Genomic DNA, 60,948 nt, shown 5'->3' with positions numbered 1-60,948 from the left:
CCAAGTGGCCTCTTTCGGTCCTGCCCTTCCCTGTGTCCTTCTGGTCTCCATGGAAACCCCAAATGGATGCAGCATATGTTGATTCATGTTTATACTGTTACTAGGAAGCGATAAAGTGGAAATTGCTCTTAAAATATTTGTGGAAGAGCTTTAATATGCAGACCGGAATTCAAATCTAATATCCAAATGACTGTTTTATTAAATGCTTTTAATGTGACACTATCTTAGGTAGTACTGTTGATTAAATAAAAACACAAGGGGCATTTGACAATAAACATCCTCTGTTATCATGGCTTTTAAAAATATTATATTGTAGATCTTAATTTTCTTTATCCTCCATTTAATTACATTTATGGTGGCCTGTGTGACAATGCCAGGTGCTCCTTTTGCTCTATTAATTCGACCTTGCCCTGACAGGGCTGTTGGGACAGATAATTTGCACGTGCTTTTTGTGCCTGTGCTGAGCCCCTGAGCACCATTAGTGTTACGTTCACTTTTCAGTCTTGACTTGGAGACTGCACAAGTCTCAAGTGCTCTGCTATAAAGGATCCTCCGTGATTATTTTTCAGATATTTTTTCATGAACCCAAAATCAAATTCCACCAGAATTTACCACAAAGCTGCTATGTACGGGGCAATGCGAATTGATAGTAAGGGAAGTAAGTCACAAAGTCTGTCTTTTTGGAGCACACAATCCGTTGGGATGATCAGAAAACATAAATCTTGAGGATAGACTACAGGCTGAGATGAGGGCTGTCAGAGCACCATGCAGCAAGGTGCTGGCATTGGGATGGATGGGTCCCTTCTGATTGAAAGAGTGCTGAGAAAGCTTTGGAAAGGAGGCTTTTGTTTTGTTTTGTTTTGTTTTGTTTCAGTTTGGAGGTGTTGTGCTTAGAGAAGGAGCTGGGAGTTTACAAGCAGATCCAGGGTGAGGACATTCTGGGCAGAGGGAACAGCCTGAGGAATGAGGCCTGTGTGTGTGTGCGTGTGCGCGTGCATGCGTGTGTGTGTGTGTGCATGGGTGCATGCATGCAAGGGGATATAAGACTGGACAGGTAAATGGGACCAATTTATGGATGGCTTGGAGTATCTGGCAGGACAAGGGGCTGCAGTGGGGCTCACTAAGGTTCTCACACAGATGAATCACTTAACGGTATCTGTCACTTGAAGGTGTCAGCCTTGTAACTTTGTTGTGAGAATTAAATACAAATGCAACTGCTTTGTTTAGCATAGTTCCAGTCACATAGTAAGTGTTCATTAAACATTAGCTTTGTGCCTGCGTCCTAAGGAGGATTATTCCCCTGACAGTGGGTGACTATGGCTGTAGTGTACTGTCTGAGAAGGTTTGTGGGGGCTGGGGGGAGACCGAAGGTGGGAAGATCATTTATTTAGGAGGAAGTGGGGAGGGCATGCACTGTGCCGAGCACTGAATAACCTCTGACGCTGCAGTGTCGATGGATGTTCAAGAGTGAAGTTGAGAAATATTTTGGAAATGTAATGGCAAGAGCTGGAAACCGATTCAGCAAGGGGAATGGAGAAAAAGAAGCCAAAACTAAACTGCAGTGTTTAGCCAGAGGCATTAGGACACAAGGATGTCATGAACACAGATGAGCTGGGAGGCTGGAGGATTTGAGGGGAAAGGCGGTGGTTTCAGATTCATTAGAACCGCAGGTTTGGAGGCGTAGGGAGCTGTCCAGCAGACCTTTGCAAAAGCAGAATGGGGCTTAAGAGAGGCAGGATCAAAGCACTGATTCTGGAATGCAGCAGTGTATAGAACGGGAGCCTGTAGAGCAGCAAGTGCAAAGGTGAAGGGCAACCTGAGAAGCAAGAGTGGGGCTTGAAATCATTGTTTTCTGCGGGAAAAATGTGAGTCGTGGCCAATTGATATGGCATGTTCCCAGACTTCAACCAACAACTGAGGGCCAGTACCCTGATAAGAATCCAGAACTCTACATCCCTGGGCCCAGGGAATTCAGAGTCTGAGTAGGTGAGTTCATTTCTGATAAACATGCCAACCTACCTCCCTTTTCCTGATTGAAGGAGTCCCAGCTCTCCTCGCCTCTCTTACTGGTCCCTCCAGAAGGAAGCCAGTGCTACCATGCTCAATTTAGGTTTAGCTTGATAACCAACCCCCTTCCCCCTTGTTCCCAGAGTTCTTTCTGCACCTGCCTCTACGGGCAGGTTCAGTTAGAGACCTCCGACGAGAAGGGGCTGGACTGGGTTTGTGCCTTCCAAATTGGGGCACCTTGTGGTTACTCCTTGGCAGTTAAAAGTGTTTTGGTTAAAAGGTTTGAACTAGTTTTAATTTTCTCTTTTTTTGCCCATGCTGTATGTGTGTCAATACACTCTTGTCCTTCCCCTCTTTTTTCCCACTCACTTCCTTTAAACTTCACTAATTACCATATCTTTCCTTAAACATTTTGGGTGGGTTTATTACCTTTCTGGGACGACATTATTTCTCTAAAGGCTAATTCAGATTCCGATGACTGGAAATATTTGTCAGCTTCCCCTAGAGCCCGTCTGCTGCTCTCCCCTATCCCCTCAGTGGCTTTGATTCCTGGATATCAGACTTGAGGAAAACTTTATTCAATCACTTTAGCACTGATAGAGAAAAGTCCCACAAAGACACTATCTTTGTGTTAAAGTGGTTCAGTGGCTGGAGGCACCAGGTTTGGTATCAGACATCAGATCTGCCGCTAATTTATGACTTGTTTCTGGTTTTTCTCATCTGTAAAACGGGGATGATAAAGGTATCAGCCCTTGCAAGTTTGTGATGAGAATTAAATAAGACAACATGAGCACAATGCTTAGGACAGTGCTAGCACATAGTAGGTGCTCATTAAACATTATGTGTGTGGGTGCAGGAGTGGAGTCTCCTTATGGTCTAAAAATAGCTTGGGTTAGGTAAGTACTTGTCAAAGGGCTTTTATTCACCAGTTGACCTGTGTACTCATTTCTTATGGTACAGTGTGTCAGGAAAATGTCCAGAAGTGAAAGATCCTTTTTCTGCTTAAGTTCTAAACCCCAGCTAGCATTACAGTTCAACGGGTTTCCATGAGGAATGGAAAACTCTCATTTTATAACACCAAGCCTCCTTTGCCTAATAGAGGGGCACCGTGGACATTGTCAGAGAGAGACAGCGAGTCACTGTGGAGGCAGCATCAGAATTTTTATTTCATCCTATTAGCAGGCAATGAGTAGTCGTGGCAGAATCATTTCACTGCACAAATACAGATTATGCACCACTAGATCTGACAGGAAAAGCTGCGTCCTAGCATGGCGTAGTAGAAAAAGCTCTGCTGTAGGAATCATAAGACACAAGTTCTGGTCCTTGTGCTGTCTCTAACTTGTTGTGTTACTTGGAAAAAAGTACTTGACCTTTTCTAGCCTCAAGTTTCTCTTCTGTAGCACAGGGATAATAATACCGTCTTCCACTGTGGTATGGGATTGCCACAGGAATGTCTTTTACATTGTAAAAGGTTCAACAGATGTAAGCTATTATCTTTATTATAAAGCCATCACTTTCTGTAAAAATTTCTGCTGCCTCTAGAAAATACTGCCTTCTGGGTTTCAAAATGACTTGCAACAAGGCGAGGCATATTTGGAGCTAGTATCTGAGTGGGAGCAGGAGATTCAGCCTTAGAGGCCAAGAGAGTAATGACGAGAAGGTAAGCTTTATTCTAGGGCAGTGGTTCTCAAACTTTCACATGCCTCAGAATCGTGTGATGGTTCTGGAGGGCTGGACCCCATACCCAGAGTTTCTGAATCTGTAGGTCTGGAGTGGGGCGTGGAAATTTGCATTTCTAGCATCTTCCCAGGTGATGTTGATGTTTTTGGTCCAGGGACTACATTTGCAAAATCAGTGAACTAGGGCAAACGAAACAAAGATTCTTCTTTCTGGGACTGAAATAGTCAGTCTGAAGGTCTATGTGAATAAGGAAGATGGGAGGGAAAAAACAAAAGCCAGAAAAATAGGAGTACCATGCAGATTGGGCAGAACAAAGGAAAAAGTCTCACTCTGTAACAAATGCAAGTAGGGGGAGTTGCTAGGTGATGGATGAGAGAGAGGTGAATTTCCACTGTAGGAAAAGCCAGGTTAGAGGCAAGAGCTCAGAATTGGAAATATGCATGTTTGGGGAGGCTGAGGTGGAAATGTCTCATTAAGAAATGGGGAGGGGTGTAGTTGGCGCTGGGGTGGGGTGGGGGGAAGAAGTGGGAATGGGCAGGGAGAGAAATGCCTTTGTAGAGTATGGGGGACAGCTGAGATGTGGCAGAGGGGGTAATTTCAGGGCTGTGCAGTTTGGCTTGGTAGAGCGGCGTGATAGAAATTGGGAGAAAGGGGGTGGAATTTAGATGTGTGACCTGCCCCGTAGCTTTCTTGCTCTCTGCATTTATCACATCACATCACACCCAGCAAGACAGCCCCCACCCCCCCCCCCACCCCCTTCCTGGCTCATTAGGAGATTTGATTCGGCTTGGCTCCTGCCGTCAGCAGCTGTCTGGGGCAAGATCTTTATGCTCCCTGCTCCCCGAGCACCAACCAGCCTTCAGCTAGCAGCAGCAGAGCTCATTAGGAGAGCACCCTGGACACTTGATTTTCAGCCCATTGGTGGCCAGAAGGAGTTAACACCTCCAGCCTCGCTGCCCTCTGCACAGCCTCTGGGTGTAGAGGAAGGCGGCTTTGGGTAGTGGTGACTTCTGCCTGAGCTGCAGCCAAAGGAGCAGGGAAGCGGGTTGGTGAGGCTGAGGAGGAAGGTGCGGGAGCAGTGCCAGGCGAGCTCTGCTGGGGGCACCTCCTGCATCCCGCCAATGAGGACGGGCGGGTAGACTGTGCCTGGAAGCCGAGCCGCCCGCTGGGTGTAGGCTGCTTCAGGATTTACTGGATGTGAGGAGCGGAGAGAAGAGCTTTCAGCGGAGCTGCTGGCTGCCTGGCTCAAGCGGTGGGAGGTGGGTTGTGCATGTGCGTGTGCCTCTGCATGTGCCTCGGCGTGCATGCACACAGGCCCTTCACCGCCAAGGATTTGACTGCTAAAAGAAAAATCTGCTCTTTCCCCAGAGCTCCTTAACTCGCAGCCTCTCTGATCATCCAGTTGGCAGGGACCCGCAGGCCATGAGGACTGGTCAAAGACAGTGAGTATTGCTTTTGCTTTTCCTCTTTCCTCTCCAGGGTGTCTGTGTGGGCTGATTGCATTATCCATATTTAATTAACCTGCCTCTCCATGCATACTGATTGCTTTCTCCCCTCTGAGGCTCTCAGTTTCTCTTCCCCTCTTTATACATCTTTGCGCTTAGCTTTTAACCTTTGTTTTTTCTTTAAGTATCCTCTTTTCTATTATGTCCTATCCTTTCCACCCCAGAGTCACCTATAACTTGATACCCACCCACAAGAGCATATGGGCTGTGTGTGCAATCATGTCCTTGGCCTTCTGGATTTTGGGTAATCTCAAACTGTGTGCCCCATGAGTCTAGGGCCACATGGGAGAACCGCCCGAGACACTGGGATGGACAAGGAAGCTGGGGTCACAGTGTACTGCTGATTCTTATTTAAAGGAGTCCAAAGCTGAGCTCATCAAAGAGATGGTGGGGGGTCTGAGGGGCAGCGATGGACAGGGCTAGATCCGGAAGAGAGAGAAGCAGGCAACCAGTGCAGGCTGATGGTGGGGATGGGAGGAGAGTGAGGACGCGGGGATCCCCGGCTCCAAATGACCTTGTCTGCTCTGCTCAGTCTGTGAGTAGCAGTCCCTGGGTCTGCTTAGCTCCCAGGAACTGAAGGACCCGGGTGTGGTAGTCCCTCTTCCTTAGGGGGGGCTATATCCCACAAGCCAGAGAGAGTGATGCTTGGGTGCCCCAAACATGATTTCTGAGGATCCCCGTAGAAGTAAAGGGTTTTGATTCCCTAACTACTGGGCAAGCAGGGCGTGGGCCTGGTTAGGACAAAGATTTTAGGAGGCACCCCTGCTGTTAGGCAACACCATCCGTGCTCAGTCTCCTGAGGAGGAACCTTTGCAAAAAAGTCTGATTTGGGGGAGGGTTTGACAAAGCCACCTCTTCATTTTATTAATTATAGCATTATCAAAGAAGTAATTTTTAAAAGTATTTGTGAAATGTTCAGGGTAATATCAAAATAACTTAAATGGCATAGCTCCAACAGGAGGAGCCTTCTCTATCTAAATTAGGTTTCCTTTAAAGCGATTCTGTGTTTGGTGTGCAGTTCCCCAGGGATCCCCTTTATGGATAGGCTGATCTCTTCACGGGTTTCTCCCCATCGCTTACCTTCTGTGGGAACAAAGGGTTTGAAGCACAGAGAATGGGACCCTCAGGAGAGAGAGATTGTAAGTCAATCAGCCTTCAACCTCGTGTCCCCTTTCCTGATGTCCCTCCCTGCTCTGGGTCAAGAACGGGCCTGTCCCCGGGCTCAGGAAGGTCCGGTGGCCTCCAATGAGCAAGAAAGAGAGGCTTGCATATTCATCTCTTCAGCCTGCACATGTGCTCCTTGCACAGGAACAAGCCTGTGGGGTGACAGGGCCCGGCAAGCCTCCGTTGGAGTTTCCCCATCCTTCCTCCCTCTCCCGCCTCCCCAAAGCTTCACACACTCTCACCTTCTGGAACAGTCGGAGGGAGGCAAAATCAGAACTGCACCCAATCAGATCATTTCAGAGCAAGCGCTCGCCGCCCAGCCCCCTTTCTCCCTTTGCTGGCTGGTCATTTGGGCCCCCTCTCTAGTAAGAGAGAGGCGTGGTAATTTTTGGTGTGCCAGACTCATCCTTTCCCTGGGGCACATGTCCCATTTTACCGTTGATGTCTGGGGTTGGAGAAATGACAGCTCCTGTGAAGCTACTTAACAATTTGTTCTTATCAGTCCTTGGTTGGTCTCTCACCGACCAGAACCCCCTGCTGAGGTGCAGTAGACCTTTTTAGGGAATGGGATGTGTATGTGTGCGCTGGTGGTGGTGGTGGGGGTTCCTATGGTGGAAAGCCATTTGAGAGGGTCTATCTAGTGCAGTCAGATAAGAGAGGGTCCCCCCCCCCTTACAGCAGATTCTTTGATTTTAGGTGAGAGGACGTGAAAGGGCAAGCCCTCTGCCCTGCAGTCTTATCTCCTGTCCTGACGCCCCTGCAAGCCAGCTAAAGGGTTAACCATAAGTGGATGCCTGTATGGCTGCCTTACTGATGCCACGGAGGTAACTGATCAATAAGCTGTTTCCTTGCCCTGCCCTTTCCTCTTTTCTCCAACTTCCCACCTCCCCTGCTGCTTGAGCCTGGCCCAAGCGTTCGAATTCCATGGGTGATCCACCTGCGTCCCTTCCCCTAGGCTTCCTCTTGTGCTGTCTTCTTACTTGGTGTGTTTCTTGCAAAGTTGTGGCCTTGCAAGAAGGAACTGCCTTCGTTCCAAGCCTCCCACTGACTGGTGCGATGCCTTGGCAATGACTTATGGGTTGGGATGAAGGACTGTGCATGAGCTCGTCTTGAACCATTTAGGCACCTCTATGAGTTTACTGGGACAGGAGCTGCGGGGAGAAGAAAAATGAGGACAAGCCAGCCTCGTTTTCTAAAAAAAAAAAAATGTAATTTTGACCTTTGGCTCTTGCATTTGCTTTGGTTATTTCAGACCTAACATATTTATAACTGAGAGCTCAGCTAGATAAGATGGAAAATGAAAAATCATTTTGTCCCAAAGAATATCTCGTTGAAAATTTCGACAAACTATGCGGGAGAATCACAATTGTTCTGGTGACAAGGAACTCCCTTTACACTGGCCCCTCTAAACCTTGTTAAATAGCAGGCAGGAATTTGCCACTTTTTGAAAGTCCTTTTAATTGCTTCTTGGGGGCAGTGACCTGACTGTTTTATGATTGATGATTCTGAGACACAGAAAAATGAACCAACTTGCTGAGAGTTGAGTTCTGGCCTATGGTGCAGCCTGAGCAGGACCCTTGCTTGAGTTCACGGGCTGTGTCATCGCATCCTGTGATTTGTAAGAGAGAGCAGATGCATTAGATGTTCCCCGCCTCCAGAGCGAGACTGGCCACAGCTGATGCTTTGAAATAGATGGCTTCACAGTGCGGCTTGGCTGAGATGAGAGGCAGGAGCACAGAACATGCAGGCCCAGTTTTCTGCAGAAGAGCCATTACTGGGAGCTCAAATGTTCTGGCCCTAAAAGACTCTTTGGAGATGGGCTGTGGAATACAAAAAGCAAAACAAAAACACCCGTTGTCCATCCATGCCAATGTGGCATCATCCCAGCGGACATTCAGGGAAGAAGGACAATCACTTAGGGTCAGGGATGAAAACCCAGTTGAAATAAAAGAATGGGATTGAATTGGATCTCATCTAAGTTCCCTGCCCGCCCCTTCTAGGATTTGTGAAAAAGGAAGGGAAAGCCAGGCTGGAAGGACTTCCTTTCAACATGGAGAATAAGGGCAGCTTCTAGTACTATCTCCATGCGCAAATCGTCAGCAATGGGTGCATGGATGGGGGGGTCCCCTTCTATAAATCACCACTAAGTCCTGATCTGATTACACCAAATGCCTCCCTGTTGCCTTAGCCCTTCCCAGGAGGTATTGCCATGGTTAAAGTTCAGAGGTCCGCAAACTCATTCTGTGAAGAGCCAGAGGGTAAATCATTTTGGCTTTGCGGGGCCGTATGGTCTCTCAGGCTCAGACTGTCAACTGCTCTGCTCTGCCCTTGTAGTTGAAAGCAGCCTTAGACAATATGTAAGCAAATGGGTGTGGCTGTGTCCCCATAATACATTATTTGCAGTAATTTACACAAACAGGCAGGGGCTCGGGGCAGGATTTGGCCCACGGGTTGCAGTTTGCTGGCTGGTGGTTAAAGGAATATGGGGACTGGAATCAGAAAGAGACCTTAGTATAATCCCTTCATTGGGTCCTCTACAACAGGTGTGTGTCTGGTATCCTGATTATAAGTGTCTTCTATGGCCCTTAGGAAAATTTAAAAATGGAAGAAATTTAAACATGCATGTTAAAATTTTAAATATGCTAAAATATGATTAGGAATCCTAGGGCACGGTTAAGGAAGTGTAAGAACTGACGAAACTGCACACCGGTTCTTAATTGCAGAGTGTACTGATTGCTCTTCTCTGCATCTGCAGGCACCGATTCTTGCTGGTCTGTAGCCATTCCCATGTATAATCAGGTTTGTTGGCTCAATGGGGAGAAGCTGACGCAGAATTGATCTGCCTTGAAACCCCATATTTAGTGCTCTGAAACTCTATGACATGTGCCCCTGTATTATGCAAACATTCCTCAGCTCTTCATGTGGGTACTTCTTTGGCAATTCTGCAATCAGAAGCTGCTGCTGCTGCTGTTGCTGCTACTTTGCCCTCCTCGGGGAGGGCGAAATGCAAATTGTTATTTTGTCATCACTGTATTTCCTTTTCCAACAAAGAATCTTAATTCAGGAATTCTTCCAAGCTAATGACCTTCACTGACTTCCCATCAACTTGCCCGTGTCAGCTTTAAAAAGCACTAAGCCTCTAGGAGTAGGGTACTTATTACTATTCCTATAGTCCAAGATATGAAGTGAGTATACCCTTCGATCTTCTAGTTTTTTCTCCTCTTGTTCGTGAAATCCTCAGGGCAGGGGCCACCTGGGAGAAGGAGTTGGGGGTGCAGGCAGGCTGCTCCAGCCGCAGCTGTTCCAGGAGCCCTGTAGAGAGCTGACAGCTGTTTTCATGACAGTTTCCCCTTCCTTCTACCCCTGTGCTTGGTTTCAGGAACAAAGGGATGAGGACTCGACTGGGATGCCTGTCTCATAAATCAGATTCATGTAGCGATTTCACAGCCATTCTTCCTGACAAACCCAATCGAGCTCTCAAGTGAGTAGTAAGGCTACACGGCATTCCCGGGGTGCCCCCAAGGGACTCGATAACTCTGTCCTCCCATGAGTTACTGACCAGATGGGCCAGGTGACAATGAATTCCTACCTCATGGCAGCTCATTTTGTGTCCCTGAATGTGCGTGAAAGGAATGTTTATTTTCTTTTCCAAAACTTGTGGTTTAACAACCTCAGAATGGGGACCCTCCTTTTCATTTCAAGAAAGCCTTATCATCCATTACTCTTCAGAGCTGCAGGTAGTGAAGAATATTTCTTGGTTCTATTTAGTTGCCAATCTGAACTCTCAGTTTAAAAACAAACATTCAAACCTACTCTAAAAATCTGTTTCAGGCTTGGATAATTTGGATTTAGCACCTATTCTGTGCAGGTGCTGTCTTAAATGATTTTACAAATATCCCTTCAGTTAACCCTCACACAGCTCTGCAATGGATGTTCTTGTTCCGATTTCAGAGGTGAAGAAATTAAGGTGACAGCAAGAGATAGAGTCAGGAACAGAACCTAATTCTTCTGACTGCCTGACCAGCTTCTTTCCATTGCTGTCTTGACATCTTTAAATCATGCACTGAGCTTTGTTCTTTAGACTGAAAACCAATCTACTCAATTCCCTGGGATTTCCTGAGGTTATCCCATTATTTATTTAAGGATGTGCAAATTAGAAGTGACTGAATAGTAGGAATCTGGGAATAACCTCCATCTGCCCTCTATGGATCCCAGTTCTTCTTCTGTGCGAATCTTGGTGGTGACTGGGGGAGAGGAGATCATCTGAGAAATAATAAAGAGAGACATTTCTTCTTTCCTAGGAGACTATCCACAGAAGAAGCTACGAGGTGGGCAGATTCCTTTGATGTGCTTCTCTCCCATAAGTGTAAGTAGAATTCAGGTCACGTCATGTCATGGGGAATCATCCATTTAGTAAAAGATTCACCAAATGCCTGCCGTGAGGCTGATGCTTGCTAGGTGACCCAGACACACAGGGCATAGAGGGTCATTCAGACAACCTTAAATGCAGCCTCATTTAAATGCAGGGAGATGGGGGGCCTTCTTTTTTGGTTTCAGGGTTCCAAGTACAGTCTCACAAAGCCTTCGTGTTGTCAGCAGTTTAAACAAGAGAGAGTTCAGCTTGAGGCTTGGAAATGATGGACTCAGTGGATGAGAGACAGTCCAGGTTTATGACTCCAAAGGGCTCCCCTCAAGTCACTGGAGGGCCTTGGGTCACTCATCAAGCAAATGAATATTCTGTGCATCTTATCATTCATAGCTGATGCTGAACAGAAAGCCTGGGTTGGGAGTTGTGTTGCTGCTTTTTATTTTGAGGGTTTATGGTTCCCTAGTTGCATTACACCTTCCAATTTCTGAGTGGGCATAAATTTTGCTAGAGCCCAACTTCTGCCATCCCCTGCTCTTTCATTTTTTCCCTTCCTCATTTCTTATGCACTTTATTTTCCACGAAGGCAGAAGCAGTTGTCCCGCGTATTATAGTGTGGGGAGCTTACTTTGACAATGGTCAAACCTTTCAGCTCTTGTTTTTTCCTGGCAATGAACAAGTCCAATCTCTTTGGGCTTTGAAATCCTAGAGGCACAAATTATGTGAGGGTGGGAGAGTAAAGGCAAGGAAGAAAGAGGGGTATTCTGAAGAGAAAAGCTTTTAAATAGGCATTTGGTGCTCCTCTTAAATTCCATCTTGTATATATTAAAAGTCCTAGCTGATCTGGGAGCAGAAGGGCTGCTTTTAGCGGAGAGTACTGTTTGCGCTTAATAGGAGTGCATGCTTTTATACAATTAAGTTAAGAGCATTGGATGGGAGTCAGACTTGTGTTCTTGATTTTGGCCCAGCTCTGCTACAAAAGGGCTGGGTGGCCTTGACAGAGTCTGTGAAGATATCTTTAGAAGTGATTTTGCTTTCAATTTGATGAGCAGTTCCCCGATCATTCCCCTGATCCTAATAAACTATTGAACAAATGCTTTCGAGTAGATTTCAAAGTGAAAATGCAATATCTAAGAATAAGCGCATATTGCAGCGAGTAATTTTGTGAGACAAATAGTCATTTTAGTGTTCTATAGATTATACTTAGGAAGGAAAATAAACCATGTAGATACAGCATATATAACATATGGCTGTACACCAAACAGTAAGCTCATGTAGTGAATTTGTCAGAGTAATGGCAGACATACAAGAATATTAAGGATTTGAAAGAAATGCTTTTTTCTTTCTTTTTTAATGAGGCTATTTTGACATTAATTCAGAGTCTCAGGAGGCTAAACAAATGTCACTACCAATGCACACCTTCTTTCCTGGCTGGATCGGATTCAAGGTCATCTTGAAGTTTGGTTTCTATTTCAGCCTCACAACTGACTCACTTAGTTCAAATCCCTGAGGCTGTTTCCTCATTCTAAAATGGGGATAGAAATACTTGCTTGTTGCCTGTCACTGGAGATGAGAAACTTAATATGAGGACACTTTCAGATAATTTGGGGTCCTCGACTCACAGGTGTTTTGTAAGGATATTGCGGCATTTAAAAAAAGATGATGTTTTTATTAATCAAATGCAAAATAAATGTGCATTGAAAATAAGGTGACAAATTTCTCTGCCAATTATGGATATTAAGCCACTGTGGATAGAGTTCATGGTGGTGAAATTAGTGGTTGGAAGCTTGGGGTATAATTGGTTTGCTGCAGTGGCAAGACCTGGAGACTTAAGAGGTTTAATTTCATTTGTTTGATTCAATGACTTTCAGCTCTAAAGACGCTCAGTTCTGCTTCTGTGAGGGCTGCCTTTGGTTTCTAGGACCGCAAGAAGGCTTTTCGGAAACGGGGATTCTGCAAACCTGACACCAGGCTGCTTCTTTGTAAAACCACTACAGAAATGGGTTTTTTGAACTTTGAAGTTCTGTGATCCTGCTTGGAGTCTGATGCTTTGTTTTTGCTTCTTTTTAGTAAGGAAATAAAAAGCCAAGGGAGTAAAAATCTCTTAAGAAGAAAGGGGTCTTTATTCAGGTGTCACTGGCAGCATTTCCAGCTTTTAGAACTTGTGAAGGCTATGAAGGAGTCAGAGCCGGGTTGCCTTGAAGGCTGCTGACAACTTCCTAACAGTCTAATTAATTTGGGTTCGTATTGTGACTCCATTAGGGTTGATTAAGCTTTTCCAAAGAGATTGTGCATATGCAAGTCCCCTGGGAAGGACAGCCGTTGATCAGAGGTGTGTGGGTCGTTCAATTAAGACAACAAAGTGTCCTAAAAATTAGAGAAGAATCACTGAATGACTGGGCTCTAGAAGAATGAGTCTAGCGTTCTAGTCTCCACATCTCAGCAGCTGTCCTCCCTAAGTTTTCTAGTTTCAGGATACCCAGGTACTTATATTTCTTCCTATTCTCAATCTATAGAGCATCTCTGCCATCCTTGCGCTGCGTGAGTGTTTTGGGCACTCACTTAAAAAAGAAAAAAGTACTGAGTGTTTATTATGTACAAAATCTGTGAGTCTGTGCTCGGCAGTTGGAAAAGGGGAGCACAGAGATGAACAGGACACCACCACTGGAGGAAAGTGTAGCCTTTGGAGAAGATGCACACACACACACACACACACGCACGCACACATGCACACACACAAATAATCCAAGAAACAATACAGTGGACTGACTGCAGAGCTAGTTGGGCACAAGCTTTCGGATAGAATTCTGGCGTTCGGAGCACCTCTTAAAATTCTATCTTGTGTACACTGGACGTGCTTACAGATCTAAGAGGAGAAGGAGTGCTTCTAGTTCAGAGCATAGTTTCCATCTAATTGGAGAGCACCGTTTTGCACAAAGAAGAGCAGTGGATGAGAGTCAGACCTGGGTTCTCAATTGTGACCCAGCTCCACTGTTAGATAGCTGGGTGGCCTTGATTGAGTCCCTCGGTCTCTGGAAAAATCTGCTTCCTCATCTGTCTAACGAAGCATCTGGAGCAGGACCTCTCAGAGGCTGGATCCAGCTGTACCCCTTGTTCTAGGATGTTGTCTGCCACAAACGCCCCGGCGAGGCACGACAATCACATCTGGGAGGTGGTTTTACTCAGTGCCGCCTGCCAGGTTATGTAAACCCCCTTCAAAGCGGAACCGGTTCGCGCTACCAGAAGAGGGGTAAGATGCCTGCCTGTGTTATATAAACCGCTCCCCTTTCTTGGCAGGTCCCACTGTGCAGAACAGATAATGGGTTCAAATCTCAAGAAAAGAGAAAGCAACTTTGCTATTTTTTAAACCTTAGAATAAAAATATCTGGCAGGCAAATCTTTGCAGCAGTTTTATTCCCAATCACATTTGTTGACAAACGTGGTACAAAGCTGAAGAGCACCCACGGAGCTCTGGGAAATAATCACTTCCTCAGTGTGATTTTTTTTTTTAACTTACAAATAGAAAATGAAATTGCCAGAGGCTTTACTCGATGGAGGAAAGATTTCTAATGTGTGTTCTTTTGGCATCTTTTCCTCTGCTTGCTCCAATGACAATTAGATTTGGTGGCTGTGAGTTGCATGTGTCTTCTGCTCCCAAGGATGGGATGTTTCGTTCCCAGAAGCCTTTCTGCCTTTGTGTCTCCATCCTGGAGAGACAAGCCTCCCGGTATATGGGAGATCTTTCCTGACAGGACATCAGAAGGCAGTCACCAAATTGTGTGCCGTCTGCCTATATTTCTCATGAGGTTTGGGCACATACTTGGTATTTATCCAGCTTTTATTTATCAGTCCTTAACTCAGACTCAAGTCTCCCTCCCTCTTTCTTTTCCTTCCCTCCCTTCTTCCTCCTTCCTTCATTCTTTCTTGGGCATACATAAATGGATAGAGATTCATCCCACTTTTAAGGTGAAGGTGTAAGACAGGGTTCCTTCTCCCTTTCTCTCATTTCTTATATCCTGGCCCGCAGCTGGACAACAGAGTCCTTCACTCTGGGCAACTGTTTGTCCTGGGCTGTATTTTGTTGTTTGCACCTTATTTTGTTGTTGCATGGAGGGGCTATGCTGACCTGTCTTGGGTGGGCCCAGTGAGTGCTACCTTAGTGGAAGAGTACTAATTGAAAAGCTATTTTGCTTTTGTAGAGTTAGTGTCCATCTCAGAGAAAAGGAGACTGTAATTAGTTTCCTAGGGCTGCCTTGACAAAGTAGCATGAACTTCGTGGCTTAAAACAATAGAGTTTTATTCTCTCTCAATTCTGGGGGCCGGAATGTGACATCAAAGGTGTGAGCAGGACCGTGTCTCTGACGGCTCGAGGAGAGCTTCTTCCTTGCCTCTTCCTCGTTTCCGGTGGTGGCCGGCAATCCTTGGTGTCCCTTGATTTGCAGACACCTCACTCCAATCTCTGCCTCCATCTTCACGTGGACTTCTCACCTGTGTGTCTTTGTCTATGCCTGTCACTTCTCCTCTTAGAAAGACATCTGTCGTTAGATCCACTGCCTACCCTAGGACAGTATGACCTTACCTTAACTAATTACATTTGTAAAGACTCTTATTTTCAAGTAAGATCATAGTCACAGGTAATGGGGGTTAAGATGTCAACATATCTGTTTCAGGGGCAAAATCCAACCCTTAACAGAGACCCATAAAGAAGGCTTATGTTTTAGAAATTAACCCCCTCTGGCATAATGGTGGAGATACAGAAAAACATAATAATTTGACCTGGACTCACAGCAACCCAGTGGAAAACCCAAAACCAACAAACAAACACTAATCTTATCCGTGTATTAAATTGCCTAAATAACTCATCTAAATGGATTTCAGCTCTAGAATATATAGTTCAACAATTAGGCTTCCATTTACTACATCCCTCTTCAAGGCAAAAGGTCCTAGAACAGTGCTACTCAAAGTGTGACCCCAAGAAGGCAGCACCAGCAGCTTCTGGGAGTTTGTGAGTAATGCAGATTCTTGGGTCTTGTCTTGACCTATTGAATCTGAATCTGTGGAGGTGGGGCCCAGGAATCTGCATTTTTACAAGCCTTCTAGCAATTTTTATGCATGCCAAAGTTTGAGAAGAACTGCTGTAAAACACAAGTAAGTAAACTCATAACTCTAGAAAATCCTGGTGGGGCAGATGGTTTGTTGCTTTCCTTGGGAGCACGCTAAAGACTGTTGCAGCTTTCTAAAGGTCTCAGGCAGCATGTCCCTTTTATGGCTCATCACCTGTGTAATTCCACATGTGTAGCAGGTATGGTGGCAGGTGTCCGCAGTTGACAATACCAAAAATGAACCAATGCGCCAAGTATGCTTTTTGGGTAAATTGAGGATGAGGGTTAGAAAGAGTTACGTAAATTAGAGATGGATGTAAAAGAAACGTTTTCTCCTTGCAATTATCTCCATGTTGTTATCATTTTTACTTGCAACCTGGAATGTGGGTGCAGTCAGCCTTTATAGAAGGTGTGACTGTAAATATATTAGGCAACTGTTAAAAGCTTGTTGAAAAGGGTTTGAATGAAAGCAATTGAACAGGCTTCTAAAACCCATTCGGTCACCAGTGATGGGACCTTAGGCAAATGACCTTCCTTTATACATCTCACTTTCCTTATCTATAAAAGAAGAATGATAAGACTTACTTTAGAGCGTTGTGGTGAGGAGTAAATGTGATTATGGATGTGAGATGTTAGATTATGGATATTACAATGACTTGTACATGGGGAGTCAGTTAAGGACAGCTATTTTTATTTTTATTTTTGATTAAACACAACAGTAAATTCATTAAGAAAACATGCATTTCACACCTCCCATATGCTGGCAGTGGCATCAGAAGGCTCTCCTGTCCCCCAGGCAGTTTGAGGTTGAAGAATGGGGATAGGTAATGGGTTGTATTAGAATCACCAGTGAGGCATTTTCAAATTATTTAGTACTTTATTTCTTTAATATCTTGAGGTTTTTGGCATCCCCTCCTCATCCCCTCCTTACTTTCCACCCTGTGTATGCAAAGGACTCCCTCCGGGGTTTTAGTTTTTAAGAGCCCAGTAAGTGAATCTGGTGTATTCCCTCTTTGAGACGTCCCTGTGGTACTCCTATATCAAGCCAATGAGACAAATATTCCCTGATACTTAATTTTTGAAATCTTATGGGATATGGACTGATGGGTGAGGTTTTATAATATTTCCTTCCTTTTTGGAGTCACTTGTGAGTACTAAACTTTTGCCTTATCAGGGGCACATTCCTTTTGTCTTCCCTTTAATGGAAAACGTCTAGTGAATTTTTTATGATAGCTGCACATCCAGGCTCTACTTTTTCGTGCTGATTACTTGACTCAACTTCTGCAGGAAAGAAGACTGGAATAGAACTCAGAAGACCCAGTTCTCCTGAGGCATCTGCGACCACGTCCTGGCAGTGGTAGCAACCTCAGATCCTCTCCATTTTCTCTTGTCCAATGTGGGGACTTGATCAGAGGGTCTTTCATGTTCTTTCTAGCTCAAAGCCCCTAACAGCCGCCAAGCCATACTACTATTATATCTTTTTGCTATTTATACACTAACAAAATAGAAGGTATTGATGAAAATTACTTTAATCACAAGACTGAGTGTATTTAGCATATCAATTGATTGTCCACAAATGACAGTAACCGGAAATAGTTTGTTCTCTACCTAACCATGCTTAGCCCCAGTTATTTGTTTAAATGCCTTTATTTTATTGCTAACACAAAAGGACAACTTTCATCCCAACTCTGTTCTCATCACAAATTTAAAATTAGTGTCTTGGTTCTGAATCAAAGAGTCTTGATTTCCCTATTAGTATATATGTATCCTCAATTTTATAAATGCATTTCCCTCTCCTCTCCCCTGTCTGACCTTGGAACACATTCAGTAGCTTGTTTTCTCCAGTTTTGTAGGGATATACGAGGATGCTGTTCTTTGGGACAGCATTCTGGTAAATAGAGATTTTTTTTTAAATAATAATACATCTTTCTGTAATCTTGTGTTTTTTGAAGCCCTGGAACCGAGCTAGGCTCAAGCCCACCTGTAATGCCAGTTGAATCAGGGCTTCGTGGACGTTGAACTGTTCCCTCAGGCTCCCCTCACCGTACCAGCTGCACTGCTCATTCATAGTGACCCAGTTTCCTTCCTTATGTAAGCACCGTGCATCAAAGAGCGGGAGGGAGGACTCCGGCAGCAGGCAGCATGTGCGGCCACGCGTGTGTTCTTGGAGATCCTGTGATGCTTAGGATGCCAGCATTCTGCTCCAGGAACTCTGGACCCGAGCCTTTCCCTCCCTACCACTACGTTGACTCCAATCTCAAAATGTCTGTAATGATCCAGTGTTTTGACTTTCTATAGGGGCACACAAAGGAAACCCAATGGAAAAGTAAGAAGGAAATGGAATGAAGAAAGGGCATGCCTTCCTGCTTCTCTTCCACTTTCCTGAACATTCATCACCCACAGGGTGGTTTTTGACATTAGACATGTGATGTTCTGCATGATGACTCCTGTTGTCACTCTAGTACAAGGATAATGGTCCCAAACGCTACTTGTGCTCTCACTGCCTGTGTGCCAGCGCCCCCATCCCCACAGCCATGGGGTAGGCACTGTTAGCAGCTACATCTCACAAATGAGAGAACTGAAGCACAGAAAGGTCAAGCATCTTGCCCAAGGTCACACTTAGCTAGGGTATGTCAGAGCCAGGACCCCACGATCCCAGGTGGACTAGCTCGGATTAGGGTCGGGGGACTCCTGTCCTCTGGGTTGAAGAGAGCGTCCTGGGTCTGGGGTAACCACAAATGCAAAGCAGCTCACGTTGAGAGCAGTTTTCAGAAATAAATGCTCATCCTACATTTGGAACAGTTTATGGATAAGCAAAAGGGAAGGAGAGGGTCCTGGGAATGGGAAAGGGAAAGATGGAGGGAGCAGGGAGAAAAGGGACAGAGACCAGAAACCAAAAGAGAGGAAGGGCAGGGAAAGACGCTGAGGAGTCAGAGAGCATGCCGTAAGTCAGCTGGGAAGAAGTGGGAGGTGAGTAGGAAGGGGGAGGAAAGGATCTGGTTGGGAAGAAAAAGATCATGGCTGCCTTTAGTCACATCCTTTTGCTAGGTCACACATGCAGGAAAGGTGGGCCAAGGGGGAGGGGGCAAGTGGTCTGCACACAAAACAGCTGCCCCCATCCGCCCTGGGGAAGAGGAGGGGCTCCTGTAGGGTCAGAGCCTTCCACATCCCTTTCTCATTTCCTTTGCTGCAGGTGAAGTTTCTCTTTGTACGGTGACCCTTCACTACCTTCCTTGCTCAGTGCCTGCCCTGGAAACCTGAAAAGTGGTGGCCAGGCGGGGGCAGAGAGATTGGGGCTAAGTGGCGATAGACGGAGCAGGGAGAAGGTGGGAGAGCAGAAGAGGAGGGCTGAGGCGTGGGGCAGCTGTGCGGGGGTTTGGGGATCTTCTTGGGGGCATCTTTGCTGCCATCTGCTCCCTGGACACTGCTGCCTCTCAAGTCCAGGCCCTCCCACGGAAAGACCAGTGAGGACAGGGCCCTTCTCCCCTCCTTCTTCATCTCTCAAACTCTTCTCTTGAAATCCCCTTCGATTTTCCAGTGCCATATTTTACTTTGGCTCCTTTCCTTACCCTCACCCCAGCAAATGGAGGTCACTACATTTTTGGGCAGAGGCTGGCTAAAAGGACAAGATATTTTTACAAGGCCACTCGGCAATGCTCTGTTATACTGTTGCGGGCCACTTGGAAAATATGCCCACGTGCACTGTGGGGCTCACACAGCATCTTGGGTAGGATGCTCTACCTCTTTCCAAAAAGTGAAAGAGCACAGATAGGGTGGGTCTCACTGGTGTCTTAGAGAAAGAGTTTAGGCAGATCTCAGATTTCAGGTGGTACCTAATTCGTTTTCTAATGACTTCAATTCTCACGCCAGAGAAGGTGATGGCCGTTGTCTTTCTGCTTGAGAATCTCCAGATTTGTGGGCAATACAGGGTCTTTGCCATGCAATGGGACACTTTCAGCAGGTCTGTCTGGTTTGGGGCTGTCCTTCATCCCTTCTTCTGGAGGAAGTGATAATATGAGGCCCCCACCCCCACCCAGTGACCTCTGGAGGCTCTCAGGTCATGCAGATGTGCGTGCAAATCCTGTTTCCACCTTGTTATTGCCCAAGTGACCACAGACAACTTAAACGATCCAAGTCTCACTTTCCTGAACTGTCTATACAAGCTAACATTTATAGCTTGCTTATAATAAGCTACTGGACCCTTTTAAGTGGATTAGCTCATTTAATATTCCTAGTATCCCAATGCAGTAAATCCTAGGACTATTCCCATTTTACAGACAAGAAGACTTGGGTGTTGAAATGTTAAGGCACTTTTCTAAGGTCACACAGGATTCAAGCCCAGGTTTCCTGACTCCAGAACCTTTGTCTTCATCTTAGTGTTGATGTAAAGATTAAGGAGTTGGCACATATAAATTGGACAGTATAGAACTTGGCCTAGGTTGCAATGGTGATGGTGTTGATGAGGATGAAGACACAGTGGAAAACAGTGGGCTGTAGCTGATGCAGGCCTGTCTAAGTTGTTATGAGAGCACCTAGCAGAAGCACTAACTCTACCTGGGAGGGTTCATCAGACCTACTCCCTCACTTTACAGATGAGGATGCTGAGACCCAACAAATTTGAATGTGTTGTTCGAGGTCATTGAACTAATTATTGGCCTAACTCTGATCAGAACTGATGCTCCCGAGTGAGACCTGTGGTGCTCCCACCCCAGGTGGGTCTGGCAAGGTGCAGCAGCCACCTCTCGGAAGCTTCCAGACAATGATGAGGCAGGTATGAGTTCACCGCATTTCACTCCCAATGCCCATCCCCATTGAGTCAATCTCAGTTGCTTTTCCTGTAATTCAGTCGCACTCTGCTGCCTTCCCCCCATCCTTTGCTCTAGGTTGTTCTACTCTCAGACCTTCTTCCATCTTTCTCAGTGACCTTTTCCTGTCTCCTCCACCCCACCTGCTGCCATTGTTCCTGGAAATGCCTCATCTGGGGTATGGCCTCCTTGTCTAGCCGAGCAATGGGCCTCTTCCCCATGGTATAGGTAGGCCTGGGATCCCACCGCTAGGCTCCATCTCTAGCACTCATAAGAGTGTAGGCTTTGCAATTTGCCATTCCTTGGCACTCATTAGCCGTGTGAACTTGGGCAAGTTATTTAACTTCTCGAAGTCTCATTTTTTATCATCTGTCAAATGGGGAAAATATCAGGACCTGTTCTGTGGATTTGCTATGAGAAGTAATGTTATGAGGTTCATAAAGCATTTGGCACAGTCCCTGGCCCAAAGTTAGCGTTCACTAAATGCTTGCTGTGGTTTAAATGCCTTCACTGGCTTCACTGTTTTTTGTTTGTTTGTTTGTTTTTTAAATCTCCTACTTAACGTGTTCCCCTTCTTTCATGTCCTGATTGACAGTTCCTACTTTTTGCTGTTCTCCAGGTTTCAGTTTCATTTGCCAGCCTGGAACTGATGGGCCTATCTTTGAATGATAGGTTCACCACAACACTAAAAGTCATTGCTCCCTTTCTGGTGTGCTATGAGCCTCTCCAGGAACTGGAGTCTCAGCCTTCACCATTGTGGCTGGTTTTCCTGTTGCATTCCTATTCATTTATTCAAAGTAGCTGTTCCAAACCTCCTCCTTTCTTTTTGGTGTCCCCTCCATAGCACACCCTGTACTTGAAATTATACAATTAAGTATTTTAAAGTATTGTTTAATTTCTTTTACATTAGACTACTGCAAGTTCTGTGAGTTAGTGACTTTGTCCCCAAAACTTAGCACATGCATGCAGACCACCTTGTTTCTCTCTGACCTTATCCCAAATTAATTCAGATTAAAGCTTGACTTTCCTCATCTGTGTCCCTTCCCTGAACATTTCACTCTGTTTTCATGCACCCCTATTTCTTTACTTTTGACTCTAAGGAAGAAGACAAGTCCTTCTAATTTGTCTTGGTCTCTCTTTTTCTAAAGTTTGTCTTCACCAGATACTATTCTTTTGCCTCTGTAATTTCTCTCTTCTCTGGCTCTTTCCCTTCTACCTGCAAACACATCTACAAAGATATTGCTTTGTAGTTCTGTGGATCTGGCTGGGAATCTCGGCTCTAATTTTGCCAGCTGAGTAACTCTGGGCTACATATAGTCTGAAAAGTGGCCACTATAATCATCAACAGGCTTCAACAACCACTGGTGTCTTTGCAGGAACCGTTTTGGTAGCGTGATGTGGGCTCTAGCCTTACTGTGATAAGTAAGTATAGGGGTGAATGAGAAGGGAGGAAATGGAAACGTTTAATTCAGACAGCTCTTGAAAGAAATAAAATGAATTAAAATGAAAAAACCCTGCCTTCCCTAGGTCCTTTCACCTTCTCCAGCTAATATCTGAGAGGAATGTCTTCAATTTCCTGTGCCGAAATTAGAAACTTCCCTGCCTCCATCCCCAGCCTGTCCTCTTCCACTCCATTATAATTCTGCTCTCAAGCCTATTTCTTCTACCTTCCTAGGGACCGCATTATATCAGTTTAAGTCTTTCTTTCTTGAACTTCAACTCCTACTCAAGAAGTGTTTTCTGATCAGATCAACCTTTACTCGTACTCAAGACTGTCTCAGAAAAAAAATCTCTTTTCCTCACTTCATGTTTCCGTCCAGACTTGCTGTTGTGATTCCTCTGTTTACCTTCTCTGACAGATTTTTTGCAAAGGCTAGCTGAATGAAGTATTTCCAGTTCCTCCCTTCTCATCCGCCCTCATTCCTACTTATCACAGTAAGGCTAGAGCTGCCTTCATGCTACTAAACCTGTCCCTTCCACGGCTGCCGATGGCTGTGGATCCTTGTGGCTGAATATAGTGGCCGCTTCTCAGGCTGTATCCCGCTTGACCTCTGGGTAGCGTTGAACACTCTGCACTCTGGCCACGTCTTTGTTCTTGAAACGTCCTCTTCAGGCCTTTTGTAGCACTCTTATCTTTCTCTCCCTCAAGCTGTCTCATAGGTCTCCTGGTGTATGACCATCTTATCAGTAGATGGCTCAATAAATTTTAGCTCTGTTACTATTACCACCACTGCTACTATTATGATTATTGCACACCAGTCCTACCAAACGAGTTGCAACTACTCAGATTAACTTTCTTAATTCTCAGATAAACCTTCACTCATGTGGTTCCCTCTTCCTGAAATTCTCATCTCCTTCTTCTACTTCCTTCTTTCTCTCAGCTTCTTTCTCCTGAACTTCACATCTCAGTTTGAAAGAGCCTTCTCCTGCAACTCTTCCTTTTCCTCCTCATATCTGGCTCAAGCATATTGATTTACTTCTTCCCATTTCATAGATGAGAAGGTAGATGGTTAGAGAAGTAAAGTGACTTGACTAAGACCACACAACTAATAATTTAGTAGCACCAAATCATTGAATATAAGGTATACTAACTTTCTACCCAATGCAGCCGTTGGCCTGTGGTCCTTGAGTCCTTTTCCTGTCCACTGCTAGTTTCTCTTGTAACTGATACTAGGTCCCCTTGCTAAGCCTGTCCCTCCTTGGTTCTGGGCACACTGAGTCTCCACAGCGCCAGCTCTTTCTCCACTCAGCCTCCACCTGTAGCCTCTGCCACAGGGTCCCCCTTTCAGAAGCAGCGGCAATCTCTTGCCAGGCATGCTGCGTCTCAACTCTGAGTTCCCTCTGGGACCTGTGGAAACTTCTAGATCTCTTCCATGGGGAACTAGGAGAGGGCACAGTATGGACAGGTGGCAAGAGGAGCATTCATGGGGTGGGAGGTTTATAATTTGTTCTCTGATGTATCCCAAGACCTAGAATAGTGCTTTACACATTAGTAGTTATTCTACAAAAAAACACTGTTGGGCTGAGAGAATGATTCTCAGACCATTGCTGCCTAAATATCATCATGAAACAGTTCTAGGCTGACTTTGATTCCTGGGGTTTCTGGTGTTTCTGCTCCCTCCTCCTGGAGTTTTGAAATCAAAGTGGGGGTGAAGGTTGAGGGTGCCATGAGCAGATCACTCATTTAAGACTAATCTTCCGTCCCTGGCACAGGAACAATTTATTTCCATCCTGCCTGATGGGAAGCAACCTTATATAAATTCCTACTTTCTGCATACTCCATGGCTTAGAATTAAGGTAACTCACCTATGGCTGCCATAGTTTATGCCGTTGTCCCCAGGTAATTAACAGTAGTTCCCCTTTCACTCTTGAAAATAATCTGGCTTGAACGGTAGAGTACATGGCCACCCTATTTTTACTAAACACTTTAAGTTCAGGCCTCCAGACTTAAATTCCTTTGTGATTTGAAGCTCAGCTTTGGGAATGCCATGAAAACTTGTTACTCTCTCAAGTTCTTGGCTCTTGCATTAAAAGTTCTTAGCTTTTATGACTGTTATTCTAGTGTGGGCATTAAAAAGTCAAATTTGAAAATCAGAGATGCACAATGACTTTTTTATTAGGAGAAATAAAAATGTTTCAGGAAAGTAAAGCTAAATATTTTAATACATCAGCATAGCATCTCCAGTTCAAAAGAACAATCCCTGGCCAGGGCACTGCCCTCGTGCAAATTGCCTGGACGTCAGACATCCAGGCCATCTATTTCATCCTTTTAGAGAATTTTAGAAAAAAGAAAAATATATAACCAGAGTTCTTTTCAACCAAAGGAATAACTTTTTAAATCTCACTTAAATCTGCCCTTCCTTGGAGGACAGTTTGTAAAAAGCTTTGACTATTATTCAATTAGCGGAGAGTAAGCTAATGGCTTGAAAAGTTATTTTAAAATGAAATCATTAAACAGATACATAAGCTCTCAATAAACATTATCCCCTTTTCCAACTCTATGTGCTTATCTCATATTGGTTGAAAACTCTGTTTGGCATGATGCATGACTTTGATTAATAAAAAGAAAAGGGTGTGTTAATCATTAAATCATTTGGTAGAAAAATTATGATTAATCTTAATTAGCACATACAATTTAATAGGCCGGATCTTTTCAAATAAAGGTTACAAGGAGTCAAACATTAAAATACAAGCCCTCCAAATTTCTTCAAAGAAGCTGGGAATGACTCTACCTGTAACAGGATGGCCCTACTGACTGAATTTTGGTAGAATCTTTGCTTTCAGACATTTTCCTGGTAGTGGTGAAGGACTTGCCCTGAGACATTGGCAGATTCATGTAGTTGGTCTTCCTATAGACTGTGTGTGTTTTCAGGGTGGTAAATTTGAGTTAGGAGAAGGAAGGGCTTGCATGCCTTGCCTGTGGCTTAATTAGCAACACAGGCCCACCAGTAGACCCAGGGGATACCCGACTCTGCATTAAGGACAGCCAGTGTCCACTGAAGCCTGATTAGAAGTGACCAGGCTTTCCCATAGTTGCTATTGCTATAGAATCTTAAACCTTTCTCTGCAATATCACTAAGCTTCTTGAATAAGAAGCTTGGCTTGCCTCAGAGGGTCTCTGAATGTCTAAGAAAATTGTCTTCAAAAGAGTGTGGAGGAGCAGTGGAGGTTGGGCAATTAGGGCCACCTTACGTTACTTCTTTTCTCTCGTTTCTTTCTATAGTTCTTGAGCTCAAGGTTCTTTCTGTCTCTGCTCCTGTTTGCCTTTCTCTGCATGAACAGATGGGGTGGCCGCGTTCCGCGCCTTCTTGAAGACGGAGTTCAGCGAGGAGAACCTGGAGTTCTGGTTGGCCTGTGAGGAGTTCAAGAAGACCAGATCAACCACCAAACTGGTCTCCAAGGCCCATAGGATCTTTGAGGAGTTTGTGGACGTGCAGGCTCCGCGGGAGGTGGGTTGGCGGTGGCGACCATTCTGTCGGAACTGCAGCCGTGGCTTCTGGCTCACGTGTCTCTCCTCTGTGGGGGTCTGAGCCAGGTCTGATGAGGACTTTCTCACACCTCACCCGATTCTGAGGGTTGTATTCAATGAAAAATGATCATTTTAAGCCCGAGACTTCTATAAAAGAAGCTCTATTCGACTGTTTTAAGCTGTTCAGTGCCTTAAATGTGTCAGCAGTAACTATGTGACTGCAGGGATTTTGCAAGTATAGATGTCATGTTCATTTTTCCAGTGGAAGGCAGCCTGGCTTAATGGAATGAGCATCTGCTTTGGAATCTTGTTCCAATCTTAGCTCTGCCACTTACTAATTGTGTGATCTTGGTCAAGTTACTTAACTTCTCTGAGTCTCATAAAAAGGGATAATCTCACTTACCTTATAAGACTACTGTGAGTTTTAGGGAGAAAGCACCTATTACAGTATTTGTCATGGCTCATTAATGGGTAGCTAGAACTATTTGCATTACTTTATGAGACTTATCCGTATTCTTTATAATAAGGAAATGAATTTCCATATGTTGCTGTTGTGAATTATAAAACAGAATTTTACTTGGCAGGGTTTAATGGAAGAAGAAGCTGTCTACAATCTTAGGTGCATTACCTACTCTCAATTCTAGTTTGACTTGGGATGTCTGAGATCTTTAGCCAGTTGACCAGGATGCCGTGGGCCTGTTCTGATGCTGGTTGGAACAGAGATGTGCATTCTAAGCAGAGTTTCTCTTCCCAGTGCATTTGTTTCCTTAGTAATTAAGAAAGGACAAGAGGGAAAGCATACTTTAGGGAGCCCATAGTAACACATGGCTTGAATTGAACCCTTTACTTGACATTATGAAGGTGATTTGGGAGTTTGGGGTTTGCTCTGTAGTCAACTTTCCATGCCACTTTAGACAAGCCTTTTAGTATCTCTTTTCTTCAGTGTTTTTATCTATAAATTGGGACTCAGACTATCTACTCTTCAGAGCTCACAGCATTCTTGCAGTGATGAAATCAACTTGAAAAGCATGCATCGCTTTATGGACATAAGATACTGTCATTAGTAATTATTACATAGCGAGGGCCAACTACCAGGTGCTTGACCCTTGAGGGCCTGTAACCTTGCTCTCTGTTTGTGTCTCTAGGTAAACATCGACTTCCAGACCCGAGAAGTCACGAGAAAGAACATGCAGGAGCCATCCCTGACTTGCTTTGACCAAGCCCAGGGAAAAGTACACAGCCTCATGGAGAAAGACTCTTACCCCAGGTTCCTGAGGTCCAAAATGTACTTAGATTTGCTGTCCCAAAGCCAGAGGAGGCTCAGTTAGACCTCAGATGGGGACTTTTGGAGATCACTGGCTTTCCCCTTCCCCTCGCTGCCAAGACCATATTCTAATATGAAATGTCATGGGTGTTCAAAAGTGGTGGCATTTGTGTGGGAGGCTAGAGATGGGGTAGGGTAGAAAGGCCATTACAAGGAACGACCCAGCCTCCAGGCCTCGGACTCTATTCCATTGACCTATGTTTGTGTTTGGGTTAGTGGTAGTACCTCGTCACCTTTCTCTGGGTCAGCAACTTGACCTCCATTTTGCCTTGGGTCATCCCCGCTGAGAAGGCAGATTTGCTATGCTGGGCTAATCTGTAAATAATGCAAATGCAGTTTCCACTCCTTGCACATCCTCCTCAGTTAGATTCCCTGACTCCTCACTTGTCCTATACCTCTGGGAGGAATGGCTGGAAGACTCTTTTGTGATTTGGTATCACAGTGTAATGGTCAGCCCTGGGTGTGGGGACTGCGTACCTTAGGAGAGAGGCCTCGGTGGAATCCCAGGTGTCTAGCATGGTTATAGACAGGCAGCCTCTGAGAGAATGGGGCAAACTCCATGGGTGGGCTGTTTCTTCCATTGCCATTGGACCACTGTAAAAAGCTGTGATCACTGCCCGTCTTAGTCTAGGAAGTTCACAAGACTCCTCCAACCTTGCATTTCCAAAAAGGGCGGGGACCTCTCCTTCATGACCTTTGACAAGGAGCTGCTATGAAGAAAGATGCAGCTTGCAAGTCTTCCTCAGTTCTACCAAGAAGTTTTCTAGAAGTTGAATGACCAGAGAATGTAGCACCAGTAGACTTTTGTGCAGTGGGGCACCATTTAACCTGTCTGTTGCTTCACATACTCTCTGCCCTCACCTCCCTGTGGCATCACACATTGCTCTTCTCTTAAGATGATAGAACAGCTTGGTAAAGGGAGGTGAATTCTCACAGCATGGACAGCTCTCATGGTGCCAAATATTTTCCCTGTCTCTCCCCCTCCCCACTTCCATGCAGGTCATGTATTTATGATGGGGGAGGAAGGGAACTTAGGCTGAAACTCTTTCAGCTTGCTTCCTGGGAGCATGCTTTCTTAGAAAGTTCCCTCTCATGAGGGCAACCTTGACTCTTCAGCAGCTTCCCTCTTGATCTCGACCTTCCTGGGACTGACCATGGAACAGGGGATGTGCTAAGAAGATCACTGTGAACATCTGGCTTGGGGACAAGTGGGCCTGGCTGTGGAGAGCCTTCCTAAAATGCTTTCTTGGTACCCTTGTTCTCCTCTTGAAAATATTTCAGGAAAGTCTTCTGTGGAGGATAAATGAGCAGCATGTAACCTTTTCTTGCTACTCAGGAAAAAGTGGACTTTGACACAAGAGAGCAGTGCCAAAGAGACAAATCCTCCACAGAGACCAGAAAGTGGAAGAAGATCCTGGAGGGGCTGTTTTCCAGGTTGACTGACTCACAGAGAACTTGGTGGAAGACTATTGGAATGATTCCACAGCTGTTGGATTTGGTTCTTGGAGTAACAGCAGATCTACAAAACTTTACGCTTGACTAGATGATATAGCATGCGAAGTTAGGTGTCAGTTCTGGAGTGCAGATAATTGAGGGCTGTCCCAAAGCACATTCTTCAATGTCTGCATTCCTGTCAAGGAATTTTGTGAACCTCTTCCTTCCTTGGCTACAGTTAGATGCCTTGAATCCCACTGGTGTGAAGTCCACTGCCCTGCCAGGACACCTTGCTATCTATGGGTGATGGTTGGCTTATCTGTATGAATCATCAAGAAGAGGAAAAGCAGATGCCTTCTAGCCCTCACACTGAGGACACTTATGGAATTTTACTTCCAAGAACTCTGAAGCCTCAAATGTGTGTTTGTAGTTAGATCGGGTAGTATCCCCCTACACACTGGTTAAAAAAAAAACATTCCTAGCTAAAGCTGCCAGAATTGATTAAATGATAAAAATCTCTAACAGGGTATTTTCAACATTGTTTACATATGAAATGTGCATCTGCTGCCAACTCGACTGTCGAATTTGAGGTGCATATAAATTGGAAGTGCACGGAGTTATGAAAATGCTAACCACTCTATGAGGAGCCTTTTCACCACTTCCGCTATCCCAAGAAGAAAAGTCTGAATGTTGTTGTACAGTAGCCTCATTTGTAGCCCAGAGTTTTCTCCAACTATTGGTGAAATGGAGGCTGCAGATGGTGGTGTCATGGCACGCTGGTGACTTCCCATGATGGGGAGGTGTGGAGGACCAAGCTTGGGTATCCTGAATTTTGCAGCTAAGCAAGGGTATGTGGGTGTATGTCCATGTGTAAGGAGATGTGACAGCTATATTTATGGTACTTCTGTAGAGCATCTCTGTGTGTATGTGTGTGTGACAATTGTGAGCATTAGACGCAGAGACCACAGTGATATTTTCCCGTGTGGGTGGAGTCTCCCTCACACCTTGATGTTCTGCTTCCCATAAAAGGTGCATAGTATTGCACTCTGATGCCCACTCTTAGGCACTTTGGTCTTGCCAACACAGATTTTGGTTTGTGACAATACAAAAAAGAAATGTTTACAACATCTAGAGCAATATCCAAGCATACCTCATCCCTGACCTTCAGTGTCTACCCATCCTGCCTTCTTTCCCAGTCTCTCTTCCCTTCACCCTCCCCTGCCTCTCTTGGTCAGCACCGGTGGGTGCTGCTGCCTTGATTTAATGTCTTCCTTTGCTCTTTGTGCTGGGTTTGTGTTAGGGACCACCTTCTGATCTTGAGGCTTGCTTCAGGGCTGGGACCTCAGCAGACCTGAGGCAAGCCAGGGCAGGTAGGCCGGGCAGGACTGTGACTTTTAGAACTGTTCTCCATCCCGAGTGGCTTTTAAGGACCCTACTTGAGGGCTAACCTGCTTTAAGGCTCATATGAAACTTGTGGTTGCCCTTGGCAAACTAAATAGAAGTCAGTCAAAGACAGCCATCGCGGCTCCCAACTCTACTGGGAGAGGAAGGATCTACTGAGGCAGTGCTTACCATTAAACTGAACTTGCACAGAGGTCACCTTGAAAGCCTGTTACAGGCACCAATTCTCAGGTTCCACACCCCGAGATGCTAATATTCGATAGACCTGGGGTGGGATCCAGAAATCTGCATTTTTAACAAGTTCTGGCAGGTGTATTGGTATGATCCTTTGCTATTAATTAGAATCACCTGTACAGTTTTAAAAATCCAAGCACCCAGGACCCCCCCCCCCCCAAAACAATTAAATCAGAAGCTCTGAGGTTGGGTCCCAGGCATCAATCTTTTTTCAAGTTCCTTGTGTGATTCCAATGTGCAGATGAGGTTAGTAACCACGGGCCTACCGAGTGAGGATGAACACAGCCGAGGATAAAACACAGCTGAGTGGGGCAAGAGGGCGAAGAACATCCCGGTGGAAATAAGCACAATAACCGGGAATCTTTCCAGCCCCAGAGTTTTGCTTCTTGGGGGTCACTGCCTCTATGCCCTCTCCAGTCTGATTTGCTCCTTTAAGATAAATGTGTGTTTTTTTTTGTTTTTCCTAAGCTAAATGCACCGTTTGGCAGCACGAATGCCAAAAGGGGAGGGGGAAGGAAAGGGAGCTGAAGGGGTACTTCATCAAGAGATGTCTGCCATGCCTTCCTTGGCTTGTTCACAGTGCTTGCCCCGAGCTTGCCTCACAGGCTGTTTGCCGTGTCCATTTGTTCCCATGCTCTCTCGTGCCTGGCCATTTTGTGTTAGTTGTGCCTCTGTGCCCAAGGCCTTGCTTCAGGGTTACCTGGAACTCAGGCAGTGATGAAGAGGGTCACGGTAAGAATAATAGTAACACAAATCTTCCAAATTTCTCAACGGAGGATGTCATGTCCTGGGTAACACAAAGATCTTTGTGGCTTTTCCAAGGCCACGGTGGGATTTTGGTCACCCCTCGAAACTCCTGCCTTCCCCTCTTTGGTCCCAGGCTGGATGGGCAGCTGGGAAATTCCTAGTTGACTTCACTCTCTGGTGCTCTCCCCAGAACTTGCTGCTCTGAATAAACCAAAGCTGTGAAATGGTGTTCTGCCCGGGCAGCAGGCCCAGCTCCTGGGTGCAGAGCCTGGGGACTGTGGAGAAGCTTGCTCTGCTAGGAGGGGAAGGTATGAACCTATTGTCTGGAGAGCTGGGGGAGGGTGGGAGTGGAGAAGACCAAAGAGGAAGGGGTGTGGTGGGGGTGGGGGGCAAAGATGAAGCTGCTTATGAGGTGTCTGCATCTCCATGAACCAGACAGGGAAGGTGATGAGTGCACATCCTGAGGCAAGACGTTCTCCCACTGACTAGAGTATCCAGAGCCCTTCTGACTGTCTGTGCCCACTTCCAGGCAAAGCAGAACAGTTATAGTTTCCACCCTACGCGGTCCTTCAATCTTCCAAGCGTCAGTCCTCTTTAAACCTGCATCCCTGTGGGTGGAAGCAAGAGAGGCGGCAAAGTAGCCCCCTGGCATCAAGAGACTGTGCCTCTGTGCCGCTTAGCCTGAGACTGGACGAAGAGGCCAAGAGCAAAGATGTCTTCCTGCCCCTGCGGTCTCCCAAGACTGCAGGATGCTGTGGACCAAGAAGGGAGCCTACAAGATGAGGCCACTGGCCTGGCCATGTTTGGAGCCAGGTCCTCTCAATAGACTGCTCCCTTCTTTGACTCTTATTCCTTTTGGACCCTTCCATCCCCTCCCTCTGCAGGTGTGGAAAAGGTGGCTGGGCTTGATGTGGCTCCAACCACTGTAGCATTAGCTGAGTCACGCGGTGTGCACAACAGATGTGTAGCAGCTCATCTGCCATATAAACCGCTTGACTGATGGAGTCCTCATTGAGTTGTTTCATTACCATGTAAAGTGGAATACTGTCATTCACCTTTATTATAAACAATGCTGTGAGAACATAATAAACAGAACCTGAACAAGCTGCCCTCCGCTTTCTGCCCACATTTCTGGCCAGCTGATTCTTTATGAGGAGACTCTTCAGAGAACACATGGACTCCCCGGGGAGAGCAGGCGGCCCCACCCAGACAATGTCTGGCACGGGGCTGGCCAGCAGGAAAAGCAGGTGTGTGGGTGGGCCTGGGATAGGAGTGGTCAGAGATGGACATGGGGGTGGAGAGTGACTTCAGGCTATGAGAGTGGCTCTGAAACCATCGAGTGCTATACAAATGCCAAGTGGTATTTTTATTGATACCACCTACTGCTTGAAAATGCAAGGAGGGAAGAGGCTAAGGGATGGTTTGTCTGTTTGTTCAGCTGGAGCAATACAAAAGTGGAGTGGGTTGATCTTGCTTATGAGACATCTCACCTTATACAATCGGTGTGCCCCTGAAAAAGTGTGCATGAGTCATCTAATCTTTGGCGTCTCCACTGATGGGATGCCTTGGAGGGGACTGAAGGAAAATAAGACACAGTATCTCCTCTCAAAAGCTCATTCTTCAGGTGAGATGATAAGACAGAGATATACAAAATCTTAAAAATCAAAATAATTAAAGATGGTCCAGTGAAACATTTTAAAGGAAATCTGAAAGTTTCTTTGAAGGCGAATCTTTTGGGTTAAGTGGAAAAATCCTTTTGTAATGCAAATCATCACCTCCCAGATTCCAGTTTTGTAAACCGGGACATTATTACTGTTTGCTTACACTTATTAAACAGGGTCCACCTGCCCAAAGTTTGTAGGAGAGGCAGTATCTCACCTGCCCCTGGATTCCTGCCCCTCATTTCTAGGTGCCAAAGTTACCTTACCTTCGTTCTTATCCCCTTTTTGGCAAAAGACCTGGCCTTTGTCTTCTTTCTCCCCACTGCCCACACCTTTAGCAGAGTGACAATGATAACTGCTTGTTGGATCCTGCCTGTTCCTGAGCACTGGCAATGAGGGATGCCATAAATGGACCTCCTGAGGATGTCCGATAAGGGGTCTTCACTGAGCTTCCACCTGCATGGACCCCAGGCAGGACATACCCCGTGCACCCCACTGTCCGAGCTGCTCCTCAGAACACGGTGAACCTGCCTTTCAGGTCCCGTTCAGCCTGGAGCTCTCTGACCTTGGAGAGCCTCTACCCCAGACCTCAAATTTGGGACCTGGCAGATGCCCCAAATTTTACTACTGAGAGCAAATGCATTTGCATTAAGACTGTACATCAGCCGAAGTATAAAGACCTCTGGGAGAGAGTCTGTGAATAACTTAATTAGCAGTCACAGATATCATGAGTGAGGACACATTCATAGCACCTGCCACAGGGACCAAAGAGGGCACGGGCCTCAGGGCAGTGTTGGCGGTGGATGGATGCCAGGTGAGCAGAGGAGGTGGGGATGAGAAGGAGGCCTTGGGTCAGGGAGATGTATCATGGGGGTGGCGGCAGTGCCAGGAGGTGGACACAAGGAGGATAAAGGAACACAGGGCCAAAGCTGAATTTCACCATCGTCCCAGTTTAGACTCCCATTCCCAGCTGGGCACGAACAGACCTCCCACGAGAGGCCCAGCACCCTGCCAGCGGTAGGGCCGTGGCTCTGGACGCGCATGGCCCAGGTTCAGATTCTGGCTCTGCTGTCTCGACCTATGAAGCCCTGACAAGTTACTGACTTCTCTCTACCTCAGTTTACCTCTGCTATAAGACAGGGGTCACATACTTCCTGCATTGAGGTATGTGAAGATTAAACATGGTAACACACGCTAAGTGTTTAGAATATTGCCAGGCACGTGGTAATGTGCACTAACTGCTGGCTCTTATTATTAGCTATCCATTTAAATAAGATAATGTTTGGGTAACCATCACCTTGAACAAGCACAACTCATGGGATGACCTCAGTAAATAATGAGTTTGGGGGTGTCTCCTCTGTCTTCCTCTGTCATTAATCCCCTGCCCTTAGTTCCCACAGCTTCTCTGGTCAATGATAAGTAAAAGGAAATCAGTGCCACCTTAAGTCACAGTCTTGATGCAGTATTTAATATGTCCAGTAGAGTGTGAAAACAACAACTCTGACCTTGATTTAAAGTTGACACTCCTCTCAGAATGAGTGGCTGCAGCCTGGGTCTGCTGTAGGCAGGAGGCCTGCAAATGGGGATGGGGATATGATTGGTTTCTCTCTTTCCAGCTTTGCTCTTCTATTCCTTCAACTACTATGGCCACCTGAGTAGCCAGAGTGGAGGAGGGTGGGGGGAGAGGCCAGGGATAGGGGTAGGGGTATTTCACACCTGATATTCATGCCTTGGGCTTTCCATGCGTGGCAGGATTCCCGTGGGTCGTTTGTAGATTCCTTGGAGATGGAGATTCCTGTCTCTGTGGGACCCCTTGCTGCAGTCCCTTGACAAGGGAGAATGCTTTTCTTTTCTAACCAGTGGCTTACTCTTGCCTGGACAATAGTCTAGTTTCTCTCTGCTGCAGTCTATTCGCCCATCCAGTACATCCTTTTGCACATGTCCTAGGATGACCCAGTCAGGTCTCTTTCTCTCAAGAGACCCACACTGGCCCATCGGAAACATTTAGACCTTATTACCCTCTAGAATGACCAGACAGCAGCTGCTCTCCTTTGTTCTGTATTCAGAGCCCCCAGCCAGCCCACTGATCACTTTTGAAATTTCCCAGGCTAGGACCAGACACCTGTCTCTTAAGTCCCCAAGTGCCAGGAGGCACATGTCAAGCTCTCAGCGTGTCCTACAGAATCTGATATCCCTGGGAGTGAGGTGAGAGGCAGGAATCCCCATGCCTCTCCCTTGTACTGGGGTGGGATTCATAGCACACTCCCAGGTCTCTCTAAAAATCTTCCCAGATCTTCTCAAATGCTCACCTCTTAGTCTTTTTCCCTACGGGTGCAGGTTTTACTGCCCCCTTCACTGGAATATTTACCACTTGGGCTTGGTCTGGCATTTATTTGGGTATCTGAGATCTATCCCCTGGGTCATGACAGAAGCTTCCATTTTAAAATTCTCTTATACATGAAAATACTTGCCATCTCATTAGCACTCAGTAAATGTGAAGGAAAAAAAGTGAAGTCCCTTTTGGTTCTATTTTCTGTCAATAAAGTGGGAGTCATGACCAGAGAAAGATAAAAAAAGAGGTTACTGAAATAATTCTTTTCTTGAATACACTTAGTTGGGGCTTGAGCTGATCACCTTTCCAGGGGATGTGGAACGAAAGCCTCCTGAAGGCTGGAGGAAATGGGTGGCGACGAGGTTATGGATGCCACCTCCCCTGACCATACCTTATTCCCACAGCATAGAGGGGAGCCCAACTCCTCCCCTCCCCATATGTCACCGGGGCCAGGTGCCCAGCCACAAAAACCCAAAAGCCACAAGCCAAGAGAACTCCCCTTTAACCAGAGATTCATCAGCAGGCTTTAACTGATATTTTGGGCTCTGACGTTAGACTGTTGGGGTTTGGATCCCAGCTCTAACTTTTATGAGCTGTGCAACCCTAAGAAAGTCACCTACCTTCTGGTTTCTTTGTTTTCTCATCTATAAAACTAAAATAATAAAAAAGCCAACCGTACCAGGCCCCATGAACTTTGAGTTGCCACATGGAAATTCCTGAGGGCAATGCCTGGTAAAAAGTGGTCATGCCGTGTGAGTTAACTGGTATCATCTCACACTGGGATGCCTGGAGAGCCAAGCCAGCACCCTGGCCTCCACTCATAGCTCACTTGCTTCTTGACTGAATGCAAAAGAAAACCACTTATTGGGGATTGAATCCTTTCCCCCACAAAAGGCAGGTTTGGGTCCCAACCACCGGTGTGAACCTGTTTGCAAGTAGGACCTTTGAAGATGTTATTAGTTAAGGTTGCCCAAACTGAATGAGGTGGGCCTTAATGCAATACGGCTGTAGTTCTTACAAGCAAAGGAAATTGGACACAGTAAGAGAAGCCACAGGGAGCAGCCAGAGGTAGAAGTCAACAAAATCCAGAAGAGAAAGGAGAAAACACCACCCACATTCGTTGCCTTGTGCTCTAGTCTGCTAGTGGCTGGAATGCGATATGCCAGAAACACAACATTTAAAAAGGGGAATTTATTAAGTTGCAAGTTTATAATTCTAAGGCCGTGAAAATGTCCAAATTAAAGTAAGGCTATGAAAATGTCCAAATCAAGGCACCAAAGAGTTTACCTCCACTCAAGAAAAGCGGATGAAGTTCAGGGTTTCTCTCTCAGCTGGAAGGGCACATAGTGAAGTCTGCTAGCTTTCTCTCCAGGCTTCTTGTTTCATGAAGCATCCCCCGGGGGCTCTTTCCTTCTCATTTCCAAAGTTCTCTGATTGTGTGGGCTCTTAAACTTTTTCCAAAATGGTTCCCTCTTAAAGGGCTCCAGTAAGCAACCCTGCTTTGAATGGGTGGAGACACATCTCCATGGAAACCATTGAATCAAAAGTTACCACCCACAATTGGGTGGGTCACATTTCCATGGTTAATCAAAATGCTCCCTCCCAGCAATATTGAATGAGGAGTAAAGGACATGGCTTTTCTGGGGTCCACAATAGATTCAAACTGGCACACCATGTAATGGAAAAGCCAAGAAACTCCAAAGATTGCTGGCCTGTATGAAGATACAGACCCCGGCCTTCTTAGCCTTTGAAACCATGAGCCAATAAATTCCTGATATTTGTTTTAGCAGCCAGAAAACTAATACACTACTCAAAGCAAATCATAAGCCCGGATCCATGTTTCATTCCTTCCTGATGAACCATAAACTTCCTGAGATCAGAGGCTGTGTCTGCCTTGTCCACTGCTCTAGGTTTAAATAATTATTGAAAGATTATCAAGCAAACAAATGGTTTTTGAGCACCTTACAGATTAGGCACTTGGATAGAGAATGGAAAGAGAAGGTAAGTAATCTTCAACCTGGGCCCTCAAAATATTTTAACTTAACTCTTTACAAGAGTTGGCATAGGGCCTGACCACATAAGTGGAATAGGGAGAAGTGCTGTAGGGTGGAAGCAGCAATACTAATAGAAAACACTTACTGAGCAGGAACTTTGCTTGGCAATTTACCTGCACCATCTTGTGGAATCCCTGCAACAATTCTATGAGGCAGACAACCCTTCTTATACAGAGAGGTTAAGTAACATATCCCAGGTGAGAGAACATGTAAGTAGTCCCACTGGGATTTACAGTGCTGGTGCTGCAGAGTCCAGACGCTTCTCACCTCACCCCGGCGCTGCTGTGCTGGTGGGACCGGAAGGACGAATATACCGCCATGCAGGCAGGGTGGGATGAGCGGAGGGTATGGGTGGAGGTCGGTTCCCCGACTTGTGCCCGCTCAGAAATCCGGAGAAGCTGGAGACTTGGTGGAAAATGGCCGCGGCTGAAAAATTTGCAGCAAACCCACTGCAAATCGAATTAAGCAATTATCTGTCGGCACTCTTGCCCGGCAGCAAGCACAGGCGCGGGTGTGCGTGTTTGTTTTGTCTCTGCCTCTTCCTCTGTACTCACTGGAACCCTCAGTCTGTTGCCGTCTCCCACCGCACAAGCCAACTAACTCGGAGTACATCGTTCCTCCCAGAGGGCTGAGGTCACGCCTCACCCCCAACCGGGGACAAGTTGTCCCCGCTCCCCACCTCACTTTTCTTGACCCCAAAAGGGAGAGAACGCTCGCATTTCCAGGCAGTGCAGCTAGAAAGATTAGAGATTAGATATAGAAAGCACCTAGGGCGGGACCTGATAATTTTATAGCTGCTCAAGCAATAGTAGATATGATTATATTAATTTGGAGATCCAGACATCCCAGTGATGGGGATATTGTGGGGGTCAGAACCTGTCATGGAGCTGTTGGCTATAGAAAGTCTATCAAGGTCTGTTAAAGCTCACTTGTACTCGCAAAAAAAAAAAAGAAAAAACAGGACCTCTATCAGCTACAGACAAGGACAAGGTGACTTTGAATCAGGAAGGTTCTGCCTTGCCCAGAGATTCTCTCCTAAAGTGCCCTGTGATCTACATGTAACAGGAATCACTCACTTGCTACAAAAGATTTTCAGTGCAGAACCCCAAATTCTAACACATCAACTGAAAGTTTTAGTTGGCAGAGCTGAAAAAAAAAATCCCCTGTTTATTTCAAAGCCAAAACAACTGATCAGGTACTTTCTGGTATAATTTTTTGGGGACTTGGGAACTTCGGAGTGAGACAGGAGACAACGGATGTATACATTTTCATTCAAGGTCCAGGGGTGTAAGAGGTTCTACAACAGACTTCAGTGGAGCCGGCCTTAACTACAGATTTGCCATATGTGGTTTGCTGGGGTAGTGAAGTAATGATCTTAATCATATCATCCAAAAATGACATTGTCAGAGCTTTCCAGGAAGCGCTTTATCACGTCAGTTGTAACCAATAAACAGGGGTGGTTTAAAACCCGCAGTTCCTCAGGGCTTAAGTTGGCAGCATCCCAGAGGAAATGCAAGGAAGGGGTGAAGAACTGGGCAGAGGAATCCTCAAGTGTGGCTTCTGGGACCTTAAGTATCATAATCATATTCAAATCCCAGACCCCTGGGAGACTGTGGCATGCTGGGTCAGGGCACTCTTCCGCTCCCTGCATCACAGGAGGAGAGCCAGCTCCTGCCGAGGGGAATATGGTGCAATTGCCCAGGAATAGTCTCAGTCCTTACTCTGACCAAGGGCTCAGTGAAGTCAGGTCAGCACAGGGAGGACAGAGGGCAAATGAGTTTGCATTCAGAACACGGGGGCAGCAATTGCTCAGATAAAGTGACCCTGCAAGAGAAGAGGAGAAAGCGGGGAGCCGAGGGAGCATGGGATCCCACCCCACCCTGCCTATTGGCAAACGCCACTTGCAGGTAGCTTCGCACAGGGACGGGTCCCAGCCAGGAGGAGACATTCTCACATGAAGGGGCTGCATCTGGCCTTGCTCTGCAGCCAGGCAGATAATCTTGCTCTATCAAGGGAGCAGGTGGCGGCCACCTGCTCACCAGCAGAGGATAAGTCCTTTTTTGAGCAGGAGCACGGGAGCTGCGCCTTCCAGTAAAGGGCCGGAGGGACAGTGGGGAGACACAGCATTGTGTTTTGCCAACCACCACCTGTCCAGGCCATTAGCATGGCAGTGTGAGCCAGGGGCGGTGGTCTGGGTGCCTGTCAATTGCCTATCACCCTGCTCCACAGAAGGTGCCATGCACAGGACTGTGCCCATCTGTCTCAGTAGGACAGGCCTGCACTCCCCTGCCCTAGAAGCTGCCACCATCCCAGGGCCAGACCAGCTGACAATAGGCTGAGCAGAGGTCAGTGGTGCCAGGTCCGGGCCAGAGATTCTGGGGCCTCGGGCCAGTTGCTCCTGCACTAGGATATGCACAGCCCACCCTGAGAGTCTCTGAGCTCCTGCCTTGGGGTTATCTGTGCTTCTCTGTGCTGGGGTAGGGCTAGGGGAGCAGGGAGAGCCACTCTAAGGCTGTAGAAGAAAACTTCGTTCTGTTGACATTCACCACCAACCAAAAGGGGAAAGAAGCAGAGCAGTGGAGAGAAAGTACTACATCCTATGTTCATAGACTTTGAACAGGGAATTTAATGAAGGTGTTGGAAGGAAAGTACTCAGTTCTTGAAGGGATGGCTGCCATTTATTAAGCACTTACTATCTGTCCAGATTACTATCTGTGCATAATAAAACTATGACACAGGTATTATTATCCTATTTTATGGATAAGACAGATGAGGCTCTGATGTGTTAGGTAACGTATCCTCAGGTGAATGGCAAGATGGAGCTGCAGGCCAAGTGTGTCTGACCCTAGAGAGTGGGTGCTCTTAGCCACGGCCTCCCACTGCTCCCTGTGGCTGGGCTGTACCTTCCCACAGCTCTTTCCAGAACCCCTGTTCTATGAGTGAACACAGTCATTCCATTATTTTACTTTTCATATGTCGTTCATTTTCCCACTCTTGTCGCCCAGAGCATAAGCTCTTAGGAAGCAGGAGCCCAGCCTGACAATGTTTGGCAGGCAGACTCTGCTGCCCAGGGCCCCAAAGTGCCTTATGTGACACAGGATTAACACCTGAGTGCTTCACGCTTATTCCAGGTAACACTGGGCCGTCCTTCCTGAATGAAGGTGATGTCCCTGAACTCCAGTCTGTAGGACTTGAATATCAGATTGGTTTTCTAGTCTTTCCCCCAGTTGACCTTGAGACCCTTAGCAAATTCCCTTGGAAGAAGGAGGACTGGGTGAGGGGTCAGTCTGTGGCTTTGGGAAAGAGTGAGGCCCCTGTCCGGGAGAACAGGATTTGAGCCTGAGGGTCTTCTGAGGAGTGGTTTTATAAGCCCTGCAATTACTTAAATATACACAGATCTGTGAACACTGTAAAGCAGGAGCTTGGGGCTAGTGAGCAGCTGGTCTGCCAAGGGCGTATTTGTCTGGCAATTCTAATTTTTATTTGAATGCCCATCTGCCCTGTCAATGACATCACGGCACAGCTGCAGGTCTTGTTTTCCCTTCCTGTTGCATGTGCCTGCAGCATGGCCCTCCACACAGGCAAGATTAAATGGCTCTGTGGGTGGCCTCGCCCTGGTTAGTGTGTGTGCAAGGGGGGTGGGGCAGGGGGGACAGAAAGGGATGTGGGGGGAGGGGTGGTGCCAACGAGCAGAAACAATAAGGACAGTGCTGGCTTTGTGTGAAGGTAGCACGGGGTGGGGGCAGGGTACAGCCTGGCTGGGACAGAGTGTTTGGGAGCAACTCAGCACCTCATTTGGTGAGTGCAATAAGGATTGGGGGGGGGGGGGTGCTCCCTGGAAACAGGTTGCACTGAAGCCTGGAAACATTTGCCACTTCTGCAGCAGAGCCATCAGTCCAGGGGTTAAAGAGCCAACGACTGTTTGTCCAGAGCCAGAGACGGAGTGTCAAGCCCAGTGGTAGGCCACGGCACACGAGAGCAGGTGTGGAAAGTGTCCAGCACATTTTCCAGCTTCTCCACACCTTCCGTTCTTCACGGCAGCCTTGGGTTTCACATCCTGGTTACTAGCTGCATGGTTTGGGCAGTTTCTCTAACCTCTCTGGGCCTCAGTTTCCTCCTTTGTAAGATGACCCAGCATTTCTACTGCTTGATGTATGAATCTCAAAAACGTCCTTAACACGTGGATACCAGGAGACATGAGCAAGAGTATTCTTAGCAGCCCTGTTCGTAATAGCAAAAGACCAGAGACCACACAAATGGTGCTTAAATGAAGAATGAATAAACTGTGATATATTTGCATATATGTTGCATAATACAATGGAATATTGTATAGCTGTGAAAATGAAAGGACAACAGTGACACATAACCATATGGGTGAATCTTAACAAAGTCATGTTGAGTGAAAGAATCGAGTTGTTTTACTAAAATTCAATGTATTTTAAGGTTTCCATATATATGAACTAAAACTGAAAAAAAGGAGCAAGGAAATGAAAGAGGATAAATTTGGCTTACTTAGTAAAGGGAGGTAGGGAAAAGGTCAGGGAGAAACATTGAAGCAGATGTAAATTAGCATAAGTGTAGAATGGAAGAAAGAATAAATAAATAAGAGCCTGGCTTGGACTAATAAGGATAATCTCATATGAATCAAGGATTGCAAGGTTGAATTCAACCGTGTGCGCTGAGGTGAGGTAAACAAAATATCATGATCACAGGAATTGCAGGATGACATTAAATGAGATAATGTACGTAACAACCTAATAATGCGCTCTCTGCCCCCCAGCAGGTACTCAAGAAAGAAAGTTCCTTTCTATTCCCAGCCAACCAGGGACTTTATCACTTAAATCAGGATACTTGGAGCTTTGATCCTTTAGGGCTGAATTCCATATTGCCTACTAATTTCCTCTCCCTTCCTTCCTCTCTCCTCCCCCCTGCCCAGATCAAATAAAGCACAGGATATGATGTCCCAGAGTTATAAAGACAGTGTATGTGAGAAAAAAGGCTTTGTGGCTATATGAAGTGCCCTCAGAAAACTGTTGCTTTCCTATACACTCTGCCTCAAATCAGAGGATGAAAAGGAAAAACAAGACACAACTTTGGCACTTGAGAAGCTTCCAGGCCTTTGTGGAGGCTTGCCCACGTGGGAAATGGACACATGGCAGTGCCACTGGTGCTCGGAGGGGAGAGACAGATGTACTCTGGATTATTCTAGAAGGACTCCTGGATTGTTGTCTGTGATCTATTGGAAAGACCCTGGATTTGGACTTGGAGTCATAAAACCTAGCTTAGAATCCTGACCTTTCTACTCACTGGTTGTAGGGGGCTATGTTACTTAGCCTGACTATCACTTTCCTCATTTGTAAAATACAACTTTGGAATTTAAATTAAACGCGCACACACACGCACAATTAATCTAACATCTGACCCATAATGAACATTCAACAAGTGTTTGCAGGATCTCAATTCCGTGTCCTCTTCAGGGTTCTCATTTCTTCCTGGGAAATTAGTATACTCACTCTAACTAGAGTGAAAATGGCAAGACAGCATCATTTCAAGTTTCTACTCTGATAACGCTTGCCATGAGAAATTAGTATAATCACTCTAACTAGAGTGAAAATGGCAAGACAGCATCATTTCAAGTTTCTACTCTGATAATGCTTGTCCCATACTTGTCTCCTGAGCCACTTTCCCCATATCCACTGGAACAGGATGCCTAGAAAAGATACAACGAACCACACGTACTCAAAGAAGCCACAGAAAAGGCCATATAGGGGAACCCTGACAGTAAAGAAAGTTGGGAGAAGTTTGTGGACACTTATAATTCTGTAACTTATAGGCCTTTCTAAAAAGGCTTAGGCTTGGACTGAGGTATTTAAACCCACTTTCTCCTCAAAAAATGACTTTTCTGCCCAGTCCAGCTGCATGATTAATCTAGGTCTTTAAGATCAAATGGAGCATGGAATGAATTCAGCTACTTATTTTCAAAGCAGACATTTTGAGCACCACCTGCCTACTAGGCATGATGCTAAGCTTTGCATGTATTTAAAAAAGATCACCGAATGACTGTGAAATGCCTGCAAAAGGTCATTTTCTAGGTGAGGAGGTGGTTTCTTAGGTCCGTCACAAGGTTACCCAGAGATCGACAGTGAAAACGTGGGGGTCGAAAGCGGGAGTGGGGGTGGATTGACTGATGACAGGCGGAGGTTGCCCTGGCCACAGACAGGAAGCAAGGGTGGCTGGCATCGTAAGTCACGTCTGCCAGTCTAACTCAGAGGCGAGGTGGCGTCTGCGGATTTTGACCAGAGTTCAGTTATGAGCCTCCGGATGAGGGCCCTGGAGACCCCAGCTTCTCAGCTGGAGACACTTCCTGGTGTGACTCACCTTGCACGCAGCCAGTCCTATCACACCACGTTGGAAATGAAGGGGTGAGTCATGGCTGCCCCTCACCCAGCAGTGTTTGCAGCCAACAGTGATTAAAAGACGTTAGTTGAAGGGATGAGATGTTGAGCATCAGTGGGAATTCACAGAGGACAGAAGACTTTAAAAGAGCCCTTTGGGTGATCTTCTCATCATTCCACATGGACAGAATTCTGTCCTACTTGAACGCGTGATCTGCTGTCCCCCCACCCCTTGTCCCTCCATATACTTTATACTCTTGGAGTTTGGCTTGTCTTTGTGAGTATATTTAGGAGGATTTTTTTGGAAATAATTTATATGAAAGTATATTATAAATAGAAAAAAGTTACATAAGTATAAGGCCATCCTTTCATTCCTGTATCCTATGGAGGCTGCTGCAGGCTGAGCCTCTGCTCTCGCTTCCACTGGGAGCCCTTCTCCCTGCATAGGAGCCTGACCCAGATTTGAAGCTCAGGAGCGCGTCTTATGTAAGAGGTGGCTAAAGGGAATAAAGCCCCTCTTCCTGTTCTAACTTTGGTTTGATTTAATTCCATTTTTAAAATTTGATTAAGTGTTCACCCCGTGCCCAGGCACTGCTCATAACTGGGGATGAAAAGGAATATAACACATGCATGGTTCCTCTCTTCAAGGATTTACAGTTCAGTGCAATGGTTAAAACAAAAAAAAAGTGGAAATTTTTGTGGTCAATGAAATCTTAGTTAAAATCTCAGTAGATACCACAGTGAAGGGGCTAATTGAGGTGGAGGAACAGGAAGGGGGAAGCAAAGAAAGGAAGGGAATGCAGGAGAAGGCCAGGGGGCCTGTGGGCTGGATCTCACCATTTTCCCTTGAGGCACTTCTAGGTTTCTCAGAGGCCAGTTTGAAAAGCAATAATTTTCATAAAGCTTTTTTATGGAAACTGGAGAATACTTTCATGGCTTGGGGGTAGGCAAGATTTCTTAGAACACAGAAAGCACTAAGCATACAAAAAGAAAAAATGATAAATTAGACTATATAAAAATGTAAAATGTCTGCTTATCAAAAGACATTGTTAAAATAAGAAGGGAAGGGAGAGCCGGAGAAGATTTTTGCATACATATATCTGGCAATAGGCTTGTATCCAGATCATGTAAAGAACTCCAGTGACTCAACAGAAAACAAAGAAAGAAAGAAAGAAAGAAAAACATTTACAAAATTAGGCAAGGGACCTAAACAGATAATTCACAAAAGCAGATACATAAATGGCCAATAAATCAAACAAAAATTGCTCGACATCAGCAACCTTTAGGGAAATGCAAATCCAGTCATTTGTCATCAGTTCGCTTTGAAACAAACTTGTGCCCTTAAAGCTTCCATGGATCCCCAAGTGATTTTCGTTCTTTCTTTTTTTTTTTTATCATCTCCTCCTAACCACCCTATTTTAAATGTGCCCCTGAGCTCCATGTTACTCTCTGCTCCTTTCCCTGCTCTCTCTCTTTTTATTTTTTTTCCCCTGCTCTCTTTTTATCACAGTACTTGTTGCACTGAGATCATTTATTTGTTTCCTTATTTATATAAGCTCCATGAGATAGGGACTGTCTTCTTGACTGCTATATCCCAAGCACCTAAAACAGATAGTCCACAAAGAAGGCATTTAATAACTATTTTCTATGTGAATTAATAAGTGTATGAATGAATTCCATCAAGAAGCTTAATGTAAGGCAGTACCGAAACTGCCTTGTTCAGGAAGGGCGAATAGGTTTCATTCATTTGCCATCTCCAGTCAACCAGTAGCGCTGCTTGAAAGGCCATATTGAGATTTGGAGACTCCAACTCTGGTGATCAGAAGCCTGTGGTCAATTAGTGATATTAATCTGGGCACTGGAGGGGAATAATGGCACATATGCCACATAATTGCAACCCCAGATTAGCTGGTAGGCTTAGCTAAAATAGAAGCCAGATCGAAAGTATGTAGAGTCAAATGTCCATTTTGAATATTGAACTTGAAAACCATGACTATGTCAAACAGCAAGCTACTACCCTCATTTCACATTGCATACATTTTCTTACTTTAGTTATAAAACTCTTTCTCATATCTCTTCTCTTCCCCTACATTATTTGTAGCTTCAGCACTAAAGTCGTGAAGAGACAGCTTGTTTCTCCAAGCTGTCTTGGTTATGTAAATCTTCACTTGTGCCCTCTGAGGTCTCTTTTCCAAGTTCGTAAATGACATACTAATATTTCCCTTTGCCAGGCAGGGATCTCCCCATGGACCGCAGTGGGCCATGTTATTTTTTGCATAGCACCACAGTGAATTCTCTCCTGCCCATAAACAGCCACACTAGTGAGGGAGAGTGACTCCCCATAGTCATCTGTACAAAGCTCCAAAGGTTCTTTCAGGCACTAGGGTACACTGGGAAAGACAAAACCAAAATCCACAGTGAGGTTCCACAGCACACCCACTAGAATGTGTAAAATAAAAATCCCATTCACAACAAAGGTTGGCAAGAACATGGAATAACTGGAGCTCTGAGTCATCGCTGAATGGGAAATGGTACAAGTCCGAAAGCAATTTCACAGTCTCTTATAAAGTTCAGTACATACCTACTTGGGACTTGGCTACTCCACCCATGGGCATGAAAACCTGTGTCCACAGAAGACTCACACACAAGCGCTCATAGCAACTTTATTCACAATAGCCAAAATCATAAAATTGCCCAAATAATCAGGACAATTGAAAAACAAATTGTGATCTATTCATATCATGGCATACCAATCAGCAACTAAACGCAATGAGCTACTGATAAATATAAGAACAGGGGTTAAACAATATGGGTTAAAATATGAGGAGCAAAAAAACAAAACAGACATGAAAGACTACATCCTGTGTGATTCTGTTTATTTGCATTTCTAGAACAGACAAACTTATCTATAAGTTTTTTAAAAAAAAATAAAATAACTAGCTGTCTGGTTGGGAGTGTGGCGGGTGACAGCAGGGGTGGGGCATAAGGGAACTATCTGGGGTGATGAAATGATCTATATCTTAATAGTGATGTGGGTTACATTGGTGAACGCATTTGTCAAAACTCTTTGAATTGAGCATTACTCCATATGGAAAATATATCTCAATTTACAAAAGGTTAAAAGGCAAAAAATTGCTAAGTTTCCAATTTCAAGAAGGCAAAGACTTTTCTGCATCCTTCTTCCCTTAAAAAAATCTACCAACAACTAGTAGAACAAGAAACAACAAAATAGCCTTCAACTCAATGTTGTATGGAGACAGAAAGCAGATGAGGAATGGCAAATGACTTCCCAGAGGGCTCAGAAGCCAAATCTGAGCCCAGAGGGGAGAGGAATTGATTGACTAGAGGGGACTGATTGCCTGAAGAATTCCAGGAAGGCTTGGGTCCTAGAGGAACCAGGAGGGGGTGGAGGAGGAGCTGCTGAAGGCAGAAGGACAGTTTGGAAGCCTGATAGGGGTTAGTTTTGCCCTCCCCACTTCCTCCACATGTCCTAAAGCCCCATCTATATGAGCTGACAAAGCCATTCTCCTCTCACTTTCCTGCAAATCTGGATCCCCCTAAAGCATTTGGGAAGTCCAAAGCCAGGAAGATCTGCAAACAACTTCTATTCTTCCTCTCTGTACAATACTTCCCTCATGAAAAAATGTACAAAGTTAATTACCTGCTTGAATGGAGGAAGGTAAAGGGGAAATTTTTGATAAGGAAAAGAAACAGGTTAATATCTCCAAATATCATCTAGCAACTTAAGGCATGTACAGGCATATATAATTTCTAGTAACAGACCTTATGCAATATTTCTAGTCCCATTTATTCTCAGAGCAAAGCTATGAGGTAGTACAGATACTATAATTCCCCATTTACACATAAGGGAAGGTGACATGAATTGTTCAAAGCCCCGTGAATAACTATTGTCTAACCAAAACAAGGGCTCTGGTCTCTTGGCTCTAAGATCAGTATTCTTTCATGATTTAATGACTGCTTCAAAAATTTGAGCAGACAAAAAAGAGACTATAAGGTATGATTCCATTTAGATAGAACTGTAAAAAAAAATACAAACATCCATTGTGACAGAAAGCAGATCAATGGTTGCCTGGGGATGGAGATATAAACAGACTTTTAGGGGTAATGGATGTGCTCTTTATTTTGATTGTGATTCTTTTACTAGTATTTACATAAGTCAAAACTTATCAAACTATATACTTTAAATAGGTACGGTTTATTGTTATGTCAATTATCCCTCAATAAATCTGTTTTTAAAATGTGGGCAGAAATGAATCAGTTACTGGGAGGTCCCACAATTATCATTTCCACTTTTATAATCCTTATGATACATCCAAAAATATGCAGACATAATACAGACTTTGCTTTCATGGAGATCGCCTGCTTAAAGAACAGGGCTTTGAGAAAGGGAACTAAAGCAAACAAACAGGAACACTAACATATTATCTTTTAAAATCTTCATCAGAAAATTTTGTGATTGGTTGGTTGAAGTTTGCGAGCATCGGTCACTACCAACCCTTTTCCCACCCCACTAACAGTCAAGTGGGGTTTCAGACACAGGTCCACATGCCAAAGCATTCACAGTGTCATTGGGTTCCACTCTGAAAGTTGAGGGCAAAACCAATTTCTGTGCACTGAATCCTAGATTAGATGGACCAAGGGGCATTTCATTTAAAGGAATCCAGTGGTGGATTTTTTTGCTATTGGGATAGCTTTCCCTACTCTTTCGTGGATTCAAACACTTTTCCATGCACCTACTCTACACAGGCTCTGAGCCCATCCCTACACAAACTTCAGGATAAATGACTTGAAACAAAGGAGCTGAGCAATTTCCCTTAACTTCCAGCTCTGGCCTCAACTTTCTTTTTCAGAGGATCTTCCACTGATCGATTCTTTCTGTGCCTCCTATTACCAACAAGTAGTATTACTGCTTGTGCCCCTACACATACCCCATACCATTTCTCATCCTTTCCTTTACTGATACTAACCTCTTTGACTGGAATTCAATTGAACTAAGCCAAAAAAACAGGTGAGTATTTGCTGTGTTAGGACTCTGGGAGATGCAGCTACAAAGAGGGATGATATCTTGCTGCTGGATATTGCAAAGGTTGGCCTTTCAATGTTGAAATCCTATCCATCCATCATGAAGCCTTCCCAGGTGTCCCGACCAGCTGTGATGTCTGATCTCTGCCACTTTGGTAGATTTGAATTGTAGCCCTTTTCCGGTGCTTTTCACCTGCTGATAGGTGATTCCTCAGCTACATTCACTTGGGATCCACAATGGCAACATCCAATAATTCCACGACTCCCCTCCAAAGCTAGATCCCTGAAGATGCTAAATGTTCACTTTCCCAACCCCAGGTTTTACTGCCCAATGTACAGTGGGCAGAATAGGGCACAGTGAACAGATGGCCAAAACCACCATTTGTCCGGCCTGCCTCTGCGTCTTTCTTGGCAACCTCCTCCAGCTCCCCTAGTCACCTCTGCTTCAGCAGCTACCACCACTTTTCTTTACCTCCCTTTTGCCATGGTTATTAATGCCGCCTCTGCCTCCTCGCCTGCCCTTCCACCGCAGTCTCTGCACTACAAGCTTGAATGAGTTCCAACCCCAGATGCCCTCACTTTCCCCCTATAGCCCAGGATCTCAGCCTTTTCCAGGCCACCCTTCACCCCATCCCAGAGTTCAAGCCTGTCCCAGAAACTGAAGCTGCTCAGTCCTGGGCCAAGAGCCAGATCATAATTCAACGCAACCCAAGGGAGCTTTTTGGGTTTTTCCAGGCTGGGCTTATTAGATGTCTCACCAGACCAAGGAATGTGGTCAGGGCTTTTCTTCTGCTGTCTTTGCAAGAGTGAGTTGCTAGGGAGGCCCCTTTTACTATTAGGGTAATTTTGATTGAAGTAACAAAATTTCAACTGAGCTAGTATTAACAAAAGGAGTTTTTGGGCAAGAGTACTGGAATATCCTGTGGAATCTGGGGCACAGATACAGCCCAGCTGGGATCAGAAACAGTGAACATAGCTTAGCCTTGTCCTTCCTGCTCAGTTTTTCTCTATGCACTTTTTGCACCCTTTTCTCTACTTAGACTGTTTTCCTCTGTTTTCTTGTTCATATGTCAAACAAACAAACAAACAAACAAAAACGGCCAATAATTCCCTTGTTTATATATCAGTCCTAACACAGAGACAGCGAGCGGGAGACAATCCTATCTCTCAGATCCAAAATTCCCACGTAAGAGACTGATAGGTCCAGCTTGGTTCAGACATGCTCACTTCTGGTCAAGGAGGCAAAGTTGCATTATAAGAACACAACAGCTTCTGTCACAACCATGTGGCTGCAGGAGGGAAAGGGGAAATTCCTAGAGACTCTGGATTGGGTCCACAGTCCAAAAGGTGTTTTCCAGACTCTCCCATGAAGCACATATCAACAACCACTCCTTCCAGGAAACAGGTTCCCTGTTTTGTTTCAAATCACCCAGACACTACCGCTGCTATCGTTATTGTTTATGGATGTATTTTCTCCGCCCAAACCCACAATCCCATGTTCAGCTCCAGGAGGACAGAGACAAACTTAGAATTCTTCATACTTCCCAGTGCTTACCCAGAGCCTGCACTCAACAGATGCAATATGGGGCTGCTGAGAGAAGATAATATTCTTATGCGCCAGGAATTATTCTGAGCCTTTACACATTAATTCATTTACTCCTTGAACTAACCCTATGAGGCGGGTAAGGATGGAAAGGCGGGGAGAATAGCAATTTATCCCCAAATACACAGCTAATGGGTGGCACTGCCAGGATTCAGACCCAGGCGACGTAGTGCTGGAGTCCAGGTTCCTAATTAGTAACTCTGTCCGCCCTCCATGATGACAGTTTGGTGAGTTCCTATCTTGATTGTCTGTTTTTTTCGAGTGAGCCACATTTATACATGCACCCGAGCAGCGGAGTCCCCAGATAAGAAGGGGAGGTAAGAGTCAGGATCTTCTCGGCCCCTTCTTCCTGCGGTGGAATTGTCCACGCTCTCCTTTATGTGCATACCTCACCTGTGCATAGGTAGCACCCACCTGTTTGCATGCCTGTTTCACTTGCGTGACCCGCGTTATTTAAAAATTTTTAATTGTGGTAACATACATACAACATAACATTTCTTATTTTAATCACTTTCTAGTATACACTTCAGTGGTGGGGATTCCATTCACAGTGCTGTGCTACCATCGTCTTCATCCACTGCCAAAACTTTTCCATCACCCCAAACCGACAAGGTTTGTCTTTAATATTAACTTCATATACTTTTAGGTTAAATGAAAGTATTGCTGGGCAATTAGTTTTAAAAGCTACCACATAGAAAAAATATAATACAAATAAGCTATTTTCTTACCCCTTCCCTTCCATCCCACCCCCCTTTCCCCAGAGGAAACCACTTTCAGCTCTGAGTTAAACTATTCATGTGATTTTCCATATTCACTGAGTACACTGCTCTGCTGAGTCAGCGGTTTTAGACATGAGTCATCGATTGTCTATTGTGATAATGAGGATTTTAAACTCACGTACTCTTCTCTTCACCTACTACCCCAATATTTGGTTAAATCCATATTCAATACTTTGGTTACCAAGACTGTGAAAATATTGTTTACTATTAAGTGAAGTAATATATTTTAATTACATATCCATTCTGGTACCATTTATTTGCTTCTTCTCTGGAATTAATAATTGCCTCTAATTTTCATTTGTTCAGTTTTCTATCAACACATCACTAAGTCCTCCCACATGCTCCAGCATCCCTATAAAAACACTGCGCAATGAAATTTCCACATTGGCAAGCTATCATTGGCTAATTTCTTTTCCCTCTGAGACATCTCTCATGGAGTCTGCTGACCCCCTTTTTCAGGGTTGGTTGCTGTCTAGGTCTGCTGTCTAGAGCTGTTGTCCAACCCTTTCCTTCGCTGACTTCCTAAGAATTCCCTTCACTTCTCGCTCATCCCGATTTTTGTCTTTCACTCCGTCCTTTCTTACTTTATTCCCTGATTTTAGCAGAGCTTATCTTCCAATAGTGATCCTCTATGAGAGAGTACATGTGATAATTCTTTTGAGATTTTTTTTGACTGAAAATTTTTATTTCCTGCTCATTCTTGATTTGAGTGGGATAGAATTCCAGGTTGAACTAGTTTTCACTTAGGATGTTGAGGATATCATTATTGTCTCTTGTCTTCGACGTTGCTGTAGAGGAGAATGACACTGATTCCTTTTCCCTGTGGCCTGTCCCCCAACCCCTCACTCTGGTCTATACACTTTCAGGATCTCCCTTTTTTCTGGGGTTCTGATGTGGGTCTTTTTGCATTCGATATGAGCACTTAGTAGGCCTTGTCAATTTGGGTACTGACCTGTCACTTGGGGGATGGTTTACTTATACAATTTCTTTGATAATATTCTCTCCACTGTTTTCTCTGCTCTCTTTCTGACATTCCTGTTGGTTAGAAATGACGTCCTGTCTTTAGCCCCTAATTTTCTTATTTATTCTTTCTTACTGTTCTTTTGTTTATCTTTTTTACCCCTACCTTCTGGGAGATTTCCTCAATGTTGTTGTGGAACATTTCTATTGATTCTTTTTTTTTTTTTACTACTATTTTTTTTTTTAATTTCTAAGAGTCTGTTCTTCTCTGGATGTCCCTTACAAAATTCTATTCTTGTTTCACGGGTGCGGTATTTTTTCCTACTTCTCTGAGGATGTAAATATGTGCTTTCTTTTGTTTTACTTTGTTTACCTTTTCTTCTGTTCCCTGCTTTGTTTCTGGTTCCTTTTTACTGTTTGTTTTGATGTCTCTCTTTCACAGTCGAGGTTCTGCTCTAAGGTCTGGTGGTCCGTGGTTGTTCCATCATACTTAAGAGCGAGGCATTAAGAAGGTGACTGAGAACTCAGCGTGCACGAGTGGGTCTTTTAGAGTAGCTGGCCGGCTTTTCCCATGAGGAAGTCCAAGGGGCCATATCTACAGGTGTCCATTCTGGAGTGGTCTGGTCCCTCCATTGGAAAGAGAGTGCCGCAGGGGCTGATGGCAGGAGGGAACAGAGAGAGCTCCTGGGTTATAAAAGTGAAGGAGGCCTGATCTAGCTCGCCATCTCAGAGAACCAGGTTCTATTTCCAGTGCCTGCCCATGCAGAAAAAAGGAAAGAAAAGGAGCCCTGGCCGTGTTTTCCAGGAGTGTACCTGAGGAGGCAGCAGGACCGAGAGTGAAATGCCTGAGAGATGTGTCTCCACAAGGAGTCCATAGATAGTCCTGCAAAATGTTCCTGTTCACCAAGAGAAATAACGAAGAAGCCGAGAGCTGCTGGGCCTGAAGGATTTGTAGACAGAGATCGTGGCTGTCTCAGCAGAAACCCAAGTGGATATAAGATCAAAGCCAGCAGGCCAAACATCCACCCCCCTCCCCACTATTCAATGCCTTGGCATTGTATAAAGCCCCATAACCGTGGTCCCATTTCATGGAGAGATATCTGAGGAAGGTCTGATTGCTAGTTCTTTTCTTTTCTTGCCTCTCCAGTTGTCTGCAGAATGGGTGCTCAGAGGAAGAAATTAGGTTAAACTATAGGAAATAAAGAAAACAGTATTTTGATGACTTGGATTCACACCCAGTATATGTACATTTAAGTATAAGCTAATGTCAAGTGTACCAAATAAGCATGACATAAAACAAAATCCTAGGTGCAAAATGCAGGAGTTCTGGATAGGTTTTCTTGACTGCCCTCAATCTTTACATTCTGGGCCTAGCCTGCATTCTCTTAGAGAGGTCAAAAACCAATTCTACCCTGCATCACCTGAATTATACAGCAGAGGGAATCACCAGCTCTCCAATGGTGAAGATGAAGTTGCCGGCATTTCTGGAGAGAATTTCAGTCCTTCAGCTTAAGCATCTCATGTGTGTGCACACATGAACACGTAGGGACAGATGGATTGGGTTCCTAGCTTGAGGAGTCAGGGGAGAGATGGAGGAAGCTGATCTTGTCCAGAGGTCTCCAGGCAGAGTGCCAGTGCCTCTGGAGTTCGTAACCATAGTCCCAAGGTGTTCAGGGAATCTCGGAGCCTGTCTTTCTTCTTTGAGTCTGGAAGATCCAGAATGGCTGGACGGAAAGGAGAGGAAGTGGCAGGCAGGGAGGCACACTAGAGGGCAGAACTAGGGACCAGACATTCTCTCGGGCACTGGAGAGAAGCATGTCTCCCACTCATTCATCTCCCAAAGAGCACGGTCCTGAGGCAATGTGTCACCGTATTTTCAGCAATTCTGCTAAGCGGTGTCTCAGAGAAGCGAAAGACAAATCTCCAGAGGTTTGCATGTTTGATTCACACCCTAACGTGACAGCTGTCGGTGCCAGGAGAAACACAGCTGTGCAGATTTCCAGCAATAGCCAGAGATGGAGTCTTCAACCCTTATAGCCGTTTCGCTTATCTTGTCGTTTGGGCTTTAGGGGAACATGTGAATGATGCAGTGCCAACCTTCCTTGCTAGGAATGACTCAGGCACTAGAACTTTGGGCAAATAAAGACTTGGCCCAGAGGAGGGCACTTAGAAAGGAGTGGCAGCAACTGTTTCATCAGTCCTCCTAGTGAGATGCAACACTCTAAGTAGGTCTAAATAGATCCAAGAATGCTTTATGTTCATCTCAAAATCTATATCCCTTCACCAGAGAACTTTGTTCAAATCTCATGTCAGCCTCATGAAATAAACAAAAGACTCTCTGCTTCACATTTCAGAGAAAGAAACTGAGTCCGGGAAGACTGGACAAGTGGTCTATGACAGCAGTAACAGAAAGGCTCAGAAATCCAGGTTCATTCTCACTGCTCCTCTCTCTCTCTCTATTCTAGCTGACTGAACTACTCTCTTTAAAGTATTGATCTATTACTAGATAGCTAAGTATATACATACTACCTGGTTAATAAAAACTAAGATGAAAAAAATTCATTCACAGTACAAATGCCTTAGGGATGATCTTTCTTATCAAGCAGTGCTTTTTTCTTTTTCACTTTATAAAATGACTGCATCTCGGAGTCCATTAATGGTGAGCTTCCCCAGTACTTTTTCTCTTAATTAAATTTATTTTGTGTTATCACAAAACAATATACAAACATGAACATTCTTCACATACAAACATTCTGTGTATGTATATAGTCAATGGCTCACAAGATCATCGTATAACTATATATTTATCACCATGACCATTTTTTAGAACATTTGCATCATTTCAAAAACAGAAATTATTCACACATACCATATCCCATACCCCTCCCTCTCATTGACCACTAGTATTTCCATCTACTTAATAGATTTCAACCTCTGTTTCCCTTATTTTTTTCTGTACACCTTACCACTCCCTTTTATTGTCCACTAGTATTTCAATCTACTCAATTTATTTTAACATTTGTTCCTCCTATTATTTATTTATTTTTAATCCATATTTTTTACTCATCTGTCAATATCGTAGATAAAAGGAACATCAGACACAAGGTTTCCACAATCACAATCACATAATCACATTGCAAAAGCTTTATCATTATACATTCATCTTCAAGAAACATGGCTACTGGAATACAGCTCTACAGTTTCAGGCACTTCTCCTTAGCCTCTCTAATACACCTTCAACTAAAAAGCGGATATCTATAAAATGCATAAGAATAACCTCCAGGATAATTTCTCGACTCTGTTTGAAATCTCTCAGCCACTGACATTTTATTTTGTCTCATTTCTCTCTTCCCCCTTTTGGTCAAGAAGGTTTTTTCAATCCCTTGATGCTGAGTCCCAACTCATTCTAGGATTTCTGTCCCATGTTGCCAGGGAGGTTTACACCCCTTGGAGTCATGTCCCATGTACAGAGGGAGAGGGCAGTGAGTTTGTTTGCCATGCTGGCTGAGAGAGAGATAGGCCACATCTGAGCAACAAAAGAGGTTCTCTAGGGGTGACTCTTAGGCTTAATTTTAAGTAGGCTTGGTTTATCCCTTATGGGGATAAGTTTCATATGAACAAACCCCAAGATCAAGGGCTTGACCTATTGATTTGGTTGTCCCCACTGCTTGCAAGAGTATCAGGAATTCTCCAAATGGGGAAGTTGAATTTTCCCCCTTTCTCACCATTCCCCCAAGGGACTTTGCAAATACTTTTTTATTCACTGTTCACATCACTCTGAGATTATCGGGGCATCACTCTGGACAAACCTACAAAATCTCATGCTGTATTCAAGGTTCCATGTACTTATGATGTTCAATTAAACTGTCCATATACATTATATTCAGAAATGCACTAGTCAAAATATGAATTTTGTACCAAATAAACATTTTTTGCTTTAGTCTCACACATAAGTTAAAGTTTTAAAATATGAGTCACCATCTATTTTCAACACCCTGCAATATTGACATTCCTTTATTCTTCCTCATGCAAAAACATATTTTAATTTGAACATTTAGTCATTATCATTGTACTAGGCATTCCTAGATTATACCATCTCAGTCTTTATTGTCTATCTTTCCTTCTGGTTTCATTTGTGCCCCCAGCCCTCCTCCCTCTATCATTCTCACATTCAGCTTCATTTAGTGTACTAACATTATTGTGCTACAATTATGTAGTATCATGTTACCCACTTTTGAATTTTTACAATCAGTCCTATTGCAAACTCTGTATCCCTTCAGCTCCAATTACCCAAAATCTACCCTATTTCTATCTCTTGATGGCCTCTGTTCTTAACTGAAATTCGCTAAGTTCATTCATTAAAGTTAGTTCATATCAATGAAACTGTACAGTATTTGTCCTTTTGTTTCTGGCTAATCTCACTCAGCATAATGTCCCCAAGGTCCATCCATGTTGTTACATACTTCATAACTTTATTCTTCTTACAGCTGCATAATATTCCATTATTTGTATGTACCACAGCTTATTTAGCCACTTATCTATGGATGGACATTTGGGCTATTTCCATTTCTTGGCAATTGTAAATAATGCTACTATAAACATTGGTGTGCAAATGTCCTTTTGTGTTCTTGCACTCATGTCCTCTGAATAGATAACTAGCAATGGTATTGCCAGATCATATGGCAATTTTATACTTAGCTTCCTGAGGAACTGTCAGACTGCCTTCCACAGTGGTTGTACCATTTTACATTCCCACCATCAATGGGTAAGTGTGACTCTTTCTCCACATCCTCTCCAGTATTTGTCGTTTCCTGTTTTATTGATATTGGCCATTCTGGTGAGTGTGAGATGACATCTCATTGTGGTTTTGATTTGCATTTCTCTAGTAGCCAGGGAAGTTGAGCATCTTTTCATGTGCCTTTTAGCCACCTATATTTCCTCTTCTGAGAAGTGTCTGTTCATGTCTTTTGCCCATTTTGTAATTGGGTTCTTTGTCCTTTTGTTGTTTAGTTGAACAAACTCTATATATTCTGGATACTAGATGCTTATCTGATATATTGTTTCCAAATATTGTCTCCCATTGCGTAGGCTGTCTTTTTACTTTCCTGACAAAGTTCTTTGATGCACAAAAGTGTTTAATTTTGAGGACTTCTCATTTATCTATTTCTTTCTTCATTGCTCGTGCTTTGGGTGTAAGGTCTGAGAAACTGCCTCCTATTATAAGATTTATAAGATATTTTCCTACATTTTCTTCTAACAGTTTTATGGTCTTTAGATCTAATGTTTAGGTCTTTGATCCATTTTGAGTTAATTTTTGTATAGAGTGTGAGATATGGATCCTCTTTCAATCTTTAGCATATGGATATCCAGTTCTCCAGGCACCATTTATTGAAGAGACTGTTCTGTCCCAGGTGAGTTGGCTTGACTGCCTTATCAAAGATCAATTGTCCATAGATGAGAGGGTCTATATCTGAACACTCTATTCAATTCCATTGGTCAGTATATCTATCTTTATGCCAGTACCATGCTGTTTTGACCACTATAGCTTCATAATATGCCTTAAAGTCATGTAATGTGAGACCTCCTACATCATTTTTCTTTCTCAGGACATTTTTAGCTATTTGGGCCAACTTGCCCTTCCAGATAAATTTGGTTATTGGTTTTTTTATTTCTGAAAAGTTTTTTCTATTGGTATTGGTTTTTCTGTTTCTGAAAATTTTTGGATTTTAATTGATATTGCATTGAATCTATAGATCAATTTAGGTAGAATTGACGTCTTAACTATATTTAGTCTTCCAATCCATTAACACAGTATGCCCTTCCATTTATTTAGGTCGTCTGTGATTTCTTTTAGCAATTTCTGGTAGTTTTCCTTGTATAGGTCTTTTGTATTCTTACTTAAAATTATTCCTAAATATTTTATTCTTTTGGTTGCAATTGTGAATGGAATTTTTTTTCTTGATTTCCCCTTCAGATTGCTCATTACTAGTGTATAGAAACACTACAGATTTTTGAGTGTTGGCCTTGTAACCTGCCACTTTGCTGTACTCACTTATTAGCTCTGGTAGTTTTGCTGTGATTTTTCGGGGTTTTCAACATATAGTTTCATATCATCTGCAAACAAGAAAGGAAGTTGAATTTTGTCAAATGCCTTTTCTGCATCAATTGAGATGGTCATGTGGTTTTTCTGCTTTGATTTGTTAATATGGTGTATTACATTAATTGATTTTCTTATGTTGAACCGTCCTTGCATATCTAGAATGAATCCTACTTGGTCATGGTGTATAATTCTTTTAATGTTCTGCTGGAATCGATTTGCAAGAATTTTGTTGAGAGTTTTTTGCATCTATATTCATCAGAGATTTGTCTGTAATTTTCTGTTCTTGTAGTATGTTTGTCTGGCTTTGGTATGAGAGTGATGTTGGCTTCATAGAATGAGCTGGGTAGCCTTCCCTCCTCTTCAAATTTTTTGAAGAATTTGAGCAGGATTGGTACTAATTCTTTCTTGAATGTTTGGTAGAATTCACATGTGATGCCATCTGGTCTTTTCTTTTTGGGAACCTCTTAATGACTAATTCAATGTCATTACTTGTGACTGGTTTGTTGAGGTCGTCTATTTCTTCTCGAGTCAATGTTGGTTGTTCATGCCTTTCTAGGAAGTTGTCCATTTCATCTACATTGTCTAGTTTATTAACACAAAGTTGTTAATAGTATCCTCTTATTACCTCCTTTATTTCTGTGGGGTCAGTGGTTATGTCTCCTCTTCTGTTTTTTATTTTATTTATTTGCATCCTCCCTCTTCCTTTTTTTGTCAACCTTGCTATGGGTCTATCAATCTTACTGATTTTCTAATAGAACCAGATTCTGGCTTTGTTGATTTTCTCAACTGTTTTCATGTTCTCAATTTCATTTATTTCTGCTCTAATTGTTGCTATTTCTTTCCTTTTGCTTGCTTTGGGGTTAGTTTGCTGTTTTTTCTCTAGTTCTTCTGTGTGAACAGTTAATTCCTCAATTTTTGGTCTTTCTTCTTTTTGGCATAGGTACTTAGAACAATAAATTTCCCTCTTAGCATTGCCTTTGCTGCACCCCATAAATTTTGATATGTTGTATTCTCATTTTCATTCGCCTCGAGATATTTACTGATTTCTCTTGTAATTTCTTCCTTGACCCACTGGTTGTTTAAGAGTATCTTGTCGAACCTCCATATATTTGTGAATTTTCTGGTTCTCTGTCCATTATTGATTTCCAACTTCATTCCTTTATGATCTGAGAAAGTGTTTTGTATGATTTCAATCTTTTTAGATTTATTGAGATTTGCTTTGTAACCCAGCATGGGTTTGATCCTTGAGAATCCTTGAGAATGATCCTTGAGCACCTGAGAAAAAAAGTGTATCCTGCTGGTGTGGGTGTAATGTTCTATAAATGTCTGTTAAGTCTAGTTCATTTACTGTATTATTCAAATTCTCTGTTTCTTTATTGATCCTCTGTTTAGATGTTCAATCCATTGATGAGAGCGGGGAATTGAAGTCTCCAACTATTATGGTAGTTGTGTTCATTTTTCTTTTCAGTGTTTGCCTCATGTATTTTGGAGCACTCTGGCTCAGTGCATAAATATTTATGATTGTTATGTCTTCTTGCTGAATTGTTCCTTTTATTAATGCATAGTGTCCTTCTTTGTCTCTTTGAATTGTTTTACATTTGAAGTCTAATTTGTTGGATATTAGTATAGCTACTCCTGCTCTTTTCTGATTGTTGTTTGCATGAAATATCTTTTCCCAACCTTTCACTTTCAACCTATGTTTATCCTTGGGTCTAAAACATGTCTCTCATAGACAGCATACAGATGGGTCCAGTTTTTAAATTCATTCTGCCAGTCTATGTCTTTTCACTGGGGAGTTTAATCCATTACCATTCAGTGTTATTACTGTAAGGGCAGTACTTTCTTCTACCATTTTGCCTTTTGGATTTTATATGTCACATCTAATTTTTCTTCTTTTTACCTTTACTGATAGCCTTCATTTCTACACTCTTCTCCACATCTCTCTCTCTACTGTCTTTTCCTGTCTGTTTCTAGTGCTCCCTTCAGTATTTCTTGCAGAGCTAGTCTCTTGGTCACAAATTCTCTCAGTAATTTTTTTGTCTGAAAATGTCTTAATTTCCCCCTCATTTTTGAAGGACAATTTTGCTGGATATAGAATTCTTGGTTGGCAATTTTTCTTTTTTAGTATTTTAAATATATCATACCACTGTCTTCTCGCATCCATGATTTCTGCTGAGACATCTACACATTGTCTTATTGGGCCTCCCTTGTATGTGATGGATTGCTTTTCTCTTGCTGCTTTAAAAATTCTTTCTCTTTGACATTTGACATTCTGATTAGTAAGTGTCTTGGAGCACATCTATTTGGATCTATTCTGCCTAGACTACACTATACTTCCTGGATCTGTAATTTTCAGTCTTTCATAAGAGTTGGGAAATTTTCAGTGATAATTTCCTCCATTAGTTTTTCTCCTCCTTTTTCCATCTCTTCTCCTTCTGGGACACCCACAACACATATATTCGTGTACTTCATGTTGTCATTCAATTCCCTGAGTCTCTGCTCATATTTTTCCATTCTTTTCCCTATGTTTTCTTTTGTTTGTCAGATTTCAGATGTCCCATCCTCCAGTTCACTAATCCTATCTTTTGCCTCTTGAAATCTAACATTTCAGGTTTCCATTGTTTTTTTCATCTCTTCTACTGTGTCTTTCAGTCCCATAAGGTCTGCAATTTATTTTTTTAGATTTCCAATTTCTTTTTTTTGTTTGTCCCTTGCCTTCTTTATATGCTCCCTCAATTCATTGATTAGATTTTTGATGAGATTTCCATGTCTGTTTGAATATCCTGAATTAATTGTTTCAACTCCTGTATGTCATTTGAATCATTGGTTTGTTCCTTTGACTGGGCCATATCTTCCATTTTCCTAGTATGATTCATTATTTTTTGCTAGTGTCTGGATATTTAATTTCCTTAATTAGTTTATTCTGGAGATTGTTTTCACTTTTATACCTAGGATTTTCTTGCTGGATGAATTTGTTGTCAATCTGTTCTTTGACATTCAGTTCAGCTAATTCTAGACCTCTAGCTTAGGTTTTGTTTAACAGATCAGAATTTTTCAGTTCTTGTTTTCTTGTTTCTTGCCCTTACTGTATGGTGCCTTTTTATTTCTCCATTAGGAGAATCCACTTAGGCATTATAGACCCCAGTCAGATTTTCCCAGATAATACTGGCCTCCTCTCAGCACGGAAGAGTCACCTGCAGTTTTCCCTGAGGATAAGACCCAGCAGGTCGAAAGACTTTCCTATGAAGCCTTTAGACTCTGTGCTTTTCCTGTCCTGCCTGGT

The 60,948-nt window shown here is 44.1% G+C and overlaps 1 protein-coding gene across 1 annotated transcript; it reads left to right on the top strand.

The window, feature by feature from the left end:
- The first annotated feature begins 5,059 nt into the window (after positions 1-5,059).
- On the top strand, positions 5,060-27,003 carry RGS8 (regulator of G protein signaling 8). Its single transcript, XM_077155764.1, has 6 exons — positions 5,060-5,129; positions 7,053-7,180; positions 9,736-9,837; positions 10,658-10,722; positions 25,412-25,578; positions 26,744-27,003. The coding sequence occupies exons 2-6, from the start codon at positions 7,155-7,157 to the stop codon at positions 26,924-26,926; spliced, it is 543 nt and encodes a 180-aa protein (XP_077011879.1). The 5' UTR covers positions 5,060-5,129; positions 7,053-7,154; the 3' UTR covers positions 26,927-27,003.
- The last annotated feature ends 33,945 nt before the right edge of the window (positions 27,004-60,948 follow it).

This window comes from Tamandua tetradactyla, chromosome 4 (assembly GCF_023851605.1).
Source record: "Tamandua tetradactyla isolate mTamTet1 chromosome 4, mTamTet1.pri, whole genome shotgun sequence".
NCBI lineage: Eukaryota > Metazoa > Chordata > Mammalia > Pilosa > Myrmecophagidae > Tamandua > Tamandua tetradactyla.
This window is presented reverse-complemented; position numbering and strand designations above follow the sequence as displayed.

Excerpts from the sequence above, each read along its gene's own strand:
- RGS8 (XM_077155764.1), top strand. The coding sequence starts at position 7,155 with ATGGCTGCCTTACTGATGCCACGGAG. Across the intron at positions 10,723-25,411 it reads TGTGCTTCTCTCCCATAAGT|ATGGGGTGGCCGCGTTCCGC; the intron begins GTAAGTAGAATT and ends CTGCATGAACAG. Across the intron at positions 25,579-26,743 it reads ACGTGCAGGCTCCGCGGGAG|GTAAACATCGACTTCCAGAC; the intron begins GTGGGTTGGCGG and ends TTGTGTCTCTAG.